The 72,089-nt window shown below is 38.9% G+C and overlaps 3 protein-coding genes across 6 annotated transcripts in view; 1 reads left to right on the top strand and 2 right to left on the bottom strand.

Moving 5' to 3' along the window:
• Positions 1-2,817, bottom strand: part of gmnc (geminin coiled-coil domain containing) — a 6,452-nt gene extending 3,635 nt beyond the window's left edge. Inside the window, exons 1-4 of one of the 3 annotated variants that reach the window (XM_082179132.1) lie at positions 2,492-2,817; positions 1,365-1,536; positions 969-1,051; positions 765-881 (exon numbers count right to left, since the gene is read on the bottom strand). In XM_082179132.1, the coding sequence (XP_082035258.1) occupies positions 765-881; positions 969-1,051; positions 1,365-1,530 (366 nt within the window). In that variant the 5' untranslated portion in view covers positions 1,531-1,536; positions 2,492-2,817. The other 2 variants (XM_082179133.1, XM_082179134.1) reach the window with 2 other exon arrangements.
• A 26,856-nt stretch (positions 2,818-29,673) lies between these two features.
• ostn (osteocrin) lies at positions 29,674-35,874 on the top strand. The gene is made up of 5 exons (XM_082179151.1): positions 29,674-29,911; positions 32,177-32,275; positions 32,908-33,128; positions 35,240-35,358; positions 35,455-35,874. The coding sequence occupies exons 2-4, from the start codon at positions 32,177-32,179 to the stop codon at positions 35,325-35,327; spliced, it is 408 nt and encodes a 135-aa protein (XP_082035277.1). The 5' UTR covers positions 29,674-29,911; the 3' UTR covers positions 35,328-35,358; positions 35,455-35,874.
• Positions 35,875-36,147: 273 nt separating this feature from the next.
• Positions 36,148-50,068, bottom strand: masp1 (MBL associated serine protease 1). Of its 2 annotated transcripts, XM_082179120.1 has the most exons (12): positions 49,910-50,068; positions 49,123-49,345; positions 46,867-47,044; positions 46,660-46,791; positions 44,692-44,888; positions 42,917-43,064; positions 42,696-42,814; positions 42,509-42,587; positions 39,840-39,959; positions 39,682-39,753; positions 39,425-39,496; positions 36,148-38,082 (listed from the first exon to the last, which is right to left on the bottom strand). In XM_082179120.1, exons 1-12 carry the CDS (start codon positions 49,921-49,923, stop codon positions 37,205-37,207), a joined length of 2,232 nt encoding a protein of 743 aa, XP_082035246.1. In that variant the 5' UTR covers positions 49,924-50,068; the 3' UTR covers positions 36,148-37,204. The 2 variants fall into 2 exon arrangements, with proteins under 2 accessions (XP_082035246.1, XP_082035247.1); XM_082179121.1 differs by lacking the exons at positions 36,148-38,082; positions 39,425-39,496; positions 39,682-39,753; positions 39,840-39,959 and adding an exon at positions 42,092-42,401.
• Positions 50,069-72,089: the final 22,021 nt, after the last annotated feature.

The following is a 72,089-nucleotide window of genomic DNA, read 5'->3' as shown; positions in this document are numbered from 1 at the left end:
TTGACCTTTCCTACGTGACAAGTCATGGACGTGCAAGACGAGCATTTGTGGTTAATAGGCATATATATATATATATATATATATATATATATATATACAGTACTGTGCAAAAGTCTTAGGCATGTTAATATCCCCCCTCCCCCCCCAAAAAAAATGGTTTTAAGTCAGTTATTTATATATTTTGCTGTAGTGTGTCAGTAGGAAATATCAGTTTACATTTCCAAACATTCTTTTTGCCATTAATTGTAATAATCCAGTGAGATTTGTGTATGCACAAGGAGTCTGACAACAGCCGGTATGATCTGATCTCACCATCATCGAGTCCGTCTGTGATTACATGAAGAAACTGAGACAGACTAAATCCAGAAGAACTGCGGGAACGTCTCCAAGATGCTTGAAGAAACCTTGGATATTAACATGTCTAAGACTTTTGCACAGTACTGTATATATATATATATATATATATATATATATATATATATAGTTTTTTTTAACTGACCAATCGTTTCTCTATAGATAAGACTCTTATTCCTCGGCTGGGATCGTGTAGAGCCCTTTAAAGCTGCATTGAAACTGCAATTTGGGCTTTCAACCCGTTGGTTCCCCTTGAAGTTCTCTATATTGAGAAAACCTTAATTTATTTTCGACTGAAGAAAGAAAGACATGAACATCTTGGATGCCATGGGGGGGGGGGGGGGGGAGTAAATTATCAGTAAATTTTATTTCTGAAGTGAACTACTCCTTTAAGATGTGAGATTTCTTACCTTAGTTTTTTCCTCCAAAGACTTCACATATGATGAGTTTAAAAACTCTTTGAGTTTGTTGTTCTCTTCTTGCAGTCTGGCCAGCTCTTCTTCTCTTTGCATTAGGGTGTCTTGGAGCTTTACGGGACAAATGTTTTCACAATCATTAACAATATGTCAGCAGCTTCGGCAGAGTAATTAGGATATGATAATCTTTTTAAATACCTGCTTGTTTCGTTGAAGTTGAGGTGACAGCTGATCTGGCCAGGTGGGTTGATGTCCCATATGCTCAGACACAGGCAGTGAATCTAAAACAAATGGAACATTTGAAATAAAGGTCATCATCCTGATTAGTAATGGTCTAGGGATAATTGCAAGCTGAAAAGTGAAAAGAAAAGAAAAACATCAATGAAATATATAGGCTACTTTGAAAACAAATGAAAGAGCCCAAAAGAACTAACAATTTGGAGGTGGCCAGATACTCCACAGTCTATTGCAACTCTAACAAAACACGGGGAAAAAAAGAAGAAAGAAAAAAAAAAAGTACAAGATGGAAAAATTCCAGTTTGCCAAGGCGGGAAGCCTCTCGCGCCGCTGATCCCGGCATATTGCAGGACTTACCCCGCCGCGGCGGCTCGTGCTGGCGGGCAGCGTTGTCCAGGGGACCGGCGTCCCAGAGGGAGACGAGCGTCGCTGTGGAAACGTCAACACTACCATCAGCTGACGTCGAGGCGGGGTACTCGTAGCGCTGCCCTCCTGCAAAGCTCAGATCTTGGCAGGACAGCATTGTGCTCTAAAGAAAATCCATCATAACAGTGTGAGGCGACAATTATTTAATTATTTAATCTCATTATTATTTTGAATGAGAATTAATTGTATATTTTAATCATGTCGCGTCCACTTTACAAATAGACAGGGTATAATGAATATGATAAACAGACACCTTAGAAAGTTAGTCAACCAGTCTATTCAGCATCCCCTTGTATAAAATCTTATATATGTGTCCCAAGTGATAAACAGTGACAGTATTTTTCTTTTGTAATGTGTTCCATACGGTTCCTAACGGAAAGCACTCGAGCTATGCTTACTCAGTCCAACGTAACTTCTGTTTAGTTGCGCTCTGTAACTTGTAATCTAACTTTTACTAAAATATTGTTTGAAAACGCTGTTGAGACAGGCTATATATAGGTTAAATGCATAATATAGATTACTTGTTTTTGCATTATACCTTTCAGCCTGCTAAGCGATGCAAAATTAACAACCTGCAGAGAAGTTCCATGCGCAAATATAGCCTATAGGCTATATATTCTGTCAAGAAAATATGTGCAACTTTTCTGCAAAAATGAGGCAAAAACCCCAACTAACATAGAGCAATACTCTCCATCTTCTGCGTCATCATTCAATTATTTATTGAAATTGGCAATCATTCTGTGTTATGCCCTCACAGTAGCTTACCCACGTGTTGCGCTCACTGCAACAAACTAAGCTCTCCTTCTATTGCTTCATCATTAGCGCTGGCATTGCTTTTGTGTGCTAATTATGCATGTCAAATAACTGTCAATGTATCAGTCACATCTAAACATCAAGATATATGCACATGGCACTCGGAGACCTGATAAAACACCAACTGACAGGTGCGCGTAAAGCCAGCTCGCTATGAGGATTCTCGAGTAATAAAATGTTTTAAAATAACAGGTGATAGAAACATTTAGTTACCTAATAATCAGAACATTTAGAGAAACACTTACCAATTCTTGGGGTAGGGTGACACGGGTAAGTGCGAGCTCTCCAAAGACCTAGAGAAGCAAGTGCGCTAAACTTCATTCAAATTGCTTTGACGCTCGCTCAAGCGCGGCTCTCCAGAGCGCAGCAGCAAACCTGATTCGGTGCGAAGCTGTCAGATTAGTGACGTGACACTTTTACTGTTGGATCGCAGATGCGCAATGCGCGAGTGCTCGAGCAGAATGCAATGCGCGTGATTTGTTCACCTTAAGAGGAGATTGTAGTATTTAATGCAACACCCACAAGGTTGTATTGCTTTAAGATGGAGAGGTAGATGGTTCCTCTGCGCATCTGGGTGCTGTGCGCTGTCCAGTGGGTTAATGTATAATTGCTCAACTGATAGTTTAGAAGCATGATGAATTAATTTAACCAAACGAGCAAGGGACATGCTCATGACCCCCTCTCAGAGTTAAATGAAAGGTGCATACCACAGAGTGACACATTAACATACTTTTGTGCATTTCTGTCAGTCTGTGTTTTTTTGTGTGTTTTTTTTTTCCACCAAAGAACTGAAAGATTATAATTTTAATACTCACTTGGCTTTTTGTACTTTGCACTTCATTTGGAAGACATCACCAAATGCAGCTATGTCTAGAATGGTGTCTGATGATACTCTGTGATAAGCCTAATCATATGGAAATAAATAGCCCAAATATTAACTTTATACATGTCAGAAATTAACTTCATTAATGGGTGATATCTGCATCCTGGAATTGATTTTCAAGTGCATTTTTACATGTTATGTTATATATCACATTATGTCAGAATGCAGATGTCAAATATCTTTTTCAAGGCATTAGTAATGTGATGATGAACAGAACATTATGACATGTTGACAAAACATTTTGAACTTAAAATTCATTTACTAAGTAATTAGTGCATGTGTTCATTTTAATGGCAAATATTTATCCTGTTTTGAAAAGTAAACATTTTGTTTAATAAGATGGAAAAACTAATTTCACAGAACAGTAACAATGAGTCATTTTCAGTTATCTTTGTAATCGATTACGTCTTTGATAGTGAAAAGCATTCTTCTTTGTTATATTTTGACTGATTTCAATTACACAGATTGACTTTAGGGTGAAACCTTATCTTGCTAGAATGTACAGAGGGCATTAACCAACATCAACAATCCCCTTCTGTCATTTTGACCAGATTTCTCCAGCAGTGAACACTGTGCTGTAAATCTGAGGTCTTTCAGTTATAAATTATAGTAATTGGGTTGCAAAATGTCTTTGAATGCAGTGTTTATTTGGGTAATTGAACACATTTAAGTTTAACTATTGATAAGGACTTTTACAACAAGGTGTGATGTGGTGGGGGTGGATATGGGGCAGTTAGAAAGAAGGTATGCTGCTATGTGTGAAAGTATCTATAATTTGGATAAACCTAACAAAACTTCCTTTTGGGACAACCAGGGACGTGCATAATTGAAAAAAAAATAAAAAATGCATAAGACAATGTAAGTATTGCTATACTTACTAGCAATTACAATAACTGCGTAATAACTAGGTACTAACCCTGAACCTACAGTACACCTAAACCTAACCTTTACCCATGCAGTTACCTTATATTACCCGTATACTTTCTTGGTTTAGGACACTGTAAGTACATGTACTGTAAAATAAGGTGCAACCTGTTTTCTTTTAGGAGTAGTGTTTTGGGTTTGGTTTATTCTGTATAGTCTTTATGAAGTCTATTTGGATGTGTGAGGCCTCTGGTCACTAATTGCAGGGTTTTACAATAACTTTGTATAGGTTTCGGAGGCCGCTTTGCTTGTCTGTAGAAAGGAGGTATAGGAGAGGACGGATATGGTGATAGTGTTTAATCCAGGACACTATAACTGCCAATTAAACAGGTCATTTCATCTGAAACCTCTGTCCGGGCTCACTCACACTCTCTGTCTTTCTTTCCTAGTCCTCTCACCTGATACCAGAGATATAGAAACCCAGTAACAGTTGGGGTGAACTTAAATGAAGTATGGGAGAAACTGCAAACAGTTCTCCAGAACTGTGCATTAATTTTATATGTGAGTAACAGGGTATGTAATTGTAAAATAGCATGCTCTGATCACAAATATTGATGTTAGAACTTTTTTTAAAATAAAGTCTTTCATTACCTGTAAACATATTGAGCAATCAACTTCTGCTAAAAGTTTGGTGTTTTTATTTTATTTTTTTATTTTTAAGATATTAATACTTTTATTCAGCAAGGACACGTTGAATTGATCAAAAGTGACAGTAAACGCATTTATAATGTCACAAAAGATTTCTATTTCAAGTGAATACAGTTCTTTGGATTTTTCTATTCATTAAAAAGTCCTGAAAAATGCATCAATATTAAGCAACTGATTATAATAATAAATGTTTCTTGAGCAGCAAATCGGCATATTAGAATGATTTCTGTGACACTGAAGTAATGATGCTGAAAATTCAGCTTTGACATCACAGGAATAAATTACATTTTAAAATATTTTAAAATAAAAATCATGTATTTTAAATTGAAATTATATTTCACAATATTACTTTATTTTTAATCAAATAAATTCAGATTTGAGCATAAGAGACTTTCAAAAACATTAAAAAAATCTTACTGACCCCAAACTTACGGTATACAGTGAACCTTCATGACGGATGATCATTTTGATAATCTGCACTTTGAGGTTATAAAACATCCTATAAAGTGATAAGGTCCCATCCATGAACACAATGTGTGTGATGTATTAAATGAACCCATGACTCATCAATACATATAAAGAATACAAACCATAGAATATATTAATTTAAGTGTGTGTGGTATAATATGCGGGAATCTATTGAAGAAAGCCCGCTCTTGAAGAGTGTGAAATGGGTGTGTGTGTTCATGCACCCCTCTATGTGCTAACTAAACTCAGAGGTGGCAGCTTGGGTAATTAAGAGCGGAGCTGTTGTCAGGTGCCTCATTATGACATGAATGGCAGTTTGTCATTCTCCTCCTACCTCTATTAAACAGCCTCTGTCCTTTGCTGTCAGCTGCTTTGACTGTTTATCAATCTGTCTGCTGGCAGAGCTGACTTCTTTCGCAGGTCTAACGGTCTGTCTGTTGACAGGTCTGATTTTACAGCTTTCTGTAGATGCATGAGCATCATTTGCATGAATTATGTCAGATGAGCTAAATATCAATTATGCTGAAGCATCGAATGAAAGAAAAAATGCTTTCGCTTTTGTTAGTGAGTGAATCAGGCTTATGAAAAGCATATGAAGCATTCAATAAGACAAATGATTACTATATTACTATAAAAAATATTAGTATAAGACAAATTATTACTATATATATTTTAATTTTTTTATCTGATAATCACTCAAATTGCAATGTAGACATGCATTTTCTGTAAAGCTGCTTTGAAACGATATGTATTGTGAAAAGCGCTATAAAAAATTACAACTCACAAACTAGCATCTGAATCATTGTTAAAACATAATTTTTTGCATTCACTTGTTTATTTTAAATGGTCCTGTGGTGAACAAAAAATATTTTGAAAGTACAAATGTACAATGTAATCTGTCAGGTAAACTATGGTTTAATCAAAAACATGCATATCAATTGTACTTACAAAAGCAAAATGATACTTAAAATAGTCAGCTACCCAAAAGTATGTAATGCCAAGTACTTGCTTGCACTTTTTAAAGCAATGATGGAAGTTTGTATTGATTCCATGATGGTTAAGAATGTTTGTTGTTTCATTTCCTTATCATTTTGGATAAAAGTATCAGCCAAATAAATGTCAATGTATAGGAGGAGCATGTATAGGAGCAAAAAGTGTGTGTGGGTGTGTATGACCCCTACTGACACAGCGCAGACAGTGGGAGTGAAGAGGAGGGTCAGGGGGCTTAAGAAATCAAAAGACTTTTGCACAACACACAAAACCTTTTCTGGCTCATTCAGACACATCCCAAGTCCCTTAAATTTATACAGAACTGATATGCATTGATATGCACTTCTCTAAACACTCAAATATAATAATTCATCCTCTTTCCATTCACACCATCTGACCCCCCACCACCATAGACACCACTCTCTCCCTCCCTCTTTCAGCAGTTGGAGAATTAATTGCCTTCTCTCAGGGCCGGTGATGATGGTACAGGTGGAGATACCTGGGCGTCTAACCCCTCTGCCCCCGGCCCAGCTGTCTCTGAGTCCCGGCCCTTTTTTCTTGTGCAGCTCCCCACCGAGGGCTCTAATAACCAGCCACTGCTGCTCAGGATTTGTTGGCCAACAAACTGGACTCATGGGGGCTTGCAACCTGTTAGATATGTTAAGTGGTTGCTAAACTAGTTAAAGGCTAAATGTTTGTGTGTGTGTGTGTGTGTGTGTGTGTGTGTGTGTGTGTGTGTGTGTGTGTGTGTGTGTGTGTGTGTGTGTGTGTGTGTGTGTGTGTGTGTGTGTGTGTGTGTGTGTGTGTGTGTGTGTGTGTGTGTGTGTGTGTGTGTGTGTGTGCATTTGTTTGTGAGTGTTGGTACCCACATACATGAAGGCAAAGTCTTGAAACTCACCAAGATAAATGATAAAAAAGCTCATAAAAGCAGTTTGAAGTGTGCAAGGGAAGATAATATTTACAAAAAATGATGCTATTGCAATGTTTTTTTGTACATGTACCATAGTCTTTGAAGTACATACCATGGTATAAAACTTTCTATGCTAGGCATCAATATATCATCCCAAAGGAAAAGTTTAATGGTCAGGTTTTGGTCTTTCATGAAGGAGGAGATGTTTTTCCTAAAACTGGATGAAATCCATAAGAAACATTTGAATTCATAATTAGATCTATTACTTTTGATTGGAGACTTCGGTATATTTGCTAATCTGAGCACATTTTGATGCATTATTCATGTATTTTCAAAATGTATACACTAACATTTAAAAGTTTGGGGTCGGAAATATTTTTTATGTTTTTGAAAGAAGTCTCTTATGCCTACCAAGATGGCATTTAATTGTTTAAAAATATTATTACAATAACTGTTAGATATGTTTTATATTTTAATACATAAAACCGACTTTAAAAAATCCAAAAGGAACACGTTTGAGAAAATCTGATTATGGGTTAATAACAAAAGACAATCATCTAATACTAATACGACACGTAACAATCAACAGAAGAAACTGAGGGCTTAATTTTACAAAGATAATAAGGTAACTAAATGAACAACAGGAAAAGGTAATCAGTAACTAAGGGAAGTAGCAAAGAGAACTCAGTCTCATCGTGACAGGGTCCACAATGAAAACAAAACCAAATGCAATGAAACTAAACAGACTAAGATCGTTACAGTAGCTCCCCCTCCCAAAAGGCGCGTCCTCGCACCAATAAGAGTCCAACTAAGAGGGGTGGGGGGGCACCAGGTAGGATACAATAGTAGATGATGGCGGGTGAAACCAGGGCAGCAATGATGGTGGGAGGAGCCAGGGAGGTGATGAGAGCAGGAAGAGCCAGGTTGGAACTTCTAACCCAGAGCACAGCTAAGGCGAAGACCCACGGCCCAGGACCCAAATGAAATAAATGATAAACTCTAAAAACTCCAACTTTTCTCTTTGTAACATCCTGATCAGGTTTGATTCTAATCATAATGTAACATTATTGAAAAACGTTTTTTTTTTTCATTACAAAAACTGCCAAACTTTGACAAAAAGTAACTTTTATTGTTATAATTGTGATTCCATTAAATGTAGATATGAATCTAACTGGAAAAACTTGTGAAAAGATGTATTTTAGTTTGAAACTTTTAGTACTTTTAGAGCTCTGCAGCCATCTACTGGTTAAAGTGATTTTTTTTTTTTTTTTTTTTTACTTTTAAAACTGCATTTTCCAAGATGTGGCCAAAAATCTTACACTAAACCATGTCAAATTATACATGTTATGTCCATGAATGAAAGTTAGAAATGTGGGTATTTTATAAGGCAAATCTTTTATTAATTTTTTTTTTTTTTTTGAGAATTTTTCTTTTCTTTTTTTGAACATTTTGTGGAGTAAAACTGTCCAAATGTAGAGTAAAAACATTAATAAACTGAGTAAAATTACATTTGTTTAAAATATATACTGTATATTGTTACAAAATTACATTTTGTTGCCTGGGGTCTCTCAGAGCCCAAACAGCCTGACTGTAAACCTAGTGCAGAACAAAGTGCAGCCATAACAGGGCATTGTGTATCAAAAAGTTAAATTAAAATAAATAAATACAAATAAATAGAATGAAGAAAAACATATATCTATATAGAGATGTCATTTAAAGGGTTAAGTTATGTTTATGCACTAAACAAGACCAATAAACTTGATTTATTAACCTATTAACACAGTATACCTCATTTTCCCATGATATGTACTTACAAGGCATTTGCCCACCGGCAACTATAGTTGCCGCTTGGACTTTTGACTAAGTATACAAAAAACTATAGATCTCTTGTAAGATTAGTTTTGTTTGGATGATTCTAGAGACCTTCATGATTATGTAGATATATATATGTCAACAAAAAATACTTATTAGTAACATGAAAATGACCTTTCTTTGGGAGGGTTGCCTTCGCCCTGCTTCCTGGAAGTAGGGGTAGGAAGTTGACAGCCTCATGTGACAGGGAGGAAGTGAATACCTTTTTTTTTTTTCTTGAAATCCTTTATTTGGTTGTTTGCTTGCATGTCATTGAGAAATAAAACATGGACAACATCTAGAAAAATATTTACAAAAGGAAAATGACAACTATGCACTGCGGCAACTATAGTTGCCGGTGGGCTTAAATGTAATGTTTTTTGAGAGTAGTCATCGTGTAATAATTTTTTTCTATTTTCTAATTTGTTCTTTCTAGTGTTTATGACAAAATGTAGATGTTTTTTGAACTCTTGATAATATCTGTGATTACTTTTACATTTTCAAAAACTAAGAAACAGGAAGCATTTAAACAGTCTCCATTTGCTCTCCATTTAATCTCATTGCTATCTAGAAGAAACAATTGAGACATTTAAGAGGTCTCATTTGTGATTTTTATTTTCAATGGGAAGGAAATCAATTAGTTTGTAAAGTACGGTTGTGATATAAAACTCGCTGTACAGTAAGTAAGTGCCTTGTGTCCTCTGATCTAAGAGTCTTCCTCGGGCCTCTGGAAAACTGATGGGCCAATTAACTGAGAATCACATGTCGATGTAAAGTCAAAACAAAGTCAACAGAGCCATTGACTTCTTCACGGGGGTCCTCAATGCCCTCCCCGCTTTACCCTATCTCATTATTACCAGCCCCCTCCATCGAGAAAATTGCCCCCCTTCCAACGAGATTAAGCTCCATACACGTGTCAAAGCAGACTCTGTGCGCTGTTAGCGTGCTGCGATGCTAAGCCTCTTTTACCTGAACAATGGTCTCCAGCCAAGCACACGCTGCCAATTAAGCCCAGGGCTCTCTCCTGCATCCCTGCCCGCCGTGGCTGCCCATGTTCCGGCCCGATCTCGAACGCCCCTTCCCTTACTACAGGCACATGTAGGACAGCCCTAAGCAGAGGTCCTTTTGTGTGGCGTGAGCAAAGCCAAATTGGTTTCGGCAGGATATATACAGACCCCCTCACAGGCCAAACCTGACGCCGTATAGATGAAAGTACCGCCGACGTGTCTGTGCCACAGCGTCCCTTTACCCCGCTAACATCCGTTTAATGGTCAACCCTCTTTTCCCACTGCTAGACCTGATTTCATCTGTTTCCAGTCACTTGCACCTCCTTCCATTTTTAAGTGCCTTTAGATTTGTGCCGAAGTTGGTGCCAGTTTAATTGATTTAACAGGTCCAGAAGACGAGCAGAACTCCCATTTATGAAAGCTCCAACGTAGCTTCCATGCAGTCAAAAGGTTGCTAAAGTACTATAGAAACAAGAAAAGTAATGTTACTTTTTTAATTTAAACCACAATACCCGAGTTACTTGTTGTTACAGTGTTAGTTTTGCTATTTATTCCATGCATTTTAAGGATTTCGTAGAGTAAATCTGTCAATCAGACATTTTATTGCTAAAGTCTCTAATGCATCACAAATATTAGATCACATTTCAAAAAAAGAAACAATGTAACTTAAATAATTTGTTTCTTTTTATTAGGAGTAATGCATGGAAGCCTTAAAAGGCCAGGCATTATTACTTTTTTCCTTGCATGATCAAATTTTCTTCACTTAAAAAAGCAGTTTTCTTACTATTTTTTTCCTACTACTATGAAAAAATAAGACCGTAAAAATGCATGGCCTCTTAAGGCTTCCGTAGTAATGCAATATGTAGCACATTACATTTGAAAGTAACATTCTCAAGCACTTCTCTCTGCATTTTCACATTGTCTCTTAAAATTATAGCTTATAAATGAAAAATTCTGGTATATGTCATTTCTAGGGGCTGAATCCTCTTACGAAACCTTGTCATGTGTGCATAACTGTCTTTTCGGTTAAGATCTGAATTAAAATTATTCATAAATTGGAATCTAAGACTTCATTCTATCTGAGTAACCAATCCATTTCAGCAGACAAACTTGTTTTGCTGGTGCTGAGTAATATATCGACTCGTACAATGCATTTACAAAAGGTTAAACACATTATACAGACAATAAGGTTAAAGCATGCCAATTAAACAAGTTTAGCCTTAAAGTGTCAAATTACTAATCTCAAACAAGATATATTAGTTTTTTTCTGAATTTATTTTAAATTGTAATAATATATCACAATATTACTGTTTTTGCTGTATTTTGGATTAAATAAATGCAGCTTTGGTGAGCATAAGAGACATCTATAAAGTATAACAAAATCTTTCCCAAACTTTTGAACGGTACTGTATAGACAAAATCAATCACAAGTATTTTTTTTCTGTCTCTGGTAGATCATTTCTAACCCACTTTTAACTACTCACTTCACCATTCTTTCATTACACAATTGCTCTTAGCTTCCGGCAGGTATAGATGTGTGTAGAGGGTTGTTTAAGTGCGGTATGTGAGCATTACCGAAACGCAACCCGCCCCTGTGCACTGCCTCTGATTATGTGCTTGTGTTTCATTTCTTCTCTTTATTCTAATGAAACTATTATATGATCAATGAAAAGACAGATTATGGTGGAATTCCTAATACCCTCCCCCAGTCTGGCACCTACAACATAAACTTCACAGAGAACACACCTGATCTCAGGTGACACCCAGTGTCCGACAACACCTCCGCTCGCCCACTTGGTTCCCCTCAAACACAATGGGCCTGCCGCCTAACCATAACCTAATCCCCTCCTCGGCCTCTGATTGGCTGCCGGGTAGATCATGTGATGTAGTAAAGAGAGGAAAGTTGCAGGTTAAAATTTTTGCTAGACAAAGTGTTCTACAGGAGCAGCGAAGCATAAGGAATAGAAAAGTTCCTGGAGGATTTGAAAGGCAGCAGAGCACGACCGGAGTGATGTCTTTGTCTTTACAGTTTTTCTCGATTGTTTACACACATTTTCTGAAAGCATGCCTCATATTCTCAGAACTCTACACACAAATCCAAAAACACACACACAATGGGCAAAACCCCTCAATTCTCCTGCAAAATGAAACTTTACATTCAAAACAATGTTATTTCTTCTCAAAATGGTATTTTGTTTTCAAATGACACACACAAACCATCATATGAATAGACATTTATAAGAACCAGTTGAACACTGATGTGCTCAATGGAAAACACTTCTTCTCCATTTATCATAATGACTTAGGCCTTTTTTTGTTCAGTGTTACACTTACTACAGACAGTACATACATAAGTGTGGTGTAAAATATTTGAGAATATTGTTTTTATACTCAGAACACACAAATACATGGTAACAAATATATTTTATTTTTCCCACAAAAACAATGTACATCCCAACCAACACAAAGTTGTACATACAGTGGTCTACATACAAAACAACAGAAGAATTTACTGTATACAGTTACAGTAAAAAAAAAAAAAAAATCCAATGTTGGCATCCATTGCTCCATTGAAGAGCTCACCTGTTGCCCTTTATGCTAAAGCTCTGATTGCTAATTGTAAAACTGTGTGACGGGTGTTTGCCCATGTGATGAGTCAAGTCAAGTCAAGTTTATTTGTATAGCGCTTTTCACAATACAGATTGTATCAAAGCAGCTTCACAGTATTAAATTAAAATAATACAACAAAGTTTGTTTCAAGAGGAATTTATTGATTGATAAAATTAAATTAAATATCCCCAAAATATCAGTCAGTGTGCATATATGAGTCAGTGTGCATATTTGAATGGCAGTGTGTTCCTTGTGAAAACAAGAGATTTTCTGCATGAAAATTGTGCCAAAAGCAGAGAATTGTGTCTACTGTTTTGAAAAAAGTGTGTTTTAGAACTGCAACTTGAGTGTAAAGCAGGAATTGTGCTTGTAGTTTAGCAGAATTGGTTCAGGGGGATGGTGAATGAGTTACATGTTGTGGTCATTGTGTCTCAAGTACCAGAAAATGTGTGTAAACAATCGAGAAAAACTGTAATACACTGCTGAGTGTGTGTCAGTGTGTGTGTGTGTTTAGGTTATGGCGTTCCTCTGCTAGGGTCAATCAATTGGGCATTTAGTAAAAACAATATGTGGATGTAGGTCAGCCAAAGATATTATAAAAAGAAAAAGAAAAAAAAAAGAAGGGGCATAATGTTCTGACTGTTCAAAAACACCAGAGGAAAACTGGCTGGCAGGTCAGTATGAAATATGAGCGATATCACACTTCATATCACTTCATCTGCAAACCCACTGCAGTTTATTAGGTGCTGAAGGCCTCAGTTGCACTGGCATGTTAAATGATTTGTTGTGTTATCTTATCAGGCACCAGGTTGACGTGTGCTTTGAGAAGGAAATAACCAATGCATTTGGCAAAAGTTTGTTTGTGGCATCAGAGGGTGTGTTCACACTTGTAGTTCGGTTCCCTTGGTTCTTTTGATCCGGTCCAAAAAGAAAATGATACATTTAGTCCTAATTCGATTAGCGTTCACACTGTCGTTTTCAACGTCAAACCTAAAGATACATAAAAAAAATGTTTTAAGTATTTTTAAAGCTTACCGAAAATCCAAAACAATGCTATGTGTGGGGCTAAATGCACTTGTTGTACAATGTGCATAAATATGATGGTATTTTTTTTACCAGAGTTCACTTTATAAGAACTCATAAAGTGCTTATAAAGGGTGTAAAGGAGTCAAAACAGCGCCAGGAATTCCTTTGCAAGGAGAATGCATTTCCAACACCTGTACCAAAGTGTAATTGGCAACAAAGCTCCTGATGTGAAGAACCAAGTACCATTGAGCATTCTGTCCTTTTTAGGGTCGTATCTTGTGACATAACATCCTGTTTTTGGTTGTTTAGATGTCTTTGGTCCGTGTTGCGTTCATATTTTGGTCGAACCGCACAAGATTTAGATTGGAAGTGGATCTAGACCCACCTTTCAGAGGCCTCGGTCCGCTTGTTTGTTGCGCACCAGAGTTCGGATGGCAGCGTTCACACTTATTCAAATGAACCGCACCAGAGTTTGTTGAAATCGAAACAAACCTGCCAAGTGTGAAGTTTTACATTTAGTAGCAAATCAAGATACCAACGAGCAAATCTGTATATTGTGCATTGTTGTCTTACAAAGTCTGCTATACACATTTTTGCTTTTTTTTTAAATGCAAGTCAACTGTTTACACCATTATTCAAATGATTTGTCCATGCCAGTTTGTTATTGTAAAAAAAAACTAAAAAAAAACAAAACAAAAAAACAGAAGAGATGGCGGTTCTTAGCTAGAATAAGCTATAATGATGACCAGCCTTAATGTTTGACGAGACTATATTTTGCATGACCAGAAAGTGCATACAGCTGAATTCAATGCAATCCTAAGGATAGTTCAAATGCATGATGTACAGCATGCATATGTATGGCAGACCATGCAATTCAGGTTTTACTACCATGTCTCTGTAGTTCTACCAGAAAGACTCGGGAGATAAAATGATATAACGAGTAAATTTATTAATAGCTCAGCAAGCATAGTCTTTGGCGTAGGCCCCGTCCTTAGCAAGCAATGCGAGGGTAACGGAATCTGCAAATCCCGCCTGAAGATGAAGGCAGGGGCGCAGCCGACCCCCTGGAGGCAAAGGAAGGGACCATCCTGGTGGTGGTGGGGAGGATGGAGGGAAAGGACCATCTTGGAGGTGGTTGGGGAGGATGGAGGTAATTGGCGCCGTCAGTATCTGCGAACTCAGACGGATGTAAGTACCATTCTTTTATACTGAGAGTGTTAATACTGAGAGTATACTGAGAGTGTCATGATTGGTTAGAAGTGAGTTAATTCATGACGCGCTGATTGAGTCTTCCTGGCAGAACTTAACGCTAAGCTTACATTTCTGATTCTCTGTAGGGCTTCATAACAACCATGCCACTCTAATCCCAAAAAGAATCTAACAAACTTTCAAATCTACCCACAAATCTCTTTTTATTTAGTGGTCTTAAGATAGGCTATTTTGTAAACCTGAGTTGACTTAGTGATTTACTAATCCATGAAAGTCAAATGATCAAACACAACTGGCTGTATTTTCAGATGTTCTAGGTTGAAGTGGTAGTTCTGTCTGGATTTTCTTATAAAGTTAACCGCAAATACATCACAATACCACTGAGCTCTTCGACATACACTACCTATAAATTTTTCTGAAAGAAATTAAAATTACTCAGCAAGCATGCATAAAATTAATCAGAAGTGAAGGTAAAGACATTTACTGACTGTAGTGTTGAGCATAAATAGTGATGCTGAACAAGACAATGAGCTTGTCAGGCCAAGGACTAGCCGTTAGATCACCATGCCAACAAAGACACGTGAAGGCAGAAGCTTGTGATTATTTGAACAAATGTACCAATAACTCAAACAAGTTTCCAACACACGGCACAGAGCTGGAGACAATGGCCACATACACACTATACAATTTCAAGTGTAACAGCCACATTTAAATGCAGGAGTGAATCCCTTAAGTTATCGCTCCATGTGTGTACAGAACACAACTGTGATGACTGTGATGATTGACATCGTAATAATAGTAATGTTCTGGCGTCTCACGTGTTTGTTCTCCACTATTTTTTATCTAGTTACTTATTAGAAAATGTGTTTTCAAAAATAAGCATAACTGCTTCAAAATACCTGTGTTCGGTAGAGATGTGTGCAGTTTACGTCTGTAGAGCGTTTTGTTTCTCTTGGTTTGATATTTTGTTGATACATCTTGTGTAATTTTAATTGTGGCTTAAGTGTATGACCTCAGAATGCAGTTATAATGATGATAGATATTTATCTACTCAACGTTGCATGTACTTAATGGCAAATTTTGTTTTTTGAAAACTGCCATGGTGCTGTCTTTTACTGAGAGTGTGATTTTTATTGATTGTTTTAGTCGGTATATGTGTCTGTGGCTTGAATAAAAATGACACTGCGATTCTTCTATGTCATGAGCAATGAACTGTCTCAACTTAAAAGAATAACCTTTGCACCCCAATGGGGAGGACTTGCACTGCTTCTGAGGTTTGTTTTATTGCGGTTAACCTTTTAACAACCCTTGCCATTTGAGCAACTTGTTGAAGAGTCTGTTTTTCCTGAATGGTCATGCACACAGTCTTGGGACGTGAGCACTTGAGGTGCACTTGATCTCCTGACATTTATCTGATCTCCGGGAGTGTCTCCGAGAACTAATGACAGAGAAATCCTTCAATCAGATAATCTGACATAACAAAAGATTTCAGACTGCCATGTATGGAAAGTCTTGGAGAAAACATGATCACATAATTGATAGCTTGTAAATCCCACACGCTTTACACTGAACATTAAAGCAAAGCAAATGATGCAGAATGTGTCTTGACAGGGGGAGGATGAAGGTTTAACTGTCTCATCTTTCTAATCTTCCATCAGCATCCCTCTTGGCTCACCCTCTCTCTCTCTCTCTCTCTCTCTCTCTCTCGTCTCCATCCTCTTCTTAAGTCGGAACCCTCTGAATGTTTGTCTTGAGCGTAAATGCTATGTTGTAGAACTGGAACTGAGGTTTCAAACGTGGCGTCCACAGTTAAACGGCACACGCTTTCGAACAACGACAACTCTGAATCTGTAAGGACTCCACCCTGATGTTTGAAATATAAAGCTAATTCTCCGGTGTTAGTTTACACCTTTTATGGATCATATGTTTCAATGATTTGTTGACATAACAGAATAATGTTTTGAGATGCAAAGGGTTTGGAACAAAGCACAGGATTAATATTGTTTCACAAGTTATCTAAATGAAATTCTAAATGGTTCGACTTGAGTTTCAACACGTTTTGCTCAAACAGGAGATGTCATATAAGACTAATTATTGAGAATTCAGATGACTTATGGATAATGAATAGTGGCCTCTTTTATTGAGAGAGAAAGAGAACATACATGTGGCAGGTGAGGTATTGCAGAAACCTAACCCTCTTTTCTAACCATTTAATATTTGCTCTTTAGAATTTTAGAATTTTTTAAATTTTTTACATTTAAACAATTCAACAGACAAAGAATATGATGTTTTTGGAAATGATTCCATATGACAACTCTGCAAAATACTCAAACACTTAAAAAAAGCATGAATTAAACCAAATGAACTCTTATTAACTCTATAATGTAATTTATTCCTGCATGTCAAAGCTGTATTTTCAGCATCATTACTCCAGTATTAAGTGTCATATGATCCTTCAGAAATTCATTCATGATTGTTATGTGTGTTAGTAGTGGACAAATAGCTGTGTTGGGTGTGGATGGATCATTTCTGGTCTACTGACCTCAGGTGACCTACCTTTTTAATTCAATCGGTTTATGTGTTTGTACAGAATAAAAATCATGTCTATGGAATGTCCCCATAAAACACGACAACCCAACATGTGTGTGTGTGTTGGGAAGTAGAAAGGGAGCGGGATAGGAGGCGAGAAAGTTGAGAGAGTTCAATCTTTTGGGGGTCTTTTGAGGGGGTATACCCCCTTTTATACCCCTTCTCTGAACACATACAAACAGAATTTGAGTAGTTGTAATTATTGTTTTCCCTAAAAAATTCTAATTTCTGTTTATATTTCTACCTATATTATCTAGCTGTGTGTGTGTGTGTGTGTGTGTGTGTGTGTGTGTGTGTGTGTGTGTGTGTGTGTGTGTGTGTGTGTGTGTGTGTGTGTGTGTGTGTGTGTGTGTGAATTTATCTCCTAAAGAATCCTTAAGGTATTCTTCCTACATACTGACATCCAGTATGTAAATGTGCAGTTAAATAAATCTTGTTTTTGATTGAAAGAAAGAAAGAAAGAAAGAGAAAGAAAGAGAAAGAAAGAAAGAAAGAAAGAAAGAAAGAAAGAAAGAAAGAAAGAAAGAAAGAAAGAAAGAAAGAAAGAAAGAAAGAAAGAAAGGCACATAGAGACACAAGGAGTTTGCGTGTGGCTCTTTGCCGGCTGTAAGCGTTGCTCGGATGATGACCCTATATTGTCCAATCAGAACTCCTGATTGTTGTGCACTTCTTTGCTTTGAGGGGGCCCTGGCATGGACCCCAGCTGCACCCCCATTACCCCAGAAAATAACCCCCTCTCCAGTCCATAATGAGACCCAAAACCAGTCCAAATCTCAACTATCCCTCCTCCAAATGAAGACTAGAGCTTCACGCTGTTGGGCTTCCTCAATCTGCCATGAAGAGCCCTAGTCCGCAACATCTTCAAACACGAAACAATCAGCCCTAAAATGGCAACAATAACATCTTAAATAACTTATTATTAAAGGAAGACTAGTTTAATAGTCACGCATAGCAAGCATAGTTTTCAGACTAGTTAAATTATAGTGGCTCACTCTGCTTTGTTATTTCAATTTGTTTAAAAGGCAAAAATATACACTATAATGGTAGTTTCAGATGTGCAAGTGACAAAGACGTGTGTTGTGTACCCTAACTTGGACAATATGTATATATGATATGTACTTCTAGAATTTGAACCTTACATGGCTTGGACCCTAACCTTTTTTTTGTATTTCTCTCTGTCTGTCTGTGTCTCTCTCTCTCTGTGAGTGTGTGTGTGTGTGTGTGTGTGTGTGTGTGTGTGTGTGTGTGTGTGTGTGTGTGTGTGTGTGTGTGTGTGTGTGTGTGTGTGTGTGTGTGTGTGTGTGTGTGTGTGTGTGTGTGTGTGTGTGTGTGTGTGTGTGTGTGTGTGGCTTGGGCACAGAGTGTGCCTGTTTTAAAAGGGTTAGATCTGGACAAGGGCCAAGCCTGAAGGGGTGACATGATAAAGAGAAGGACAAAAAAAGATTCAAAGAAGGAAAAAGGAACCAATCCAAAAATTACAAGCCTTTTACAAACCTTATTGGAAACGTTCCAGACACATGCACGCGTACACACTCACTCACCTAACATGAATGAAATGCCATTAATATGAGGTATGGCGCCATCTGCTAGCGCAAAAAAGTTCTGCAGCCAGATCCCTGAAAAAATAAGAGAATGCAGTACCTTCAGAATTGTCTTTTGCAATTTAGCAGACATTATAACGAGCAATATATTATATCAAAAGATTGTGCCAACTCATATAGTAGCAGGAAAGAAAATAGGCTACTTTCCTAATTATGTTGCCACATTTCCTTGAATTCTGGGAGGGTTGTGGTATCTGAACTCCCAGCTTAAGTTTAAACCTTCATGAAGGTTGGGGTGTCGATTTTTTTATACAACTATGTATGTTTCGGAAGAAAGAAAATAGGCTAACTAGAAAGAGCGCACACCTGAGTACCAGTAGGCTACAAGACTTCTAGAGCGCTTTGGTTGGCCTCTATCGTAGGCCCACATCATCAACCTAAGTAAAGTAGCCTACTATTCATTATTTTGTACACCAACATGTGGGAAGAATATTTTCAAGAAAGTGATTTGTTTAAAAAGTCTTAGACAGTCAATGTTTGCCACAAAAATTCACACATTCGACAAATTTCAATCCCCTGAATATCTAAACTGTGTTATATGTCTAACCATTAGGGGGCGCCAAAAGCCGTTTTCTAAACTGAGCGATAAATTGCAGTTTAATTCAGGGGTGTCCAGTCCTGCTAGTGGAGGACAAAAGTCCTGCAAAGTTAGCTCAAACTCCAATTTAAAGTCCCCATGAAATCAAAATTAAAGTTTTTTTGGCTTTTAGTATGAAAATGTTAACCTTAAGGTTATCTATAAGCTAGTGTGCTCCAAAACAATGACAAAATTCACATTTAGAAGATATAAGCATTCAGAACATACAGTCTCTCACTTCCGTCCAATATGGATCAACTATTTAGATGACATCACCCTGCACTTCAGCTTCTCATCAGATTTTCTGTCCAATCAAATGCTCTCTAGAAATTATGCTGAAGCTGCGGCTGAAATCAGTCACATGTTCACACAATTACTATTTCCTATAGGTGAATGGCACATAGTGCACTATATAGCTGATAGGGAACGATTCAGACCGTGTATATGCTTTCCATTGGGGCGAATGAAGTCGTGTGAACCGCTGCAGAGCGCACACAGTCTGCTCCGGTCTAGAGACACGATGGCACACAGCGGATCATATAGTGAGTCGACGCAGACCACAAAACACACTAGACCCATTTGAATTCTACACAGAATGCTGTATTTTAAAACGATATGGATGAGAAACGGTTAGACAGACTCGGCATTAGAAACAGCACAGATGAGTAGAAGAGAAAACATAAATTATACACTTTTCAAACGTCACATCCTCAGCATGACTATGTTCACTGTTTTGCCTTAGTAACAGTTTCATATTAAAGCTGCAGTCCGTAGTGTTTCCTCTTTGTCGCCATCTCTGTTCGAAATCTGCAATTGCAGTTATTCGCGGAATTATCAACTTTACGTGGGTTGTGCCTCGGCACGCACAGCACGGATGAATCCAATGTTTTGAGGAGAATGTGCGGCTGTCAGTCACCGCGCCGGTGTGGATACTGTCATTCGGAATCACAGATTCTACTTTTTGGAAGTATGACCAACATAAGAATTTTCACCGGAAAATTTCATCTGAACAAGAAAGTAACATCCACTTTTGTTATAAATAAATAAATAAAATAAATGTACTTGCTCAAAAAATTATTTTTGATCATTTTTAACCCAAAAAGGTTACAGACTGCAGCTTTAAATCTAAAAAGGGAATCTATTAGACTCTGGCTGTCATAACTATCAAACGCGACTTAGCCGAGCTGTAATATAAACCAAACGCTATTGGCCATTTTAAAAAGGGGAGGAGCTGCTCGATATGTCCCACCATGTTTTCCTGTTTCCCTGTTTCAGTGGAAATTCAACAAATAGAATTACACTGCATGATTCAAGACACTTCAGTAGGCCTGTAAACACACATGAAACAGCTAATCAAGGTCTAGGCATACTAAAAACTTCCAGGCAGGTGTGTTGAGGCAAGCTGGAGCTAAACTCAGCAGGACAGTGGCCCTCCAGGAGCAGGGTATTGGACACCCCAGGTTTAGCTTATACTTTACAAACCTAATTGTTTCATAGTGGTTTGTAATTAACAAATATACCACTTTAGGACATGCAGAACATTACTTTTGACTCACACCATAACCCTCTGGATTATTTTTCTTTTTGTAATAATTTTCTTTCTTTCTCATTCATTTAATCTTCTTTTCCTTGCTAAAATATGAATTTACAACATAATTTTAAGAATTTGCTACTTAAAATAGGTCTCTAAACAAATATTTACGGCAATATGTATTGTATTTGGACATGTATTTTAGTGTGTCTTCTAAGTATGTGTGCATGTGAGCGAGACTCACACGAGAGAATGATTGGCAGTGCTGTGAGGGCTTTAACACACTTCATAAATTATAACATGTGTCAGTAAAGCTGTTTACAGCTGATTGTGGCTGTGATTCAGAGAACTGCCCTGCAGCCTCTCACTGTTTGCAATGCAAATCAGTCCCACCAGTGAAAAGCCAACAGGAAGGTGGTGCATGGACCATCTAAAGCTGATGCGCATGTTGATTTAAGCCCCATGCTAATGAACACACAAACACACACACACACACACACACACACACACACACACACACACACACTCCTGTCTGGCCACTTATATCACATTCACAAAGCTAATTTTTTAACTTTGCTAAAGAAAATGCCCACAATGCTAGGATGTAATATGTGGTTCCCAGAGTATTGATGTGTAGCTGCTAAGGTGTGTTTAAGCACATTTATATGGAATTTGGGCATTTTAAGCGAATGCAAGTTTGTTGTTAGGATGTTTGGGGTGGTGGTTATATGGCTAAAGTTAAAAGATCCTCCAGCTGTTTATGATATATATAATATTTTAAATAGCTCAAGTCCGTCTATCAGTGTCACTCTAAGTTCAATATATTTTTTTTTAAATCAAATTTACTATTTTAATATACTGTATAGCATATCTAAATATTCATGATTATTTTTAACTATAACAATACTGTTATCTTTTTATGATACCATCTCTAGCTGTTCTTTATCACAATCATATATCATATATCACAATCATATATCACAATCTGTTAAATATTTGTTATAATCTTTATCAAATGCAATCATAATCTGTCTGCATTATCACCTCTGCTCTCATCTACTAGTCATTGGTTTCACCTCTAGTGGGAAACTTTTTTCTTCTTCTTACCGTCGATCATGTGCACATCTTAATCCTGAAATTCTACTCTAAATTCCCCTCACACATTGTGAGATATCTGATTGGCTCTGTAGCCACACGCTGCGGTCCGTCAGTGTTTTTGAGGAGCCCTAGTGGGTTTCTGGGAAAGAGGAAGCATTACTGTTTTCCTTGTCAGCCGATGTTTACTCAACAATGAGCGCAATCACACGCCTCAACGAACCTCAGGACCTTGACTGTACCTTTAGCACCCTCTTTCTCTTTCACTCTTTCAATTATAAAAATGGTGCCTTTTCAAGGTAATGAGCTTTGTAAGAATTTAAACATTCTGTCAGAGAAGTAACAAATTGCATTTTGCCATCTCAAGCTAAAGTAATGCTTTTTAAAAGGGACATAATTATGCCTGACATCAAAAGACATTTATAATGTTACAAAATATTTCTGTTTCAAATAAATGCTTTTCTTTTGAACTTTCTATTCATCAAAGAATCCAGAAAACAAAATGAACATGGTTTCCACAAAAAATATTATGCATCCACTGGTAAGAAATGTTCCTCCAGCATATTAGAATGATTTCTGAAGGATCATGTGAGACTAAAGACTGAAGATGAAAATTCAGTTTTGTCATCACTGGAATAAATTACATTTTAAAATATATTCACATACAGCGCTTTTAGACAGTGTGGTACGACTCGGCTCGGCTTATCTTACTTTGGCTCTGTTTGCTTTTCCACTGCAGTTTAGAACCGCTTCAAAGTGGGTGGGATTATAGACTGATCGTTATACTGTAATTGCGCCGCCACCTCGTCTACTGACCACGAAACAGCCATTTCTTTTTTCAAGTTGCGTGCTACGGTCATTTAAAGCAAATCGTTTAAAAAAGTTTAAATCTTGCGGGTTTGGTGTCTCATGTCGCAAATCCAATTTTTTCATCCTCTTTCTCTCCCTTCTTCACCCTTTGACTCCCTTCACTCCATCCTAACCTCTCTCTGTGTGTCTTTCTCTCGGTCTGGGCCGTAACCCGAGGCAATGTTCTGGCTTTGCTTCCCCTCAGAATAAATGTGGGGAAACTTTAGATTTGGCCCTCCGGTGAGAGCGTAACCCCAATTTCCTCCCAGAGAAGCATAGAGATGGAGCTGGGAGGTGGGTGGATGGGAAGTTTACCTTAAACTGGGGTAACCACTGCCCGTTTCCAGGGTGACGAGCCTCATCATCATTTCTCTCGCTTTCTCGTACTGTTTCTCTCTCTGTGTGAGGTGGACTCAGTCCCCAGTGGTTTGGAGCAAGTGATTATGAGTTCAGATTTGGGAAAAAGTGTGTCACGCTAATCACTTGCTTCTTTTTCCCTTTCTAGCAATGTCAAATGGCTTTAAAAACTCCACTCTGTCTATCCATCTGAAATGGTATCACAAACCTATTCTTTCTTCTGCTTTCTGCCTTATTGTTGACACTGTCAGGACTGTCTCTTTTCCTTTTTCTGTCCTTTATTATAGTATATATGCATCATTATCAGTATTGATCCTAAGTATGTGCAATAAATAGTGCTAAATGATTCATCTTCAAATGATAGATTTTCAATTTAGATTGATTTCCAATGTAAAACATTGCTCCTAAAGCAAAACCAGTTAGTGTAGAGATCAATATGCTTAAATGATTTGTGCTAATGTCACTTATAATTTATTTTTCAACCTTGATCTACACACTAATACAAATTAGATTCCAATGTAGATTTTTACATTGGAAACCAAGTAGCAACCCAATATAGTGTTAGTCATGAAGTAAACCAAAATGTTTTTAAAATCAATAATTGTCGTTTATTAATATTGAGCTGTAAATCATAATATGCAAAAAGAAAATACATTTTTCTTTCCTATATCTATTCTACACTATACCGTTTAAAGGTGTGTTGTCACCAAGGCTGCATTTATTTGGTCAAAAATACTGTAATATTGTGAAATATTATTAGCATTTAAAATGCATATCTTTTATATTTTACTATAATGTAAAGTAAAATTTATTTATTTATTATTGCAAAATTTTCAGCATCATTACTCCAGTCTTCAGTGTCACATGATCCTTCAGAAATCATCCTAATGCTGATTTGCTGCTCAAGAAACATTTCTTATCATCATCGATGATGAAAACAGTTGTGCTGCTTAATATTGTGATAGGCTACTTTTTTCAGGATCTTTTGTAATATTATAGATATATTTACTGTCACATATAAGTTTAATGCATCCTTGTTATGAGGAAATGTTATTTCTTTAAAAAACAAATCGTAATGACCACAAACTTTTGAATATTAAGATAGATCGATTTTTTGTTATACGCAAAATGAATAGGAAACTAGTTATTTTTCTTTTAATTTGGCATTGTTGTTTGCTTTCTAAATGTTCCTTGAATTCTAATGTTTTTTGCTCTTGTCTAATTTGGTGACAAGAGCAAAAAACATTTGAATTCACGGAACATTTAGAAAAGCAGAAAATACATGGCTGTCAGTACAAACTGTTTAACTTCATTGCAAGTGAAGCCATATTTAATCTTGGTTGTAATTTCTTTTATCTTGTAGTTTTGCTTGAGGTTTTCGAGGAGGAGTACAAGCCACACAGCCTGTCCATATTGGCAAATGCTTAATTTGAGCTTTTACCTAGTGACAGATGAGTTTGATTGGACGCAAAACCTTTAATGTCAACAGAAAAAGACACGGTAAGTGTTTTATATGTTTAGTTGAACATTGTTTGTATTCTTCTGTCCATGACCCTTTCAAAAGAGACATGTGTGCCACCAGTTGCGAAACATTGCTCTACACGTGACGTTTTCTTGTATCTTAAGCCTCAGACAGGTGCACAGAATCCTGCAGCCGGCCAAATGACAAGTCCCGTCATACAAAGGTATTAAGTAGAGAGTGGGAATTTCTCTGCTTCTCAGGGTCTTCTCACACAAAAATGGAAAAACACACACATGGTTTTTCTCTCAGTGGCTAAAACAACAGCCTGAGAAAACTATCTCACTGTATCTGCGGACTGAAAAAAGAGCCTTCTTTCTCTCATTTTCGGCACCCTTACACCCTGTTTCGTCTTCTGTCCGGACTTCTCATCCGATCAGGTTTCCCTCCCAGAGTCGCTCCGCACAGCTGCACACTTCTTTTAATCCACCTCTCGCTCTGTCTCTTTCGCACACACACGTACCTCTATCATCAGTATTTCTATACGATCGCCAGGAAAATACGGCAAATTTTTAAGAGAGATTTAGGATAAAAAAAAAAAAACACCAATTGAAATTAAGGGAAAAAATATCTGTGATTGTAAACACATGGGCGGAATTACCATAGAAACCAGCTAGTTGCATTAGCACCATAACATCCTGTCAGTTGCAACAATTACAGAGTGAACTTTGAAAGAAATTCGCCCCGAAAGTGACTCAAATATACCACTGAGGCCTTTCTTACAAGGTTGCTAAAGAGTGCATCCAAGTGACGGGCTCTTAATAGTTTTTAAAGCTGAGGTTATGTCAGAATGAGTGTGTCCGGCTAGGCTATCAAGCATAGCACATAAAACATAATGGCCCGCCTGCAGGAAACTAAATATAGATGGTGTTTTGATTACGTGAAAATTGACATTTCAAAGGAGATTAGGATCCGGCCACTAAACTATCTACTAAAACAACACAGCGAAGAGCCGGGAGGCAGAAGCTGAGAGAGAAAGCTACCTTTACACGCTTAGCAACACACGGGCACATGCTCACTTTTTCCAAATCAGGCTACCGTCAGTGTGTTTGTGTGCAGGGACGTCACTCCGGCGACTAGCTTGGCTACTCTTAGCCTTCCTTTCACGCGATCGCTAAGTGGTTGACCCCGTGACCCCGGTCTCCTTGGAGAGCACGGAAGTGCTTCCTTCGCTACGGCAGGTTGGACAGATGACATCACCAGCGGAGAGGGTCCCATTAATGACGAGCAGGGGGATTGGCTGTTTTTTCCGACATTATTCTGACATTAGTACCACATTATTGTTGTATTAGTAGTGTCATTATTAGGCCAGGTGTGTTTTTACAGTGAGCAAACCCTCTGTCGCTCTGAATAGACATTATGTGGGCCAAGATTGAGATGGGACAGGGCGCCGGATAGCCGACACGAGAGGCTTCTCACACGCACACGTGCCATGAACCTACAAAAGTCAAACTGAGTTCATGAACGCAACATTTAAGATACGCCGACACAAAATGCACATTTATGCATGTATGCCAGTCTTTGTGTGTAGACAGAAATATCCTGTAGTAAACTTTAGTTAATGATGATCAGCTAAATTAAACCAAAGTTTAAACGTACACTGTAAAAAAAAGTTGCTGCTTTACATTTTTAAGTACAATCAACTGGGATGTTTAAGTTATTTCAACTTAAATTGTATTAAATTGACTTGAAAAATTTGTTGAATATTGTATAACAAAAAAGTAGAAAATTGTTGTTATAACTTATTGATCTATATAAAATATTTTTTTTTACAGTGCATCAGTATGTAATGTTGATAGAGAATAATATGAAACAATCATATTCTTTTTAGATTATAATTTTTTTCTCAAGTGTTTTCATAAAAACATTCCGTCTCTTCTACATTGACACATAATGTGCATAACGTTTTTATGAAAATCTCCTTTATATTTAGTCGTTCTTTATATATAGTCAATGTCATGTCATATTCATTAATTGTTAGTCAAATTTAGTTGATGAAAAAGTGCAAAATTAAACCAGATATTCAAACTTTTTGGTAACACTTTATTTTACAGTGTCATTGTTACACGTTACATGTGAATCCTGTAGTAATAACTATAAATCATGCATAATTACAAGCAACTAACCATAAACCACACCCTAATCCTGTAGTTCATTATTATTACTCAGTACTTAATTGTATTAAGGACCTCTTAAAATAGTGTAACAAACTTTTAAATATCAAGATGTAACAAAATCCTGACTTCACTAATTATCAATGGATTATATGAAAATCCTATTCTTTCTTTTTTGTTGTTAGTGCATTGTTAAGATCTTCTAGTGTTATTTTTTTTTCATATTTTCGTCAACAGATATGTTTTCATTATGGTCATGATGCACATTTTCAGTCTCATCTTTGGTAGCAAACATTTTTGTTGGTAACATAATTGACGAAATGAACGTTTGTGTACATTTGTGCACCCAGTAATTATCTTTCAAAACTCCCCAAACTACTTGCACTCTCATGCGACGCCTGGATCACTGTGAAAGCTATCATGTTCAAGAGAGCATAGGGATCCTGAGAGCTCGGGCCAGACATGACGGTCTTCCTCTTTTAAAAGAGCATCGTCATGGAGACGCTTCCGACACCACACAACGATAAATGGCAGAGCCGCAAGAGATATTGGGTTGCACGCACACACGCAACAGCAAATGCATGCAATTAAAGAGATGTTCTTCATTTCACATCCACCTGGATGTAAGAGTCTCGGCGAGAAGCTTGCCAATCGAAGGACTTACAGATAAGCGATCAAAAACACAAGATACGATCTCGCGCACACACACATCTTCATGTCTGATTATAGTTAAATGGGGTTGTGTTGAGTCTGGTCGCTATACACACAGATCTGGACTCACCCTAAGGATTTTGGGTAACGGAACACTGCAGATCCACATCTCAATAAGTGTAGAAACAGGTTTCCTCTCTCTCGTTCTCTCATTTCATCCTGTTTCTTTCTTTCAATCTCTCGCTTTTCTCATGCCATAATGCATTCCTTTTCTGTATCACGCCTATTAGAGACAAAAAATATATATAATTAGATCTTAATGGAACAGTTCACAGATAATGAAAATATTGTCATCTTTTACTCACCGTCATGTTATTCCAAAAAAGCATTCCAATACTTTTTTACTTCTGCGAAACACAAAAGGAAAGATTTTGAATGTGTTGTTTGCTCTTTTAATTGCAATTGGAGACAGGAGCTTTCAAAAAGCACTATCAAATTATCATTAAAATAATGTGTGCGGTATTTTAAGTCTAAAGATGATATAGCTTTGTGGTGTTGACATACCAAAATTGAAGTTGTTACTACCTGATAATCTTCACCTCCAGTGAGCTGTTACACCCTGAAACCAGATCATTGAGTCAGTGAGTTTGAAAATCAGTTTAGTTTGTTTGGTGAATGAATCATTCAGGTTTTGCAAACTGGATCAAGTGATTCATTGAAAAGCTAAGATTTTAAAGAATGATTCATTGGGAATGCTATTAGATGGAGATCAAATGGACACCATTTGCCTAAAGTCAACATGAAATGGAAAATACTCTATTTTCTATTGTAAAAGGATTCATTTGCCGTAATTTTCAATCAAAGTGTCCGGAACTTCAAGGGAAAATGACAGACTTCTCTCTGGTGATGTATGCTGGATTTCTGCAATCATTTAGTACCCTAAAAACCTCAGCCCAGTCAACTGCAAGCTCATATTCAGATCCGCCTCAGTCCAATAAAAGATTTGTCGCTACTTCCCTTACATTGCAACGTTAAGTCTCCTGCTTCTCAGATTTTTCTTCTGAGAAAAGACCCCAGTAATCTCACAAGTATCAAAGTATACTTTGATAGATTTCAGTGTCAGCTCAAGCTTTTTTCATCAAATTATTCCAAGCCCACATAATCTTAGCTATGCAATCCACTTTCATTTTATCTCTGTACTCTTATTGTATGTCGTCAAATGACAATTGTTGTATATTGTCTAATAAACACTTTTGACATCTCCTGAGGAATTGTTGGAGAAACATGCTTTACTGATTGAGTCTCATGAGCTATGAAAGAGAAATACAATTGTTCTATGATACAGGCACAGACATTCTGATTCTATCTGTACACACACACACACACATGCACGTCTCCTGGCTTTCCCTCTTTGGTGTCCTGATTTTCCAAAACATCTTAGTGAGGGAGAGAGTGAGAATGAGAGAGAGACAGAGAGGGATTGTCGTAGGGTCTCTGTGGAAATTTTGGTGTGGTAGACAGGCCTGCCCGGTCTGCTCTTTATTTAACAGTGGGAGTAAAGAGAGATGAGCTCTGTGTGTGCAGATAAATATAGTGTGAGAACAGGCAGTCTGCTGGGGAACTCTTCACAACCTAACGCCACCTAACTTTCTCAGACAGAGAGAGATCTGAGCACTTTTCCCCGGTTAAGACTCAATGAGTGAACTACAAGATGCAGGTCATGAACGACCATCAACACACACACTCATGTGGCCAGATACAGTAAAGTTTATACACAAGAGATTGGATTACGCCAGAGAGAGATAAACCACCTACACAAACTGAACTCCAACACAACACACACTTTCAAACCTGTGGAAACACAGCAGGTTGTCAGTTACAAGCTGACCTTCAAGGCACTTTTGGCCATCGTATGTGCGTGTAAGCCAAGAAAGAAGGACAAAAAGAGAGAAGTGACACGTACACGCACATTCAAATGTGTCCAGCTGCTCCCTTGGGTTGCTATTAGTTTGTAATCGTAATGAGGATGAGAGAGTTGGGGAGAGCAGCTTCAGGGCGAGCCACAGTGGAAAACCTGCAGAAATGATGTCAGAGCAATCGCGACCACCGATTGGAGTGGAGATTCCCGACGAGAGCCTATAAAACCGGGAAAGACAACAGCAGGAACCAGCAAAGGCAGAGAACGTGAGAAATTCCAGGAACTGCACGGTGTCCATCTGTCCGTCCCCGTGTGACTGAAACCAAATCTGATTAAGGGTAAGGAGCCTTGGAGAAAGACCAACCTTTATGTTCCTACAGGGCTGTGTGTGTTTGGGTGGAAAGGTGAGCAGACAGGTGTTGAAGATGTATTTAAAGACATTTGTTAGGGGTTGTTGTAGAATAACTCTGGTTAGTTGGTAGAGAATCTGCTGTTTGATAAGCAACTGTGAATTTGTTTGAGCTCCAGGGTTACAGATGAACCTGTATCGGAAACCTCCTGTTGATTTTGCATTGCTGGAATAGTGACACAGAGGTGTGAAATCATGTCTGATATCAGAGAACGGTTGAGAGTGTCTTTGAGAGAGCAAGTGTGTGTGCATGCAGGGTGTCCAGTGAAGAGTGTGTGGGCAATGGGAGATGGCTGGAGTTGTTTATTTTTGGGGACGGAAAATGCTAAAGTTAGCCCATGTTGCTGGACAATGCATTTCCCCAGTCGTGGGGCAGGAGAGGGGCCGCACCTGGTCCGGTGCTCAGTGCACCAGCCCTGAAAAACTGAAGACGGGACACTCTAGGTCAAATAATAAGTGAAAATGCATTAATGGTGCATTTCGGAAAGATACTATACAATCCTGTCAAAGAGTTTTGAATCATTTCTAGGAGAAATACTGTGGCAGGTATTCATATTTGGTGAGAATTTTTTTTATATTTCTTTAAAAATGACAACTGACAATTAATAAAAGGGCAAAATAAAATCATGGATGATTTAAGGTCAGAATTTCACAAATATAACATTTAGTTTTGTTTATATTTTTGTCTATCTATCTATCTATCTATCTATCTATCTATCTATCTATCATCTATCTATCGGTAACCTATTATTAGTTGTGGTAGAAGTTTTTTATCAGTCATTGAAATTTGCATTTATTTAATTTATATATATTTTAAAGTACTTTAAAAATCAATTATGTTTAAAAGAAAATTACACAAATTTCACAAAGATGAATGCCATTTTTAATGGTACTGGTGCATTGCAATTCAACACAACTGCCAGCAGACAGCAGTCAAAATGTAGGATTTAGTGCATTATCATAATCTGAATAAGGTGGTTTTAGAAAAAAAAAAAAAAAAAACATGAAAGAGCTAAGATAATGGTGTTCACTGTAATTTTATTAGCACTATAAAACATTTGCTCAAGTGATGCGAAACAACAATAACAGTCCCTCAGTCCCGCCATGAGGACGTTTTTTTTTTTTTTTTTTTTTAGTTTGGTTAAGAGTGTGTTTTGGGGACACACAGGTAGGGGTGCAGGTCAGAGTGTGTGTTTGGGCTGAGTTCATGTGTTTGTGTAGAGGGTGTGTGTTAGAAGCATTCTCACACTCTCGCGGCTGCCGGACCGCCCAGTCAGAGTGTATTTTCACAGATGGAGTCTGGATGAATGTAAACATCGCCCTGTATCACAGTAATTCAACACGGTGCTGAAGCTGGAGTGTGTGTGTGAACTCTCAATTGACAATGCACTGACACAAGAGACATAAAAACTTGAATCACTGCAATTATGTTGCTAGATAGATAGATAGATAGATAGATAGATAGATAGATAGATAGATAGATAGATAGATAGATAGATAGATAGATAGATAGATAGATAGATAGATAGATAGATAGATAGATAGATAGATAGATAGATAGATAGATAGATAGATAATATTTATGATGCACTTTATATATATATACACACCACTGTTCAAAAGTTTGGAGTCAGTCAGTTTTTTTTTTAAATAAACTACTACTTTTAATCAGCAAATATGTATTAAATTGATCATAAGTAATAGTAAACACATTTATAAGGTTACAAAATATTTATATTTCAAATAAATGCAATTTATTTTTGAACTTTTGAACTTTCTATTAATCAAAGAAACCTGAAAATAAATGTATTTTGGTTTCCACATAAATATTAGGCAGCTGCAATGTTTTCAACACTGATAATAATAATGAATGTTTCTTGAGCATCAAATCATCATATTAGAATGATTTCTGAAGGATCATGTGACACAAGACTGGAGTAATGAGGCTGAAAATACAGCTTTGCATCACAGGAATAAATTACATTTGAAAATATTTTAAAATAGAAAAATATATTTTAAATTGTAATACTATTTCATCAGTGCTTTACTGTATTTTTGATCAAATAAATGCAAAAAAAATTTCAGCAACATTAAAAAATCTGACCGACCCCATACATTTTAATGGTACATTACAAAACTTGTAATGTACATGTACATGATTGTCAGAAATCACATTGTTCATATTGTATTGTAGATGCTGGGCTGTGGATGTGTGCTGCTCTCTGGTCTGCTGACACTGACCTTGTTCCACTGCAGTGTGGAAAGTCTTCACATACCCCAAGAAAGACCAGAGGTAAGTCCAGGTCTCACTGATATACAAATATATATATAAAGAGAGAGAGAGAATAAGGTTAGATTACATTTTGTGTTTTGTAAGGGAACTTCACTCTGCCTGTCTTCAGACAACACAAACAAATGTCATGTATGTATTGAGATTAACTGGTACAAGTGACAGATGATAAGCTGTCATCGGTCTCAGTGCTCTATAAATACAGTGGGGTTTCCCCTAGAGAGCCACCACAGGAGGTTACCATTGCCGTCCCCTTATGAACATGAGCTACCTGTCTGCCCGTCTGAGAACTGACCCACTTGGTCACCCATTCTCATTCTGCCTGTTTCTCAATATGACATAGAAGGAACCAGCTGTAGTATTGCATCTTAAAGGTTTTGAGTTGGTCTTTAAGGTGTACAAGCTGTATATATATTGTTTCTATTCCAAGATGGTTTAACAGCTCTAACCAGCTTGACAAAGGTCAAAACCATGTCCAGCTAGAAACCATGTAAAACCAGTTTACCACCTTAAAATTGTGTTAAATGAATTGTCCATCAAGGAAAATATTTGGTTTTTTTTGGGAAGACTTTTCCCAATTTTACTGACAAATTTGAAAACTGAATATTACCATGCATTTCCTCATTTCGATCTAGTATGTGGAATCATCTGTCGTGGAGGGCCGCAGTGTCCAGCAAGGCCAAACCGAGCAGAAGACCCCAGGAGCCGTGAACGCTAAACACCTCCTGCACGACCAACTGGTCCGACTGGAGAACGACGTCATCGAGACCAAGAGGAAGCGGAGTTTCCCCGGATCCAACACGCCTCTTGATCGCCTGTCAATCAGCAACATGGATCCCAAAAGCAACAAGCAAAGGTAGAGGACTGTATAGGAAACATAAAGGAATAAATAAAGGAAACACTTTTCTTTTAGGTCGGAAAAAAAGAAGTGAAAAGCATTTATAACAGGAATAAATAATAAAATATTATGAATAAAATATTTCACATTCATATTATTTTAAGAACAATTTAAACGTTTTGAATAGATTTTTAAATTGACACCTTAATTCTTTACTGGTGTTCTGTAACAATAGTTGTTTTTAATTGTCTCAATTACCTAAGTCATTAGCACTGTGAATTTTAAGTCTGGAAAACATACAAAACACACAAGATTTGCTGTGATCCCGAACAGATGATGAACCATAATTAGCTTTGATTGGCCGTGGCTCAAACACATACAGTTTTTATTGGCTGAAGTCAGTCATGCACAGCTTGATAGTTTTGTGTGTTTTTACAGTTCACTAAGAGCAATTAATGTTTTGTCTGTGGCCCACAGTTAAAGTTACTTCTATTTCTTGGGTGGAGTCACAGCAGTGTGAATTGAGGTTTTGTATGACATAATAAGTGTCTGATACTGACTTACGGGAACGGACAGTCCAACTGTGCTGATGACTGTAGCATCGGACTTCCAGTCAATGATCAAAACTGTTTTATCTCTGTGAATGATTTGATCTTCCTGCCGGACGGAACACGCAGTGTAACTCAGCATGGCCTGAGGCTCTGACAAGGCTCTATCTAAATGATCCTCAGCACTTGATCAGATCAGGACAGAAGCCAAGAACAGCAGTGAAAACACCACACCATGCATTATCAAATCTCAACACACGAATCCATCTCTCATGAGCCTGATAAACACGTGATGAAAGCTCACGAAACTCCACCATGTGACTTGTTCCATGGATCCTCAGTAAAGATATTCATCTCGAAAGCAAATGTTGGATTCTGTTACTAGACTTTTACATTTTCTAAAGAAAGTGTGAGATCACACAGTTTAGGGGTGTAACGGTACAAAAAATTCACGGTTCGGTGCGTACCTCAATTTTGGGGTCACAGTTCAATACGAGTTCAGTACATTTCATTGTCAAATAGGCCTAATTCTCAATTTAGCAAATTTAATGTAGTAGGCTAGGTCAGTCTGTACAGAACAGAACATTTTTTAAATGTACAATGTATACATTCTTTAAACCACAGACACAGAATATTGACATATGACTTTCTATTTTGTATGGAAGCCCATTTCCGTCACATAAGAAAAAAAATAATGCTTTGGTAAATCATAATTATGACAGTCACTAAGTCACTATGACTTAATAGGGAGAATGTGATTTCACTAAGGCCAACAAGTTCCTGGATCAACATCTTTGTTGATCCTGAAACAACATTCCAATCAGCCAATCAGATTTGAGGGACACATACAGTTTATGTCAAGTTTAGGCATTAGGTTTACAATCAGGGTTCATAGGTGCTTCTACATCAGTGTTATTCACCTGTCATTTCACTCTGATTTTATAGGGATAAATTATGGGTAGGGGTAGGGTTAGAATAGGGATAGGGATAAGGTTAGGACTATGTTTTCAGACAGGAATGTATGTTGATCCCTACTTGGCAAAATCACAGTGACCGACTTGCTAGCCTATGTTATAGCTATGACTTGGTATGTCATCATTTCGATTTTTATCTCTTAATTAGTGGCCCGGTTTCACAGACAGGGCTTAGATTAAGCCAGGATTAATCTAAATTCAATTAGGGCATTTAAGTAGCTTTTAAAAACGTGCCTTAAACATTACCGTGTGCATCTTGAGATAAAACAATGGCAATGGCATGTTGTAAGATATGTCGTGCAAGTTGCTTTCATTTAAAACAGCTCAAACATGTATTATAGTCTGGGACTAGACTTAAGCCTTGTCTGTGGAACCAGGGGAGTATGTCATAATTATGATTTACCACAGCATGTTTTTTTTTGTTTTTTTCTTATTTTGCGAAAATGGGTTTCTATAATTTTGAACATCCTTTCTACTTACTTAGCTTCATTTCTGAAGGTATGTGAAATATGTGAAATAAAACGGCAATCCACGATTGTGAGAGGGTGACTAGGCACTAGGCAGAAATCTGAAGGAAATGTCTGGTATCTTTTCGTTATGTCTGCAGGAAGGTTGAGTTGCCGCGGCGACGAGTCAGCGTTCCGATAGACCGGATCGGCGTGGGTCGTCTTCCCAGTCCCAACAGCCGAGGATAGACTCCTGCTTCGACCACTCCCCGACAAACAGGTAACGTTATCAATTAACGTTATATGCCATTGTCTCATTTAATCTCGTTAAATGTATTGTAGAATGAAAATATCATGTTTGTTCTTGTGTCCACAGAGGGGAATGTCGCAGTTAGATGAAATGCATGATAAGCACACCAGCCGACACAACTCACTAACCACTGAATGATCAGCACACTTTTAATAATCGCTTTTCCAGAGCTGTTCTTTCTCGTTGAGTACTGACGAACACTTTCAACGTCAGATCAAACGGTTTATTTCCTGTTCGGATCCATCATCATTTAAATTCAACATCTAAACTGTATTCCTTTCAGAAAATGAGTTCCGTTTATGATGTCAGAGGCATTAGCCAATCAGAGAGGAATCTGCTCATAGCTTCCATTGCACATCTCAATATTTACTCCCTCACGACGTCTCGCTTGCTGTTATGTAACGTTACTGTACACAACTATTGTCATTTTCTCAATTTGACTGAAGGCTGTTCAGCCTTGACAATAAAACAAATTCAATTCTACAACCGTCTCTCTTATTTCAACTATTTATGCGAGCTGAGCTACTAAGAAAATTGCAGTTATTGCATTAAGTCCACTGTGACGCTGATTAGTGAACATGTGCTAATGTTAAATATTATAATTGTTGATACCTGGTTGGTGTTGATCCCTTGTAAGTTTTGTAGAATATAAGGGGACAATGCAGTCCATAAATGTACTTGTCTGTGGTAACAAGTTGGAAAAGACATATTCTAGTAATGAAGCTTACACACTAAACATTAAATAAATATAGCAAGCAACAAGTTTCTTGAAACATTTATTTCACCAACATGTGCCAATACAACAATAAAATCAGTGCACTTAAATATGAGTGTTTATAAAAGTATAACATTTGAAAGGTGTTGTTAGGTAGGTCTATGAAACAATGCATTTCATCAAGTGTAAATGATTTAAGTTGATATAGATATAAAGGTGTATGCCTATATTTGATTGTTGCATATGTACTATAAACTGCCATTCAAACGTTTGTGGTAGGTAAGATTTAAAAATAATAATAAGTGTTTGAAAGAAGTCCTTTATGCTTACCACCAAGGCTGCATTTTTTTTAATAAAAATACAGTCAAAACTATTTTAATAGATTTTAAAATGTTATGTATTCCTGTGATGGCAAAGCTGTATTTTTCAGCATCATTACTCCAGTCTTCAGTGTCACATGATCCTTCAGACATCATTCTAATATGCTGATTTGCTGCTCAAGAAACATTTATCATTATTATCAGTGTTGAAAATAGTCTTGCTGCTTCATATTTTTGTGGAAACCGTGATACTTTTTTTCAGGATTATTTGATGAATAGAAGTTCAAAAGATAATAAGTACTTATTTGAAACCTCATGTAAAATTATAAATGTCTCAACTGTCACATTTTGATAAATTTAATGCATCCTTGCTGAATAAAAGAATTAATTTGTTTAGAAAATTAAAAAAATCATACTGACCTCAAACTTTTGAACAGTAGTGTAATATAAAATGCTGTTTTGCTAAAGACCCTAACTAGTACTGAAGGACAATACACTTTTTGTAGATTGTTTTAAACAACAGCAGAAAAAAAATTAATATGGTTCTGACTGGTTGATTCAAGCGTCTGGCGCAAGTTCATACCATCCCATTTATGAATTCACAGACTGTGAACTTGAACTTGAATGAAATATAAAAAGTCCATAACTCAGGAGTGAATGTGACCAAATGAAAGAATTAGCACTATTGGGTGTAACTCTTGTTCACATTAAAAAGCAGAGAAAAGTTATTTTGTTATAAATGGTAAGAAATGGCCATTTCCGCAGCTGTTTCCCGACACCCTCACCACCAGCGCTCCACATCCATGTGCCCGTGTAGCCAGTGGACGTAGTTTGCCACCCGGGTGTACACCCCATACACCCTCTGACTGCCACACTCCTCTGGCCCACCCCAGGACACCAATCCTTGTGCCACCCATCTGCCACTGTGGGAGTCCTGGGTGACAAAGGCTCCCCCACTGTCCCCCAAACAAGTGTCCTGTCCACCCTCGTAAAAGCCAGCACAGAACATATTGCTGGTGATATTGTAGTTGACGGAGCGTGACGCATAGCTGGCTTTGCATTCGTCCTGCGGCACAACCGGAAGCTTCACATACTGGAGCAGCTCGGAAACGACGGAGGAATCGGAGCTCAAGCCGCTGGTGGAGGCAGAAGCGTTGGCCGTGTTGATGCCCCAACCGGCCACGATACCCAATGTGTTGGGAAGAGGCATCAGGACATGACCTTCTACACCAGGCTTTGGTAGACAGACGGGTCGTAGTAACGCAGACAGCACCACCTCCTGGCTGAGTTTAACCAGAGCAATGTCGTTGTTATAGTTTTGAGGATCAAACTGAGGATGGAGGATGACTCTCTCTACGGACCGATTGGTTGCCATGTGCTTTTCCCGTACATCCGTGAGGCCCAAGTGCACTTTGATGTGTTCAGAAGCGACAGGGATGACGGAAAGATCACGGCGATGAGATCTGAGCACGTGAGCGGCTGTGACAACCCAGGTTGAGGAGAGGAGAGCGCCGCTGCCAAACCAGCGATCCTCTGGGACACGGGACACATCCTCCACTGAGAGCAAAGCCTGCCAGGGGAACAGCCCGGGAGATGCTGTTCTTCCACCAACGATTCGCTTCTGCTGGGCTGGGAAGAGCTGTGACGGCTCACCACATGCTTAAATGAAAACATTTGCAAGTTAACATAGATATGCATAAAGCAACATTTATGCACTTCTTAGACACAAATACAAGCAACTACGCACAGAGACACCCAAAAGAGGACTCTAGAGCCCAGACTAAAAAATGACAAGAGTGACATTGGCTCCTAAAATTTAACATTTAGTACACAAATTGCTTTTTTGGTTGACAAATTATAAATGCTTAATAATGTAAATAGTTGTTCTGCTGTGCTTTGATAAAGGGAAATTAATTATTAATATTAATATAAAATTATAAAATAATATAAAATTGCCTGTCAATAAAAGTAAATAGATAATATAAAAACCATATATATATATATATATATTAAAATATTTTATATTATTTCATATTTTGAGGTGCCTAATTTTTTTTTTTTATGATTTTGAAAGAAGTCTCTTATGCTCACCAAGGCTACATTTGATTAAAAATACATACAAAACTGTAATATTGTGGAATATTATTACAATTTAAAATAACAATTTTCTGTATTAATAATATATCGTTTTATTTATTCCTGGAATAACAAAGCTGAATTTTCAGCAGTCAGTGTCAAATGATCACTCAGAAATCATTCTAACATCAATGTTGAAAACGGTCTGGCTGCTTAATATATTTGTGGAAACTGTGATAAAAACGTGTGGATTCTTTGATGAATAGAAAGTTCAAAAGAGTTGATTTGAAATATATATTTTTTTTTTTGTCACAAGTATAAGTATTTAGAGTACCTTTTGATCAATTTAATGAATCCTTGCTAAATAAAAATCTAAAAAAAAAAAATCTTACGGACTCAAAACTTGATAGAAGCTAATATAACGTATATTTAATACAAATAGTATTTAGTTTATGTAAAACAATGATGTGAATATGTATCATTGGTTGCCATATGAACAATCATTAACTGAAAAGAATGGTGTCTCATGATACATCACAATGTTGGCTCCCGCTTCATTTCGAACTGGACAGAAAAATGACACAGGGTTCATTGTGTATCGGCTTTGAATGATTCCCTGACTGAGATTCAAACCACAAACTCCCATGCCTGCTTGAGACTGTTTCATGAATATTCATGACTGACTTATTGGTTCAAAAGAGTTATAATACAGTATGTTTTTGAATCGGACATTATGCCTTGCACTGTGTCCGTTCATTGTTGCAAGCAGAAAATGCTGGTGTGCTCTCTAAAGAACTTAACGCCAATGAGTAGATTCAAAATGTTTCTTTTTTTGGTCGCAATTACAAATATTTTCATCACAGTCTGGATCCCTGCAAAATTCTTTAACGATTCCAAAGCATTACATTTGAAGTTTGAGTCTTACCAAGAGGAGTGCTTGCTAGTGGAGTAGGATGTTGAGATTCAGGATTGGTACTTAAGTTTCTTTCAAAATCTCCTATCATAAATACACAAACAACAATAACTTAAAGGCCTATTCTAGTCATGTACAGTAGGTTAGTACACAGTTACCATGCTTAAATTGTAAAGAAGTCCTGTTTATAATAAAATCATTAAACAAAACAAAACAGAATAGGCATATGAGTGATTTTAATATAAGTGACTCTCTGTAACACACCTTACCTGGTAGACAGGTGGGCAGTGGTGTCCCGTCCTCACTCACCCATTCCCCACTCTGATGACAAGTGTAAGTGTCTGTAAGGCCAGTCAGAGTCAAATCCACAGTGACATTTAATATGATTTGACTTTAATGCATCAATGAGTGACAGTGAAATACTCACTGTTGACTTTGACAGAGTCTCTACAGCTGTACTGGATTCTGGATCCAAACACAGTGCTGTTTCCAGAACTCTCAAAAACAACCTCACCCAGAACTACATCTACTGGACCACAGTCAACCACTAAAGGGGAGATAAGAGGAGAGAAAACAAGTTAGAGTAATAATAGCCATATTTGGATTCCTTGGATGAAGATTTTGGGTTGATACAAAACTTTAAATTTTTATTATTAAAGAGATTCTTCAGAAACCTTCAAAAGTACACTATCAGAATATTTATTTATTATATAATTATTATTATTATTATTACATTTTACTCAAATTTAAAGGTATGACAGGATACAAGTGTTGCATTATTCGTTTGATGGATTAGATGGGAGGAATTATTTAAGCAGGAGGTGAAAATTGCATGACTTACAGAATGTTAAGAAGGAATCTTAAATTATAGAATGACAGGAATTCTCAAATATGATTGGTGGATTTTGTAGAAGGAGATGCCATGCTTATTGTGAGAGGACTCTTGATGGAAGGGATTTAAAGGGTTAGTTCACCCTAAAATTAAAGGATTGTCATCATTTTCTCACCATCCAAACCTGTAAGACTTTCGTTCATCTTCGAAACACGAATGAAGATTTTGTGATGAAATCTGAGAGCTTTCTGTCCCTCCTTTGACAGCCCACGTAACTACCACTGTCACTTCAAAAAATTCATAAAGAGATCGTAAAACAAATCCATATGAATCGAGCAATTTAGTCGAAATTTTCTGAAGAGACATGATCGCTATATATGTCATGAACAGATTGAATTTAGGCTTTTTTTAACATATAAACATTGATCAGAGAAGCTCAACTGTAGTTGCTTGATGAGAATGAACCTCATTGGTTCTTGCTGAAGCTCAAGCGTGCTGCGTAACACACAAGAATGAACCTCATTGGTTCTCATATGTCAAGCAAGCGTGCTTGAGCTTCTGTTTACAACTGATGTGTCAGGTGATGAATGTTTATATGTGAATAAAAGCCTAAATTCAATCTGTTCATCATATAAAGCAAATGAAAGAAATGTGGACTAAACCACTCAATTCATATGGATTAGTTGTATATTTTTATGAACTTTTTGAAGCTTCAGAGTGGTGTGTAGCTGTCAATGGAGGGACAGAAATCTCTCAGATTTCATTCAAATATCTTCATTTGTGAAGACCACTTTGTCTTACGGGTTTGAAACTGTATGAGGGTGAGTAATTAATTCAGAATTTTCTAAGGACTAACCCTTTAATTTGGTGAAGAAAAAAAAAGAACCATTTGAATAGTGAAGATCACACTCATACCAAACATTAAGTCTTCACTCTTCCACATGAGTTGTCCGTTCCCAACAGGTGAGGCAGCTTTGCAGTCCTGTCTGAAAGTCTAAGTGCATTTATGTGTATGTACTTCTGTCTCAAAATGAGCCTAATAGTAAAAGTAATGTGTACTATAGAATAAGAAATAAAAAAAATATGTATAAAAAATCATGTTCACATCCATACAGTACAAGTACATGCTCACTGGTTTATTTCAGCACTAGTTATGAAACAACATTAATGACCAGTAGATGGAGACATTCTATGATACTTAAACTCAGTGTGCCCTTCCCAACCACACCACTTTCATTGTCAGGACAACAAAACAAGGCTTGAGCATGGAGGTTGTTAATGTAACAATGATAAAAGTTTGGAACAGACAGTTTGTATTAACTGGTAACAAAATTATTATCCAATTATTATTATTATTATCAAGTGCTGTGAATTTATCCGAATTTGCTCATATCCTATTTTTTTTTTTTTTTTTATCTTACATACATAGTCAACTGAAGTGAGTCAAAACATTGAATTTATTCAACTCAAATCTTTTTCATATGCATTTTTTCATACACAAGTTAAGGTTAGGCCTGAACTAACCCACAAAATTCCCATTTAGTCCAGGACTAGGCTTAAATTGGGAACTGGGAAACCTATAACAAATGCAGAGATTGAAGAATGTATTTTTGTCATGAGATAGGCTTCTTTCGTATTTTACCTTTTGTATTTTAATATATTTTAAATGTATTCCTGTGATCAAAGCTGAATTTTCAGCATCATTACGTCAGTCGTCAGTGTCACATGATCCTTCAGAAATCATTATTATATACTGATTTGATACATTCTAATTATTATCAATGTTTTAAAAAATATATTTTTGTGGAAATCATGATTTTTCTGAATTCTTTGATGAACAGAAACTATTGAAAGAACAACATTTATTTGAAATGATATTTTGCAACGTTATAAACAATTTTACTGCCACATTCAATCAATTTAATGCATCCTTACTGGACCCAAAAAAAACAAAAACAAAAAAAGACCCCTTATGACCCCAAACCTTGATATATATGTATAGTGTTTACATCAAGCTCTATATCCACAATGTACTGTGGGGGTTGTAGTTCATAGTGGACAGTGATTGGCTACCAGCCAGTCCCTTAAAGTTTTAACTCTGTATCTGATTGGTTAAAATGCTTGGTAGGGAACGACGCCTCCTTTGAGATTCCTTCTCTGGTGGCAGCAAGTAGAAGAAGAAGAAGAAAAGAGAGAAAGGGCAAGTGAGAAGAAAAAAAAAGACAGGAGGAAAACAGAATTACAGTCTCTGTTAAAAAACTTACTTTTACACAGTGGGAAGTCACTGCTCCATTTCCCATCCCTCTGACACTCAATCTGATAATGCTCTAATTCATTATCACCCTGTAAGAGAGAATGTGAATGTGATGTAAAACAGTACGGATTTGTCTCAATTAGCTTGCAACAGTCACTGCCTTTATCAGCACAAGTGAAATGTGTCCTTTGCCTGACCTGTCTCAGTGAGTATCCAGGGTCACAGGTCAAAGTAATGTGATCTTTGAAGATGTAATTAGACTGCAGAGGCTCCAGGTGTCCATTCAGGGGAGCCACTGGAGGAGAGCATTCAGAACCTGAAGATAACAATAGTTTCAACTCTGCCACAACATACACAAACAATGATGAATATGGATGAAATTAATTCTAGCAATAATATGCATCGGTCAGTCTCTGACCTGTTGAGGTGTAAGTGAGTTTCCAGCCGAGATTCTCTCCGGAGTTGTCACTGTGAAACAGGATGTTGACCCTGTTGCTTCCTGTCTGGATCTTCCCTGGTGACTGCTCACCACAAAATGGGTCAAACTCCTTGTCTCCTGCATGAATCTGTAGATAAACCATCACTGACATCATGAATTTTATCAATATTTATCATAATATTGAATTATTATAATTAGTGATACACTGAACTGAATGGTTTACGAAAGCTTTGAAACCGAAATTAAAGTTTTTATTTAGCCAAAAACGATACTGAAAATAAAGTTTATTTAATAATAATCTATTATTTAATTGTATATATATATATATATATACATATATATATATATATATATATATATATATATATATATATATAACATTTACACAGTGGCTGTTATAAAAACTTTTTCATGACATATTTATTCAAACATACATTAAATAATGAAGACAGCAGGTTAAGTAATTATAATAAATTATAAATTATATTACAAGCTATCTATAATACTTCATTTCTAATTGGGCAAATACAACATTCTGCAGTCAAATATTTGTGTATAATGATGGCTAAATGAAAGGGGTCATGACATCCATTTTTTATTTTATTTTTTAAGGGATAGTTTGCCCAAAAATAAAAGTTTTACTCACCCTCAACTTGTTCCAAACCTGTATGAATTTCTTTCTTCTGCTGAACACAAAAGATATTTTGAAGAATGTTGGTAACCAGACAGTTGACGGTAGCCATTAACTTCCAGTAGTAAAAAATACTATGGAAGTCAATTCTGTAAAATATCTTCTTTTGTGTTCAACAGAAGAAAGAAACTCATGCAGGTTTGAAACAACATGAGGGTGAGTAAATTATGACAACAATTAGCTTGAACTTGAATAAATAAATGCTTTGTTTATAATGAGGAGGATGTTTTAAAGCCACACTAAGTAGAAATTGTGTTTTTGTCAAACAGCGACCCCTAGAGTCGCTGTGGAATACTTGCACTGTCGTAAATATATTAGCCTATATTATAACGTTTTTACATGATTTTTACAAGTAAATAGTCTATAGTCTAGGCCTACTGTATAATTTAATTTGTGTTGTTTTTATTGGAATGTAAACATTACAAAATGCCAGATAACATCAATTAAGTTAAATGTACGTCGCATTATTTCATAATATTGGCCGTTATGATGTCATTAGACATGATTATTGCAATTTATCATAATAGTTTGCAAATTGTGCTCGTTTACACTATACAACCTCTAAGTTAGGCTTATTTATGTCCTGATAATTATGTGAGATATTGAAAGCTGTTCTCATGATAATCGCAGGAATCAACGTCAACAGCGTTGTCTGATATCCGTCAGGACTACGTGATAAATACACCTCACAACACCTGAGTTCAGCTGGCAAACTAATTCGTGAGGCATAGCTATCTGATTTATCAAAACGATTCCATTTACACCTGGTCACATAAATGTATTTTTGCGAAACGGATTTAAATTCGATCTTCAATTCTCGCGCTATATGCAGATTTAATGGAGTGCACGTCACCGCAATAAGAGAGAGCAGTAACTTAAGCCTGAGATAATTTCGTTTCTTTACTTTTAATGATGAAGATTGTGTGTTAAGCGTCTGCGACTTACTTTCACTTTGATTTGCGATAGTTTGCGATAGAAAGTTACATAGTGTCGCTTTAAGCTATGAAACTTGCAGGGTGTGTTAATGGTACAAAGACATGACACGTTCTCACTCTGTTCTCACTTTAATAAAGTCGTAGGGACAGGTGACTTCAGGGTGGTCTTCAATGTCAAAGGTGTCATCAAACTCCAGAGTGATTTGAAAACCCTCCTCCAGCTCAATGCGATACGTGCAGTCAGAGCTTTTGGGGTATGGTTTAGGGAAATCAGGACTGGCGATCTCTCCGGACCGCTCCGTATACACACTGTCATTACACTCCACTGCAATGATTACAAACACACACACAGGTTTATATTTCAATATCATTCAGCGTTCAAAATACAGCAACTAAAAGAGGAATGCGCACACATGAACAGTGATCATAAACGACAAAATCTTCTTCCTACTCTAAATCTTCAGCTAAAATATGTATATATTGTAATAATATTTATTTTTTGCATTGAAACACGTGGAAGCTGTAATGCTTGCACCCTTTCTAATCGGTTTTTGAAGTTCACAAGTTAATCCACATCTCACTGACCACCACAATGTAAATATTTAGTTGTTGGTGCTTAGCTACAATCAGCTGAGGAGGGGGCAAAGGTTAGACATAAAACAGACTCACTTTAACACACACATTAACTACCACCACAACACATTACAGCAACATAAATCATGATAAAATTGCAAAATTGTATCTAAGCCAACGTTATATAAATAAGTGTACATTTGTAATTAGTTGACTTATACAATGCAGTCTCAAATTAACCTACTATTAGGTTTCTCTTAAAGCACTGCTTTATAATTAGGAGGAATTCCAGCAACTAATCCTGGATAATCCAACGGTACAAGATTTATTACAAAAATCTATGCAATTTAGAGCAAATGTTTGACTAGAGCCCACCTACACAGCACTTGGTTTTCATTCTTGTAATCATGCATAAATAAAAAAGTATGTGTTTGAACTGATGTTAAAACTAAGTACATTCTTGAGGGAAAAAAGGTTCAGTGGAGTTCTATATAGGGTTCTTGACTCAATTTTAATGAATGCTTTATGCCAAAAAGGCTATATAAGGAGAAATGTCTTAAATTATTGCAGTTATTTTATTTTTTTCTGGTGATAAAGTATGATTACGTGATGTCTAATCAATAAAAAGGAAAACTAAATTAAATAATTAATTAAAACTAACTATAAAATGATCCCATAATCGGAGACCCTAAAAAAGGTTGTATATATGAAGCCCCTGACAGAATTCCTTTAAAGGAATAGTTCACTTGAAAATGAAAATGTTGTCATAATTTACTCACCCTCAAGTTGTTTCACACCTGTATGAATTTCTTTCTTCTGCTGAACACAAAAGAAGATATTTTGATGAATGTCGGAAAACCAAACAGTTGACGGACCCCAATGACTTCCATAGTTTTTTTTCCTTTTTTCCTACTATGGAAGTCAATGGGGTCCATCAATTGTCTGGTTACCGAAATTCTTCAAGATATATTCCAAAATATTCTTCTAGCAGAAGAAAGAAATTCATAAAGGTTTGAAACAACTTGAGGGTGAGTAAATGATGACAGAATTTGAATTTTTAAGTCAACTCTTCATTTAAGGTTCTATATAGAGTCTATAAGAGTGTATGCAGCTAGTGTGCACTTCAAGCTGACAGTGTAGATACAACCGTGCATTGAAAGGGAATGATCTTTCTAGTTGTGACTTGAACTTAACTGATGTATCAACATTTTCAAGGGTATTAGGAGACTTAAAGGATTTTCCCCGTCAAGCCACATATGAATAATGTTTAAACTCTGCCACCTTTTGGCACCAAAAAGAAATGGGTCAAACTTCTGTTCTTGTGAAGAGATGTAAAAATAGCAATGTCATTTGTTTATGTTATGGAGCAACAGGTTGACGTGTATTACAATGTGTATTGAACATGCTAGGAAAACCCAACTAGAAAAGAAATGAAACAAAATGAAACAAAAAAGAAAAGTTTTGAACAAATATAGAAAATGCAGCTATTTGTTTAGGTCATTACAGTGATACTAAAAGGCTACCTTTGCAAGTTCTGTTGTCAGAATGAAGCAAGAACCCATAACGACAGGAACAGTAGAAGCCACCAATGTAGTTATGACAGAAATGATCACAGACAAGATCTTCGTCATTTCTGTCTCTACATTCATCTACATCTGCAGAAAGAAGAAGAGAGCACAGGATAAAGAGATTGAAATAATGTGCATGATTTTGCTACTCTAAACACTCACCGACCGCACTAAAGTGAGCCTCAAAGCCAGAGTAGCGTTCCTCATTGGAAAAGTCTGAACGGAATGCCACACTGAGCACGCTCCGATGGGACATGATGACATCAGCAGCAGGGACCTGTTCTGTGTCTGTGTTCTCTCTCCCACAAAACACTGCCAGCTCCTCTGTGTCTGAATATACCTGTGTGAACAAACACAATAACAACAACAATCACACTGTCTATAGGTACACTACCATTCATAAGCTTGGGGTCAGCAAGATTGGAGTCAGTGAGATGTGTAAGAACAGCACAACTGTTTTCAACATTGATAATATGCATCAAATCAGCATATTAGAATGATTTCTGAAGGATCATGTGACACTGAAGACTGGAGTAATGATGCTGAAAATTCAGCTTTGATCAAAGGAATACATTGCATTTTAAAATATATTAACATCTATATATTCACATTCATCATATATTAACAGTTATTTTGAATTGTAATAATATTTCACAATCGTTACTGTTTTTACTATATTTCTGTCAAATGAATTCATGCAGCCTTTGTAAGCTTAAGAAACTTTTTTCAAAAATATTAAAAATCTTACCGACCTCAAACTTTTGAATGGTGTATACACACACACACACACAATAATAAAAATGTTAGTTTCTGTATAACTCTGCACTTAAAGTGATAGATCATCCACAAATGAAAATAATTTTTTCTCTTTCTCATTTCTATTACACACAAAAGCATATATTATACATAATGTTAATGTGTCTTTTTTCAAAACATTTCCCCTTTTATTTTCCACTGAGGAAAGTAAGTCAATCAGATGTGTAACAACATGAGGGTGAGTAAATGACACAACCAGACATAATAAGAGGACTGAAAACATTCCAATTTCTAAATATACCTGCATGAACATATAAAAAGCCACACAATTCAAACACTCCCAGCTTCTCATGCCATTGATGTACCCACAAATTACACCAAAGAATGCTGCCAAACCCTCAATTTATGAAATATCTGCACAAACACAAAAATTGGCATCCACATGAACACAATTACACTCAGCAGACAGCCAACCTGTCAATCAAACCAGGGTCATGCAAACACTGCAGACGGAGACCACAGCCAAGTCTTCATTGTGCTCCTACACAAACACACACACACACACATGCACAAAAACAGCCCTAAACAGGTCTCTTATCTAGCTCCCAGCTTGAGTGTTTACTTTACCCGTGTCAGTGAACGGAGGGTAACCTACGGCTACCAAAGATGTGTGTGTGTGTGTGTGTGTGTGTGTGTGTGTGTGTGTGTGTGTGTGTGTGTGTGTGTGTGTGTGTGTGTGTGTGTGTGTGTGTGTGTGTGTGTGTGTGTGTGTGTGTGTGTGTGTGTGTGCGCGCGCGTGCGTGTGTGTGTGTGTGTGTGTGTGTGTGACATGCTTATGGCAATGAAAGAATCCTAATTGCACAACTATTTCACCAGACACACCTCAAGCAAAATGGTTGCACAAACAGGTAGGTTATAAAAAGGACAAGTGCGGGACAAACTGCATTTCGCTGCAATACAATTGCAATGTTACACAGAATGCATGGAAAACCCTATACCTTAGATTTCCATATGCATGTATACGTGTACAGCAGTCGTTATGTGTGTCTATGTTTTCTGTGCCCTTTTTGTCTGGCACTCAGTTTTTGGTCGGTTGCCTTGGCTTGTTACCATAGCAGGTTGCTGTGGGACCCACTGGGGGTATTTGAATATGAATATGCCCCCCTGCAGTGTGGGCAGCACATTGGCTCGTGTGAAATAAATGCTGTTAACTCCATCCGCCTGGGGTACCAGGGCATCTGCCACAGACCTGTCCGTCAAACGCTCTTACAGGCCATTCTTACCCATTTAAACAAAAAGTTCCTGAGACTGGAAATGAGATGCTTATAATCGAAACTACAAAAGGCCTGCAAGTGCGTCTAGACAGATCGAGCTGCTCTTTAACTGTCGGAAAGGAAGAGCTTTTGACACCAAGAAAAGGGGTCATTTATACTTTTGAAACACATGGTTGACAATGACATAATGCAATTCCCTATTAGTGGCAATACCATAATAATCATCCCGTACCTTGGTTTTACCATCTAATACCATTGTTACAGCATTATGCTACTTGCATCTGCTAACTTGATAAGGTTAATGTTCTTGTGTTCATTTAAATAAAAAAGAGGTAGTAGAGGTGAGAGGAGATTGAAACATTTGTAAATATTCACTTCAATCACTTACCTTCAAGTAGTCGTACTCACATAAGTATGATGGCTCTATGTCGAAGTGCATAAAATAGAGTCTGATTTGATATCCGTCTGGTACACTTATATTCCACTGCAGTTCTGTCTCTTTCGGATAGGATTCAGGAAAGTTTGGAGACTTGATGGTCCCATACATGTCCGTAAGGTGAATTACTTGAGTCCACACAGGCCAAACGCACTGGGCCAAAATCACAATGACACTGTGTATAGAGGAATTTTATTTAAACCATAAAATCAAATTCATCAGTTTAAATATTAAACATAAAAAAGACCTTATTCACAGCAGCGCCATCTAATTATTTTTAAAAAAAAAAGGTTTTTCTTTTTTTTTTTTTTCGGAATGAAAGCGAGGCTTAAAATAGTCACTCGCGAACAGAAGATGCGTTTGCGTGAAGTGGTAACCATAGCAACAGTACAGGTTTCAGTTTGATTTCGTATGGGACGGTACATCGAAAAAAGATACGTAGACATGTCATTATTTATCACATTTTTATAGGCAAACGTATTGTTTAAGTGTTGACGGCAAAAACAATTCAGTTCCGCGAGACTCCGCCGTTAAATTTACGGACAAAAATTCAGAAGTGTCGACCCCTCTGAAAGAAATCATTTTCACGCGGACTAACGTTAAATAGATCATTTCAAACGGGTTATAATCAGCTATTGTTGAAGATGATCAGAACAGATTGATACTGTTTTGACAGCACGTCTATCTTTGGGCTATATTTTACTGAAGAAGAAAAGTTGAAGTGAAAGAAAGTTCTCACCGTGCAAGCTCCATGACTTCATTTATTTGTCAGTCAGTTGGAAAGGTGCTGCATTCCCGTCTGAACTCGTTTTCCTACACTCGTCCCATTGCAACAGTTTACAATAAGTGCTCGAAGTCCCCCACAGACTGTGTATGTCGGGGCGGGGTGGACGTTGTGTTTTCTCACGCAGATAGTTAACGTTAGGCTACTTGCACAAAAGAAGTTACATTTCAAAACAACATGTGGATGGTGTTTTAACAATGCAAGTATTGCATTAAGAGAAATACATTATAGCTAGCTATTTTGTTTTGCTGACAAAATAATATGAATGTGAAGTTGTGAACAGATAGATTTAAGAAAAAAATAAATAAAAAAAATAAACCATTGGTCTGTGTTAGACAATGTTGCTAATTGAAACTTCATCCTTGCTTTGTATTGTCCAATAACGTTCTAACTAAGACCAAAGCTGGAGTACTGTGGTGGTGGGGCCAGTACTTTGAATTTCCCAGGGGCCATAACCTCAAACCAAAGACCCGTGATGATGATGGTCCTTGTGAGACAATGATAATCTGCCCCTAAAACCCAGGTTCTGAGCTGCTTTTCTGTCTACTCGACAGACCATGTGATTTGTCCACAATGTATTTGGGTCTTCACTACACTTTTAAATCACAGAGGTGATCCCAGTTTGACATGACATTATAATCATAGTCTATTTCATATCATTTTAAGATAGTTATGCTTGTCAGCCAAAATTACAATAAGTATAACAGCAAAAAGAACATTTAAACTATGCCAAGGATTTATTAGGCTACCTCTAAAATCATAATGTTTAAAATTTGTGTGTGTGTTGTTTGAGGTCACCTCTGCTCTGTGTATGCGTGTGTATCTACAGCAGATGTTTGATGGGTTATCACTGTTGGTGATTGGAGCTGATTAATGTTTTTGAAACCAGAACTTCTTTAATTCCAGAAAGATCCATTTCCCACTGTCTTCTCTCTCAGTATGAGATAGCAAGAGAGAGGTAGTTGGACTGTTAGAACAAGTGTTATAGTCGACAGGTGGGTAATGAGCTGTGTGTTAGAAAGCCAAGAATGTGTGAGAGACAGGGAAAAAAACAAAAGAGAAATGTCCGTTATGAAAGAGGACCCTGTATAGTAACCACCTTTGTGAACTTTGTAAAATTAGATCACTGGGTTGTCTGTTGCCTAATGGGTGAAGGTCCAGTCCCAGATCATGGTTGAGTTGCTCAAAATCCAGCATTATTAATATTGTGCCCTAAAGTAAGGTACTTAACCCCAGGTGCTTTAGGAGGACAGAATTACTGCACTATCACTGAATGTGAATGTCTTCTCCAAATGGCAGCTGCCACTATAAGATTGCCTTGGGTAAATGAAGTGGACGGGTGACAATGAAGTGGAGTCAATAGAATTGAGTGACGTGTTATTAGCCTTTCGACCTCTAGAGGGGGGTGTTGACCACCTCTGCAGTGCTTCTGCAAGCTCATGCTCGCTTTTTGCCAGATGGATGACATGCTGACTGCTTGTCTCATGAAGTTTAATTGGTTTACGTGACTGGACACTCCAGGAAAGTTAGCCTATCAAGAAATTTCAGTACTGCGAAATTAATATTCATGAGCAAATCATGACTAAACTGCCAGTCACATTGAAATAACGTTCTCATAGGCTACATATTTATAAGAAAAGTGTACAATGGTTAAAAAAAGGTAACATGTCAAAGTAAAAAGAGTGGAAATTAAAGGTTTGGTCAATGCTACAGTTGACCAATGCTACAGAACAAGAGTAGGCCCTGCCCCTCCTTACAATAGCCTATCATCCAAAACTGAAAGTTTGAATGAAGTACAGGTATGATGTCACTTTGTAGGCTAAAACGCAGAAGTTAGCATTTGAGCACTTCCGGGTCCATCGTCCCCAATACTTTTGGAATGGGTTTTGGTTAAATGTCTGAAATAAGGTACTGTATGTGGGGAACACAAGCTCAAGACACTTTCACGTTTTATTATACGCATTAAAATACATTAGTATTATCCCACTCGTGATTTTTTTTAAGCTGTTACGTGTCTTAAAAAAGGCAGTTGCTAGCAAGTGGCTAGTTGGGACTACAGAGGCTGTCAAAGGAGATTAAACGTCATCACACTGAACAGGTAAACTCAGTCCACTTACAGCCTCATTATGCTTATAAGTGTGCTCTAATTAACTATTCTATCTCAAAAGTTCTGGGAAAATGTTTTTAGATAAAAACTGAAAGTTGTCAGAAGCTTAGTGATGGTGACGTTGAATTTGTGGGACCGTGGTGTAGTTTGTTTATAGCCTAACGTTACCTTTAGCTTTTTACTTCTGGCGACTGCATTTATGCTTCAGAATTCAGATAATCCAAAAGCCTATGGGAAAATCCTATTGGGTTTTTGTCGAAGGAACCAGTGTGATGCTAACTGTCATTAAAGAATAAACTGTTCAATAATGAAATTAAACAAACACTCTGACAGTACGATTCTTACTGTAATTGTTTGATGTCCCATTTAAAGAGATTTCGGGCCACTACGGCAGGTTTCCACAAGCAATGCCATTGTACAGGTAAACATGCAGCCCCGCCCCAAATACCCATCATAGTCAGAAAGTCGACATCAAGCCCTCTGATAGGCTAACACGCACGTGCCGCGGTAAGAGCAGGGGGGCAGTAGCTGTGTCCCAATGTGAAGGCTGCATCCTTCGAAGGACTGAAGACTTCAAGGATGCAGCCTATGCGTCCTCCGAAGGACGCACCATGTAGCCTTCATAGGATTTCCTAATTGCGCAACCAGGTGTTTCTGATCACCGCTCCTCAACGGTGCGAGAGGACAGCTGCCATCCTGATAATTCATTTGATATAGCCTAAATGAGTAAACAGCTATGGAGCCAGAATTGGCTATTGTCATTTTTATGTTTTATATTTTACTGGAGGACATGGTGAGGATGTTTCAGCCCCGGCGCTGCCAGGTCATGTATTTTTGGTTTAGCCCTGTTTGAATATAAAACCCAATTGAATATAAAAAAGTCCAGTATTTCTCCCGCTCGTCATCGGCAGCTGTCACGGTTGCCAGGCGACAAGAACAGTCCTCCGTAGGCTAGACCGGTCCGAGCGCTTCATATGCGCCCTTTGATATGGGACATATCAAACTTATATGAGACTTTAATTTTCAAACTGATATGGGACTTTAATTTTCGGAACTGCATATTTCATTAAATATTCACGTACAAATGTGAAGTAACCTACTGAAGTACCTTTTTTCCTCACATAATATGATTTTACATTAAACTACACAAGTATATAATGTAACAACCTTGAAAATATTCAGAAGTAAAATGCAGGAGTAGCATAATATAAATACAAACTATAATAAAAACCCTGACAATGAGTTTTTTCCCCTGCAGAATACATACCTCTAGTTTTACTCTTGATACTAAAAACTTGTTATTAAAAGTACTTTTTTCAGAAATTACTCTTTTTGAAAGTCTAATTATTATTCTAATAAATTCTAATAAAAGTCTACATCATTTTTTTCTTATTTTATGAATTGTAAATGTTTGTTGATTTTGATATGTTTAACGTATGTTGTTAATAGTTGGAAAAAGTACTTTAATGTAGCCTATAGAACAAATGATTTTCATTTACCAATTGTATTTCAAAAAAAAAAAAAAGGTATACAAGAGTTTGTTTCAAGTAGAAATTATGACTGTCAAAAAAATAAACAATGTCCAGAACAATTCATTCTCTTTTATTTACACATTTAAAGTTACATAAAAATAATGTACAGATTTTCTTTCCTTTTAAAAAATAGTGAAAAAAGTTAAAGAATATGTTGAAAAAAAAATATTTTTCAATCATTTTCTCAAGAAGAGAAAACAGCCTGTCCATCCTCTCCCTGCTCTCTTCGCCTCTGCCTTGGTGCTGGTGCTGCTGGTGCTGGCTCCTCCTCACCGTGGGCACCCACTGCTGAACTGGGCCCTGAGGACAAACCAGGGCCAAGTTTCAGCAGTGGGTTTCCCACTCACACCCTCACCTGTCCCAGGACACTTGCGGGCAGTGTCTAAGGACAGAGGACTAAGGGCAGAGCAAATTAACCATGGCTTGTTAACAACAATGGCACAATACATTTCAGCAAAGACGCGTGTATTAACTTTCTTACTTTGTATTTTTTTTCTCCTGAATTGCTCTAAAAAAGCTTAACACAGGGGTGCAATCTTAAGTGCATTGTTAACACTGCAAAATATGACACATCAAGACATGCATACAAAATACTTAAGAAATCATATTTCTATATACTCAAATTTGGTTAAAACCACATAGCTTGCATGACAGCACTACAAAAACACATAAAAGTGAAACCCCATTGCCTTATCAACTGCTTTTCTTATTGTTGTGGGCTTTATAGGGTGAGAGATATTTCTTATAATACACAAGTGAGATAGACTAGTGCAAATATTACAAATAGGTCGTTAAACTAATATTAGCACAAGTTTTGCCTCAAACTACCTGACAAATGAAGCCACGTAATGGTGACGAAGGAGTTAAGATGAAGTTTATAATAAACTTTAACTCGGTTTCGCTAGCTATTTAAGTAAATGAAAACATAATACTTACATTTAAATGTGAATTTGCTGTCCACCACCGATCTCTCGACCGCCTTTAAAAATAAATAAATAAATGCTGTCGTCAACGGCGCGCAATGACTTATGGGGTAGAATAGGGTAGAATAGGCCGCTAAGTGTTCATTTATGTATCCTTCCTTTCATGGGTAAACGAACATAGACATGTATAGAAAGGCTAGATGGCTCAAGGCGGAGTCAGCTGTGTCGTCACTTGGCGGCCATCTTAGGTCAGGAGACTGCGCTGCTGCTCCCTGCTGCTGTGGACGGAAGGTGAGTGACATACGCCAACTAAAATGCTCGTAACTTGCTGAATTCTTGACGGATTTACAAACGGTTTGGTTTATTACAAACCTTATTAACGTGGCTATGATTTGTGCTGATGCCGTTTGTGGCTATAATTTTTCACAAGTATGCAGTTAAATAGCCGCATCCCTGACGTTTATGACACACCAAGCCGTTTGAAAATCGGTTGAAAATTGAGCAAAATATAGTTATTTCAGCACTACATGCACAATAGACTTTAATGTTATAACTGGACGAGCGGTCCTGTCCTAAGATGGCCGCCGTGTGACGTCGTCGGGTCCCATTGGCTCTCAGCGCCGGTAAGCTATCTAGCCTTTCTATACATGTCTATGGAAACGAAGGACGCATTTGGCGTCGCATTTGAATCAGGATAGCCTTCGTCGCGTCGCGATGACGCAACCGGTCTTCACATACGGACTTCGGAGGATGCAGAACTGAATTGGGACAGCCTTCATCGCGCCGCGGTGACGCAATCGGCCTTCAAATGCTGCCAATCGGCCTTCAAATACGGCCTTCGGAGGATGCAGCCTTCACATTGGGACACAGCTTCAAGTTTCGGAAAACATTGAAGCTTCCCCGGGCGCCGCCATTGATTAGAGCATTGGTTCCCAACAGGGGGGTTGCGACCCACAAGGGGGCCTCAGCGAGCTCTGTGGGGGGTCGCGTCATATTTTGAAAAGTTTTGAGCAATTTGTATTAAATAAAAGTCCTTAACTTTTTTCAGTTCAAAATGTATATAATGAGCGAGTTCATCATGAATCCATTTTCCAAACCATGTTTTTGTCTTATCCTGAATCACTATGGTACACACCTATAATAAGTGATTACATTGGGACTATTTTACCCTGGTTCGGATCGCTGCCGCTGCGGAGTAGCCCAGTACCTGCGTGACTCGTCATAGACGCACACAGAGAGAGAAGTAGTTCCGGCTACAATGTTCTTCCGAAAGACGCATTATTCTGTTAATAAACGCATGTTTGTTATCGCTCGCTATAGCGCCAAAAGCCTAAAAAATAAAGCCTCACATTGATAAAGCCTCACAAATAACATGCAAGTATTGATGCCCCAGACAGAAGTCATTTAGTAATAGCCTATATTCATTATTTTTTTTACCTACACACAAGTGTGAATACTGATATTTTTGTTATTGCATTTAAAATGGGGCAAATTTATAGGCTACTCCTAGGCTTACATTTTTAAATTACAAAGGGCCTACTAATGTTTTAGTTATTGTATTTTCAATATTATAGGCTATTATTTGTGCATAAACATATCTGTTTATAGTAAACATACCGTTTGTTTGAAAACAACATATTTTGTCATCCTTGCTGCAAGCTTACAAGAGCGATAATATAATTAAATGTGAAGGGGGGCCTAAAATATTTTCTTGGGAAAAAGGGGGTCTCAGACAAAAAAAGGTTGGGAACCACTGGATTAGAGGACCCCCACCTGCTGTTAGCATCCCATTGACTCCCATTCATTTTGGCATCACTTTGACTGCGAATAACTTTACATCTGAGGTGTTTAAAGACTCCATTTGTCCATTATTTATTTCTAAAGAAACACGAAAATGTATATAAAAAAAGGCTCCATTACCTTGTATCTTACGTTATGGCCCTGTAGATGCAGTTTTTGTAAAAATAGGCTAAAGATTGCATCACAACCACGCGACAGGAGGAGAAGCTCACGGGCAATCGGGGGGACGTGGAGGCAAAATGACAAAGTAATTAATCAGAATACTTAGCAAAAGTTGCTCCTGCTCCTAGCTCATGGACACCTCCTACTCACACTCTCCGTCTCTGCAAGTTTCGGAAGGGAATGATTCAGATTTCTCTTGGCACAGCTACTAGAAGACAGACGGGTTGCTCACGTCACATCTACGCCGTCAAGCTCAGTTTGAGTCTGCGCAGTACGCTCGACCATCAGGAAGTGAGTGCTTCTAATTGACTTAACTTTTCTCCGTTGAAACCTATTCTCGTGTGTCCAGTTCTACTCAAATCAAACCTATTCTACGCTGTGTCCAGTTTATATACTGTCAATGGGTAAGAGCCTGACAGAGGCAAATGTGATTTCTTAGGGCAGTTTTTTAGTTATAACTTATGTAATTTTTTTAGGGCCATAGTAACGGATTGTTAACATGTTCAAATTAGCTGTGCCTGAATTCCTGTTCTTTCATATTATTTGCTGGCTGTACACTCCATAACCGCAGATGCAGTAGCTAAAATTGGGTATTTTTCTCATACTGTTTAAATGTATAATACTCATTTGACATACTGTTTACTATGTGCTTGGGAAGCATGCATATTCGGACACTGTGTCACGATCCACACTCAAAGAGACGAGGGAAGATCCAATAATGCAGTGATGTTTTATTAGGGAAATCCGTAACTCATAAACAGTCCAGGCAGAGGTCAAAATCCAAATAAGCAATCCAAACACAAAACAATAAACAGGTAAACCAGAGCAGAAACAGAACTCAGAAGTGGCGTGATAATTACAAGGACTCCGTGACACATACTAAAACAGACAGGGTTATATACATAGGGAAATGACAATGCTAATGGGGAATTGGCTGAGTGCAATGATTAGTGACAAGGGACAGCTGAGTGCAATGAAGAACAAGGATCGTGGGGAATGTAGTTCAGAATGTGACAGACACCGTGGGGAAGGAGGACATCTAGTGGTGACCCAGGGAACTCAAACCAGACACTGTGACACACTGGGACTGTAGCTAATAACCTCCAATATTTTAAATATGCACTCTTAATGAGCATTCATTATTTATTTCCTAAGCTTATATAATTTCCAGCTGTGCAAAAATATGCAGCTCACTTTCATTTTGTGTATATATTCTTTATCTCTTTCCTGTACCACCTGGGGCACTTTTAGAAAACTTTATTTCCAAACTCCATTGAAAGCTAATTATTCTTATTACAGTGCTTAAGTTTATTTACATTTAATGAGCTGTGTGTGTGCAGGTCTGGAGGTCTTTAATCTTACCGCATTAAACTGACCCTGTTTGCTTCAGAAGCTTAATACTTTAATCAATAAATATCCAAGATAAATGATTCCACACCAGGCAAACACACACTCGGTAAACAGTTCTGCTCAATATTCTTCTCATTTTGAGTCATGGCTGAAAAGAATCACACATTAGTCACATATTTAAGTCTGTCAAACACTATCAGCCAGATGATTTTTCAGCACAATCTGAGTATGTGTGTGTCTCGCTGTGAAAGAACAGGTAAAGTGTTTTCTCATCAACAGCCACAAGAATCTTTTTGTTGTAAAAGATGATGGTTTTGTCTATGGCCATGATGAGAACGCTGGGTTTTTCAATATCTGTTTTCAGGCATTCATTACTGCAGCTTCAGTGACTAAAACTGATTGAACAGTACACTACTCACACAAACACATACAGTTCTGGAAGCAAATATTGATAATGTATGAAACATGATAAAATGAAATATGACTTGAGTGGCCAATGTGATTTGTTAGAGTTGGTATGTGTTAAAGTGATATGTTTTTGTACTGTATGTTTTGATTACGTGTGTGTATGTGTGTGTGCGTGTGGGTGGCTTCGGGGTTAAAGAGCCATTCTATCAGCAGGCTCCTGCAGCAGTGGCTGCATTGTCTAGTTGAATGCCTGAATTAAAGGACTTTGTCTCCTTTGTGAGGGTAATGGCCCCCTTCACACAGACAGCACAACAATGGGGAACGAATAGAGGAACCCCATCCTTCACTCTCCATCCCCTCCCACCTTTTTCCTCTTCCTTCATTTATCTTCCACACCTCTCCTTGTCTGCCTCTTTTTCACCCTTCAAGAGAACATGACATCATCCAACACTTGTTTATGTCTCTCTCTCTCTCTCTCTCTCTCTCTCTCTCTCTCTCTCTCTCTCTCTCTCTCTCTGTCCTCCTCTGCCTATATTTGTTTCAGCCTTGTATTATGTTCAAATTCTGGGTATGATTTTTCACCAAAAATTACACCATGAAAATCAACAGCAACAAAATCAAGTAAAGCACTTGTTCTGCGCAGTAGAAGCATGGTGCTAGCAACAACAAGATCATGGGTTCGATTCCAAGAAATAAACATGCTTGAACTGATAAAAATGTACACCATCAATGCTGTTTAAATGTATTTTAATAAAAGCATCTGTCAAATGCATAAATGTAAATAAAATACCAAAACAAAATACATTAAATAAAAACAAATATTTTTGGGGTTTAACTATGGGTGAATTGACCTGCAAACGTCATAATAATAATATAATTTTATACGCACATTCCACAACTTTGCATGCATGTTCATGATCCTAAATGAAATTTAAAAAAAATTAAATATCAAGACATTTTTAATTGATATTTTGTGACGTTTTCTCATTTTACATCCACCATAGTCCTGAGTTGTATATTTTTGTGAATTCATTATTCCATTAATTCATGGCCACCATGATTTTGCTAAGTAAAACATGTTTTCTTGATCCTGGATCAACATTCCTGTCTGGAAATTTAGTTCTAACCTATCACTACTCCTAAACCTAACCCTATTACTTCTCCCTAAAATCAGAGAGAAATGACAAGTGAATAACACTGATGTAAAAGCACCTAACATTGGTTGTAAACCTAAACTTGACATAAACTCTAAACTTGTCCCTCAAATCTGATTGGTTGATTGGAATGTTGTTCCAGGATCCACAAAGATGCCGTTCTTTTGGTAATATCATACATTTATACTGATTAATTAATTAATTAATTTAGTAAGTCATTGGTTAATTTGTTTATTCAATTATTTGTTCAGTCAGTCAGGTCATAATTAATTCATTCATTCATTCATTCATTCATTCATTCATTAATGGACTTCAATTGTTCACTAGATTTCCTCCCTTTCAAATGTTGGATTTCAACAGATTCTGTTTTGCAATTCCACGCAAAACTGTCACATCCATAACGCCAACACAATGCCATGGTATTTAGTTGGCGTTATGGATGTGACAGTTTTGCGTGGAATTGCCCTTCTCTCTTTTTTATCTGTGTGTGCTTGGTTTAGTGTCCCAGTTAAGATGTTCACCTCTATTACCCTCTTCAGCCTTTTTGCTGGATCCCATAATCCTGTCTAGGTCAAGAACAGCAGCACCTCACATCACTTTTCAAGCATAGAGGAAGATAATGATGATAAGTCTGAGGAGAAAGAATATCTGATGATCGCATCCTTGTGCCCCGTTAGATAAAGTCATGAGGTACGTTCGGCCTGATCTCTATCTGCTCCCATAATGCTTTTCAGCATCAACCCCAACCTACTCATCACTGTAGCAATCAGACACAATCATCTTCAGAAAGATCCAGGATAAGCCTCTTGTTGGTGTTTGATTGGCTTTATATACTGAGATCAAATACGTGTGTGTCTGTGTTTGTGTCTGTGTTTGCGTGCGTTGAACAATGTGCTTGATGTCATATTCAGTTCAGGTATTCCACAACAGTCATATAAAATGCTGAAGAATTAGAGACAAAGTCTATCAAAAAATATTTTGAGATCTTATCAATTGTGTTCAAGATTTAGCATGTTAAATTGTGTGTGTGTTAATTTATACTGTATTGTGTTAGAGAGGTGGTCCACTGGCTATGTCAATAATTATTTCCAAGAGAGGATATTGCTGCAAATAGAGAAGTCATTATTTCAGTAAAACCCAGAAAAATCATCAACATTTTTATCGGTTAAGCACACACCAAAAGCCATTCCTCTTCTCTCTTTATCAGTTAAACACATACTGTGCGGAAATGAGGATCTCCAGCCTGGCACTGCTGCTGTCTATTACCCACAATGCTTTTCAAGTCAGCTGTGATAATGGATATGCAGATGATATGTAAATACAGCTAATGGACATGCTTCATTTGAACTGAGTTTTGATGTGCTGAGGAAATACCGGACAGGCCAGAGATACTGTAGAGAGCAGATATGAAAGAAAAGCAGATTTATGTCATTATAATAGCATCAATCATAATGCTTTTAGCAGATATTACTGAGTTATGATGATATTCAACGTCATAGAAGCCTATTTTAACCAGCGTTTCCTGCACTACTTTTCAGTAGCAGGGAATCTTCGGTGCCACAGCCAAACAAATCCAAAGTGAGTTTGCATGATGTTTTGAATAGCCTATAATGCAATAAAAAGATTTTGTACCGCAAAATTATTCCAAGAAGCATCATTCTATAGAGTTGTCCTTGCGGGCTGCACACTGAAACAAATATAGGCAGCAAATTTCTTTCATAAAACTCTAGATAGGCTGTTAGGTCCTCCTTAATTTGTTCCTTCATCTGACTCAGTACAAATGTGTTTAACCTCCATAAGGTGTCCTTCCGGTATTGTTCAAGATTTAGTTTTAAATACATGGGGCTATGGTCTGAAAGGTCCATGCTCCCTACATCGCAACCAACTACCCTGTTTAGATCTTGAGCAAAAGTAAAAAAATAATCAATCCTTGAATACACCAAGTGTGGATTTGAAAAAAAAAGTGTAGTCTCTCTTTGAAGGGTTTAATTCTCTCCAGATATCAATTAACCCGATTTAATTGGGCTGGACTGTGTGTGTATTTGAGGTGTCCAGTTTAGGATTTAGTCTAATGTTGAGATCCCCCCCGCAGATTAGAACCCCATGGGTCTCTGCTGTTATTAAATCGAATATCTGTTTGAAAAACTTCCAGTCAGAGTTAGGAGGAGCGTAGATGTTAAATAGAGTAACCCTAAATTTCCCCTCACGAGAATAAATCTTCCCTCTGTGTCCTTTTTTTCAAAAATGGGTTAGAAACTAGTCTTGTTAGATATCAATACTGCCACCCCCCTCCTGTGCCCCGCCTTATATGATGATGAGTACTGATGTTTAAAGCCCAATCGTTTTAATTTAGCGTGTTCTGTATCCGAAAGATGTGTTTCTTGTAAAAACGCCACCTCAACCCTCTCTCTTTTTAGTTTAGTTAATATCTTACTTCTCTTGATGGGGTTGACAAGGCCATTCACATTATAAGTTGCTATTTTAACTGATTGCATTCAGTGTATACTAACAGGAAAAATGAAAAATGAAATAAAAAAAATAAATAAAAAAAAACCTCCCATAAGTGACCATGAGTAACAAAAAGAATCACAGGTTATATCCCACAAACAACAAAGAACAGCAGCAAGAACTGCTGCAACACTCAAAACACAATAAGAACAATAAAAACAGAAATAAAAAGACTTCCAACTGTGGGGTCTTAATATTGACGCTGATGAAGCCCTGATGGAAAAAGGGCTCTGAGGTAAAGCCTCCCCCTAACAGGAGGGAGAGGGCCTTCATGCATGATATCGTCTCTGTCTTGGCAACATGTAAAAGAAAAACCCACCGACGTTTACATTATACCCTTGTTATGCAGCCAGTTCAAAGTTTCTTTAATAAACAGGACGTGTTAAAGGTCTTAATTCCTCTCTCTTCCGGGAGTCCCGAGCGGAAAAAGAAAATAACGACTCAACGGACTCACCCGTTATATTCCCAGTAAACTCGCACACAGCAGTTTTCAATTCACTAACAGTCATCCTGAATCCTGGTGTCTAAAAGCCTGTAATTTTTCCTTGTAATCCAAAGCTCTGCCAGCTCTGTGCCGGTTCCCTGGTCTCTTGAGGGTATGCCACGTGAACCGCTGAATCCGCTCCAAAAGCGAGTCCGGGTGTTTAATTACCGAAACCGGGAACCCCCTCTTCGCCATATCCTCCGTAGCCTCCTCCGCCGAACCGTACACCACAACTCCCTCCTGGTAAAAAACTCTGAACCTGGCGGGGAACGGGGTCTGAAATCGGATTTTCTTCTCCTTCAATATCGCTTTTGCTTCGGCATACTCCCTTCGCTTTTTCAAGACATCCGGGGCATAATCGTGATCGAGGTTGACTCTTTTCCCGAGATACTGAAATCCTCGCTTTTGCCAGGCCGTTCTCAGCAGCTCTTCTTTCATCCTGTAGCTTGACATCTTGACCACGATGGACCTCGGCGGGGCTTCCCCAGGCGGCCTCGGCATCAAGGCGCGGTGAGCTCTTTCCACTCGAAGTTCAAATGTAGCCGGAAGCTCCAAGCCCTCCCGCAGCAAGCGCTCCACGTACTTCACCATCGATGGGGAATTTTCCTCCGCTCCCTCTTTAACGCCGTGAATTCTTATATTTTCTCGTCTGGAGCGGCCCTCTAAATCAGTCAGCTTAGCGTCTAAGTGTATCTGAAGGTGTAGCAGCTCCTGCACGGTATCCTCCGCCACTTGTAACCGTGTTTCAGTCGCGTCAATCCTCTTCTCCGCCTCTTCGATCCTAGTATTGGATTTATTCATTTCTTCTCGTATCGCATTCAGCTGCTGACTGCTGTCTTTTCTGAACTCTCTCAGCTCTTTAAGTATGAGGCCAAAGTCCCCGGTCTCACTTTGACCCGCTCCGAGTTGCGTATGCGTATCGTCATCATCGTCCTCCATTACGCTGCTAGGCGATGAAGTTTGGCTAGCTCCTTCGACGTCGAGTAAATCCTTCTGCTTTAACTTTTTATTTTTCCCTCTGGGCATTCTCGAGACCCACTGTCTTAAATCACTCTGTAAACTAAGTTTGTTTCTAAATATTCGAGTTGTAGTGGGTAACTTTGTCCGAAATTGTCGGGAGCACGTTCTCTAAGCTGCCATCTCCTGGTTCGTTAAACCGGAAGTCCAGGCTGTTAGGTCCTTTACTCAGTCTGCTTGCAATCACATCATTTCTTATAAGGCACAGCTGATTGGTTCCTGCTGTATCAGAAGCCAATGAGCTCGGCGCTCAACCTTCAAATACTTGGTCAACATTTGCTGTAGCAATTGCACTGCGCTTTCAGAAACCCTCCTCCTTCCCCAGCTCCACCTGTATAGATCGGCTACGGAAAATGAATGTATGCTATATTGTGCAGCAGCAGAATGTCTTACTTGATCACAGCAACGTGTGAATGCTGACTCGCCAATTTTTAGCCATGTTTTTGGCACAACCAACAAATTACTATTTGATGTTCGGAGCGATCTTGTATCAGTAGCAAGTACCGTACTTGCTCTGCAGCAGCAGCAATAACAGCAGCGTAGCAGATCTATTCTGCCAAGACCAAACATACCAAAATAATCTCCATTACCATGCCAAACACTACGAGAGCTTTCATGACAGAGCTAACTTTTATAAACCAGTTCTTTTTTGTGAATCCAAAGCACACAGCGCGACCAGTGTAGTCTGATACCCAAACAAATCAATCTTATGAGCTGGTTCTTTTTATTGAATCAAAAATATACAACGTGACTAATGCAATCTGATCCCTGAATTAATAACTCTTATGAATCGATTCCTTTAATCAGTTACAGTTTTTCTCGATTGCTTATAACCAGGCTAAAATTTCTAAACCATAACGCCGTTTATCAAAAAGCACACCCATTTCCCTAAACTTTAAACACTATTCCCCTGTTTTGACACATGAGTCAGTTCCCTTTCGAGGGAACTCGCGCTGCGTCGAGAATCGACACATTGGGGAACGCCTTCAGCGTGACGCGTCTGAAGCCTGTATGGAACTAGTCCAATCTTGATTGGTGTTGCGTGATGACGTCACCCGTGACGTCGCATGTGACGGTGAAGCGGAAGCTATAAAAAGGACACCGGAACATAACAGCGTCAGCTTTCTGTTCTTCAGCAAGCGTTATATGTGAAACTGCGTGTCTTATTTGGTGTTGTTTGTTGGTAAGGTATAGTGATGGAGAAAGAGAAGCAGTTCAGACAGTGTGCGTCCCCTTGCCCGCGCTATTTGAGCGAGGGTGACACACACGTGCTCTGTGTTGTTTGTCTTGGAGTGGAGCATGCACGGGCAGCGCTCGAGGGCGCTGTCTGTGCAAACTGTGATCAAATGCCCCTGAGAACGCTCCGCTCCCGCCTCGGTCTGTTCGATGAATCAGGCCAGGCACGGGCTCCCCATGGATCAGGTCCCGCGTCTGTCGCGGCGCTTGCATTCATGGGTATCGAAAAGGGATCTGGCTGATAATGTTGAGACGGCCTCGGCCCTTTCCCAACATTCATCGGCCAGTTCCCGCGGGCCCGCTCGCGAGGTGGAAGCCCGCCCAGCGGCTTCTTCCGCCCGTGAAGAGGACCCGATGTTCGAACGGTCTGGCTCTGAGGGGTCAGATAGTTTGAACATTGAGGCAGGAGAATGTGAAGCTCCATCAACACATTCCCCTGCCTTTGATATAAATTAAATATCGAATGGCCCCCAGATAAGCAGGAAGCGACGAAAAAGAGTATGCTTGATGAGCGCTTCCTGCAAGCCCTGCCACAACCTTCGCGCCGGAATCTCCCGTTTTTTCCCGATCTCCACACCGAGGTGTCGAGATCGTGGAATAAGCCCTTCTCTTCTCGTCTCTCCAGCCCCAATGTGCATATATATTCTAGTATAATGGGGTCGAAAGAGAAGGGCTATGGGACGATGCCTCGGATTGAAGAGAATTTTGCATCTCATCTCTCGCCCGATGCTGCATCGTCCCTGAGAGCTCCGGCGCTTCCCTCCAAGCCCTGCCGTACCACTTCGGCGCTTGTTGGGAAAGCATATATGGCGGCAGGTCGGGCTGGTGCATGCATGCACACTATGGGGCTTCTGCAGGCGTACCAGGCCGACCTCCTCAAAGAGGTGGACGTCAGCGGGGAGGTCGCGTTCGACGACATTCGGGAAATGCGTCGAGCGGTCGACCTGTCTTTCCGTGCTACCAAAGAGACGGCCCGCGCCATTGGCCGCTCTATGGCAGCACTGGTAGCCACGGAGAGACACCTGTGGCTGAATCTGTCGGGCATCGGGGAGAAGGACAGGGCTTTCCTCCTCGATGCCCCGATTTCGTCTTCTGGCCTCTTCGGCGATGCAGTCAACACTGTCGTCGAGAGGTTTCAGGAGACGAAACGACAGTCAGCCGCACTGAAACATCTTATCCCCCGCCGTCGTTCCAAGTCTCATGGGTCTGCTGCCAGGGGGCAGTCCCATGAGGCAGCCGCCAGCTCCTCACACCTGCAGCAGCAGAAGGAGAGTGTTGCTTCTCGTGCCTCCCCGAATAAGGCCTGGGGCCGAGGGCAACACTCTCAGCCGAAGTCGTCTGGACCTAGGACAGATCTGAGGACTGTCATTCAGGCGAGGAAGGCTTCGGCTAAGGGGCCCTGACGCGTTGCGCAGGCCTCTGAGGGTGGTCCCCCCCCGTGATCGAGCAACAACATCAAGCTCCTTCACGGAGCCCTCAGGAAATCGATGTGTGCTTCCCGCCGCTACGTGCGCTTCGGGACACATCGGTTTTCAACGAACGCAGATCGCAGTGTCCGCCCGAAAACGTTGCGGCCCTGTCCATTGCGTTCCCTCTCACGAGGCCTGCAATAAAATTACGTCGGTTAGTTCCTGCCAATCAAATGCTTCAGGCCACCGATATTTCAATTACAACACCTGAGGTCAGTCTCGAGAGACTGATCCCCCTAGTAGATTATCTAGACACCTGGAAGGGTCTTCGAAATATATCTCAGTGGGTCCTGCGCACAGTGGAAAAGGGGTACAGAATTCAGTTTGAGTATCGTCGTAGGAAAGGGAAGCCGGGTTCTACAGTCGGTATTTCATAGTTCCCAAAAAGGAGGGGGGGTTACGACCTATAATAGATCTAAGGGTATTGAAACCGGTCTCTGAGGAGATACAGGTTCAAAATGTTGACTATGCCTCTTATCGTGAGTCAGATCAGGTCCGAGGACTGGTTTGTCACAATAGATCTGAAAGATGCTTACTTCCATATTTCCATCCTTCCCCAACACAGGAAGTTCCTAAGATTCGCTTTCGGGGGAAAGGCGTATCAGTACAGAGTTCTTCCATTCGGCCTAGCACTGTCTCCTCGCACCTTCACGAAATGCATGGATGCGGCCCTTGCTCCTCTGAGACGTCAAGGCATTCGCATCCTCAATTATATCAACGACTGGCTCATTTTGGCACAGTCGGTAGAGATGGCGGTTCAACATCGAGATATTGTTCTGAACCATCTAAGGTGCTTAGGTTTAAGACTCAATGTCAAGAAGAGTTCCTTAATTCCTCTACAGAGAACCACTTTCCTGGGGGTAGTGTGGGATTCTATCACGATGCGGGCACAGTTGTCTCCTGCTCGGGTAGATACCATCTTGAACACAGTAACGAGTCTCAAGCTAGGCCAGGCCATCACTGTCAAACACTTTCAGAAGGTGCAGCGTCCAACGTGATTCCTTTTGGCCTGCTGTACATGAGGGCCCTGCAGTGGTGGCTCAGGACCAGAGGGTTTTCCCCGAGGGGCAACCCTTTTCGCACGATCAAAGTAACGCGCAGATGCCTTCGTTCTTTGGTCATGTGGAAGAAACCAGGGTTCCTGTCCCTAGGCCCTGTGTTGGGGGCACCGTGTCAGAGAAAGATTCTAAACACGGATGCTTCCCTCACAGGCTGGGATGCGGTTATGGAAGGCCGCTACACCAGGGGTACTTGGAAGGACCATCATCTTTCTTGGCACATCAATTGCTTGGAGATGATGGCAGTGTGTCTGGCCCTCAGACATTTCCTTCCGGACCTCAGAGGCCATCATGTTCTAGTGCGAACAGACAATACGTTGGCGGTTTCATATATAAATCGACAGGGGGGCCTGAGATCGCGCCCTCTGTGCAGACTGGCGCATCAGGTTCTCCTATGGACCCAGGGAAAACTTCTTTCACTCAGAGCAATGTTTATCCCTGGGGACAGCAATGTGGGGGCAGACATCCTGTCGAGGCAGGGGCTGAGGCCCGGGGAATGGAGACTCCACCCCGAGGTGGTGGGGTTGATATGGAGGGAGTTTGGTCAGCCGGAAGTGGACCTGTTTGCCTCTCAAGAGAACACCCGCTGTCCACTCTGGTACTCCCTCACGCTTCCAGCTCCTCTGGGACTGGATGCCATGGTGCAGATCGCTCTGCTCCCAGGGGTTCTAGAGAGAGTCCGGTGGTACGGGATCAGCCTACTCCTAGTAGCCCCGTACTGGCCGGCCCAAGTGTGGTTTTCGGACATTATGGTTCTCCTAGCAGGTCCTCCGTGGCAAATTCCGATCAGGAGGGACCTTCTGTCTCAGGCCGAGGGCACAATATTCCACCCTCGACCAGAGCTATGGAAGCTGTGGGTCTGGCCCCTGAGGGGGACCAACTCTTAAATGTCGGTCTCTCAACTGAGGTTGTCGAGACCATTTTAAACTCTAGAGCCCCCTCCACGAGGAAACTGTATGCGTTAAAATGGAATGTATTCACTTTATGGTGCAGAGAACATCAAGTGGACCCAGTTAACTGCCCGGTGGCTTCAGTGCTGGAGTTCCTCCAGAGTCGCTTCTCTGACGGGCTCTCCCCGTCCACGCTTAAGGTCTATGTGGCGGCCTTAGCTGCCTTCCACACGCCTTTAGGGGTGGGCACTTTGGGGAGACACCCACTTATAGTACGTTTCCTTCGTGGAGTTAGGAGGATGAGGCCTGTCATCCAGTCCAGGGTCCCCACGTGGGACCTGGCAGTGGTTCTTGAGGGGTTATCCCTGGCACCCTTCGAACCTTTGGATGAGGTGACTGAGAAATTTATGTCTGTTAAAGTAGCGTTCCTGCTCGCCATCACGTCCCTAAAAAGAGTCAGGGACCTGCAGGCTCTATCTGTCGCTCCTTCCTGCCTCGAGTTCGCTCCCGGCAGAGTAAAGGCCATTCTCCACCCTAGACCTGGCTATGTGCCTAAGGTGCCGTCAAATGTGGCACGGCCTATAATTCTCCAGGCCTTTCATCCTCCACCGCATGTGTCGGATGAGCAAGCTAAATTACATCTACTATGCCCGATCCGAGCCCTGGAAATATATGTGCAAAGAACTTCGGGCTGGAGGAAATCGGATCAACTACTTGTGTGCTTTGGGTCCCCAAAGAAAGGGTCACCTGCTTCAAAACAAACTATTAGCAGATGGATAGTGGAAACAATTTCTTCAACTTACGAGGTGCGCGGTTTGCCTTCACCTCTAGTGTTAAAAGCCCACTCCACTAGAGGAGTGGTTTCCTCTAAGGCTCTGCTAGCAGGAGTTTCCCTCAAAGAGGTCTGTGATGCTGCAGGCTGGGCTTCCCCTCACACTTTTATAAAACACTACAGTTTGGATCTGCCCTCTACACCGGGTTCACAGGTTCTCTCGTCTTGAGCATGCCAGATTGCTTCATACCAGGGCGTATTCTCTCAGTGTGGCGCAGTGGGCATTTCGTTCCCCAATGTGTCGATTCTCGACGCAGCGCGAGTTCCCTCGAAAGGGAACGTCTCGGGTTACGACTGTAACCCTCGTTCCCTGAGAAGGGAACGAGACGCTGCGTCCCTCGGCCACACTTTTCGCGCTCCTGAGAACGACTTGCTTCGACCAATTGAAAGCTGACGCTGTTATGTTCCGGTGTCCTTTTTATAGCTTCCGCTTCACCGTCACATGCGACGTCACGGGTGACGTCATCACGCAACACCAATCAAGATTGGACTAGTTCCATACAGGCTTCAGACGCGTCACGCTGAAGGCGTTCTCCAATGTGTCGATTCTTCTCAGGGAACGAGGGTTACAGTCGTAACCCGAGACGATTTGTTGAATTGTCACTACAAAACTCTACACACAAATCCCTTCATTTATCATTGGCTACACCATGTTGTCATGTATAAAGCACTAGCATTCAATATTGTTCTCTCAAGTCAGCACAGTTTCAGCTCATTTAGCACACAATTACCCAAGTGGAAACACTTAGAGTCAAAATTGATCACACACCAATCAGAACCTTCAATAGATTGATAAAAGGGCCAGAGTCAGTTCAGTGGGTTTTGGAACAATGGATCCAGAAAGACATGAAGGAAGAGGTTGTGGACACTGGAGTGGAGGAGAAGGAGGAGGAAGAGGAGGAGGAGGAGGAGGAGGAAGAAGGGGAAGGGGAAGGGGAAGGCCAAAGAGACAAGCAGTGCCACTCTAGTTGTCCATGTATTTGTCCATGGTATGACTATGAGGGAGTCTGGGCAACGAGTACAGCCAAACTAGAACCACAAGCAACATAACTTACCAGTTTTGGAAATGTTGTTTTGAATTTATTGCACCAGTGTGTAAGACTATGTTGTAGTGTGTGTGTGTTTGTGAAGGCTTGAGTGTCCTGTCTGAGGGCAAAGTTTGGTTTTTCAGCAAGAGTGAATGGTTTTGAGTGTAGAGCTTCATTTTGACCTGAAAATAGGATGTTTGGGGAACTGGGTGAGACGTTATGGATTTGTGTTTACTGTTTCGAGAATATGAGGCATGGTTTCAAGAAATGTGTTTAATCAATCGAGAAAAACTGTAATCAAAACAGCGCGACCAATGTTTCCTGATTCCCGAATCAATGACTATATGATCTGATTCTTTTAGTGAATCAAAACACACAGCTCAACCAGTGTATCCTGATTCCTGAATGAATGACATTGATGAGCCAGTTCTTTTAAATGAATAATAAATTTAAAAAAATAGCACGATTCACGAAAAAAAATACTTTTATCTTTCATGTTTAGGCACACTAACTTTTTTGCTGTGAATGAACACAATGATTTCGTTAAAGATTAGTGACTGAAGTGTCACAAAGATCATTTAGAAGTAGGCTACTGATTTCTCTGAGTGGAGATTATGATTGTATGAAAATTAAGGTTGACAATTCTTATTTTTCTTATATTGTCGTATTTATTATAAATTATTTATCTGTGCACATCATTATTTTAAAAAAATTCATGTGTACTCTTTAATCAAAATAACTTCCTCTCCCTCTCTCAGCGACTTCTCTCCTCTGATGATGCGTTTTTCAGTGCAAGTACTGGACGAGCTGTCACTCACATGAGATCACAGCAATAGCAATCTACAACCATCCTATCATTTCCTAATGGACAAAATCAAGTCCCGCACTACATGTTTTCTTGTTTGAAAAGCTGTTTCATTGATTATACGTCACAATAGAAAAGAAAAGACTATTGCAACTTCCACTTCACGCTAACCTTAATGAACGATTATAGAGATTTCAAGGGCTAGGTTACAGAAATACATTCACACTCCCTTCACAGAGAAGAAGAGGGATTTAATGAGTTATGAGGAAAGTATGCCATTAGGAGTAAGCGCAAGGGGTGCTATGTCATCAGCCCATACACCCCGCAGGCCATTGCCCCCCTGAGAGCTGCTAATGATGGAGAAAAACGCAGGCAGACAGACCTGGTCGCATTTGCTAAGACTATGCATGCAAATATGCACACACACGCACATGCTGAGGCTCTTATTGAGTTTTTAGCTCTCTGTAGACTTCATTACCAACCCATCATAGATTTAGATTCTCCTGATTGCACTTTGTGAATTTGTGTGTGGCGTGTCAGAGAGAAACAATGCTTCACATTATTAAAGCAAGGAGAAAGACCAGTAAAACACTCTATGCCAAGTACGTATTTCTCCACAAGAACTCACACAGCCAAGGCCTCCTCATTCACACGGCGATATGTCTCATTTCTCTGAGTTCGGATGTTTTTCTCTCGTGGTGTCTCCTCCACTGGTGCCTCTCTTGCATTATATCTTCACACCTGCATCCAATTACTCTGATACTGCCAGTTCTGGCTCTCAAGAGAGGGATCCAATGGATTTAAATCCCCAAAAGAGACTTTAAACTGCTCTGGGATTTGTGTCTGTGAGCAGATCTGGAGAATGCTTTTGAGTTTGAGGTGGAAGTAAATTAACCTCCCCATGTTTCAGGGAACAAACCTCCCGTGAAAAAAAAAAGATATGTGTTGGCATGCATTTGTGAAAAAAAGTTGTTTAAAAGGTGAGTGTTTAGAGGATGAAATAATTGATTTGATCACATTTTCTATGTTAAAAGGCATTCAGACACCAAAAATGTATCTTCTGCAAGTCATTGAGGGTACAAACAACTGTATGGACAAAAATTATTATACTCATACATTTTTCATATGATTTTTTTTTACTATATAATCTTAAAGTATGAAATTCCTCAAAATGAAAACGTGTTATATTCTTATGTCTTTTTTTTTTTTCTCAAATCTTCAGTTTGGCCTGGATATTATTGTGCATATTTGTGAGTTATTCTCAGCTAAAATAACAACAAATATCAACGTTTTTTCGCATACATTTTTGCAGTTATTGGAAATTATAATCTGCACTTTGCAGAGATCTTGTTTTTACGGCAACTCAATCAAA

This window comes from Leuciscus leuciscus (assembly GCF_965113295.1).
Source record: "Leuciscus leuciscus genome assembly, chromosome: 9".
NCBI classification, from domain to species: Eukaryota; Metazoa; Chordata; class Actinopteri; order Cypriniformes; family Leuciscidae; genus Leuciscus; species Leuciscus leuciscus.
This window is presented reverse-complemented; position numbering and strand designations above follow the sequence as displayed.

What these genes read in the sequence shown, in the direction of transcription:
- masp1 (XM_082179120.1), bottom strand. An exon ending in GGCTCACTTTAGTGCGGTCG is followed by an intron (nt 46,792 to 46,866) that starts GTGAGTGTTTAG and finishes TTCTTTCTGCAG; the next exon opens with ATGTAGATGAATGTAGAGAC. An exon ending in ACTCACTTACACCTCAACAG is followed by an intron (nt 42,815 to 42,916) that starts GTCAGAGACTGA and finishes TGTTATCTTCAG; the next exon opens with GTTCTGAATGCTCTCCTCCA.
- ostn (XM_082179151.1), top strand. Translation starts at nt 32,177, where the DNA reads ATGCTGGGCTGTGGATGTGTGCTGCTCTCTGGTCTGCTGACACTGACC. An exon ending in TACCCCAAGAAAGACCAGAG is followed by an intron (nt 32,276 to 32,907) that starts GTAAGTCCAGGT and finishes ATTTCGATCTAG; the next exon opens with TATGTGGAATCATCTGTCGT. An exon ending in CCCAAAAGCAACAAGCAAAG is followed by an intron (nt 33,129 to 35,239) that starts GTAGAGGACTGT and finishes TTATGTCTGCAG; the next exon opens with GAAGGTTGAGTTGCCGCGGC.